The sequence below is a fragment of the Manis javanica genome, chromosome 2 (assembly GCF_040802235.1).
Source record: "Manis javanica isolate MJ-LG chromosome 2, MJ_LKY, whole genome shotgun sequence".
In the NCBI taxonomy this organism is placed as follows: Eukaryota; Metazoa; Chordata; class Mammalia; order Pholidota; family Manidae; genus Manis; species Manis javanica.
Genome location: NC_133157.1, coordinates 149,043,098 through 149,115,186, shown reverse-complemented (window position 1 = coordinate 149,115,186; position 72,089 = coordinate 149,043,098). Strand labels below are relative to the sequence as shown.

General features: G+C 39.9%; 1 long non-coding RNA gene across 1 annotated transcript; it reads left to right on the top strand.

Annotated features, from left to right (window-relative positions):
- The first annotated feature begins 14,412 nt into the window (after positions 1-14,412).
- On the top strand, positions 14,413-52,712 carry LOC108386924 (uncharacterized). Its single transcript, XR_012124090.1, has 2 exons — positions 14,413-14,521; positions 52,302-52,712. It is a non-coding gene; the product is annotated as an uncharacterized lncRNA (long non-coding RNA).
- The last annotated feature ends 19,377 nt before the right edge of the window (positions 52,713-72,089 follow it).

Genomic DNA, 72,089 nt, shown 5'->3' with positions numbered 1-72,089 from the left:
CTCCTATGGTTCTGACCAATCACTGACTGCTTCAAATATGTTATATTTCCAGTGATAATGTTCATTCCCTCCTCATAGAAGCTCATTCCTTCTAAACCTTGTCTCCTACCCAGTGCTTCTTTTAAAAATTGCTCTTGTAGCTAAAAATCATTCTTTCACTGCCAATGCTGTGATTCAAAGGCAATGACATGCCTTGCAGTTGAAGGGAAGACATTCTTATTTTTACCTTGGTGTGGTTGTTTCAACACCGACTTAAGGTACCATTCCTCCTACCTAAACTCTGCCCTGTGAGGACATATGATTGTTTCCTGTTGATATGATAACATCTATGAGTTACTGGGAAAGATGAAGCTTATGCTCTGTCTGCGTACTGCACCAGTGGAGATGGAAATAATTGCACCAGGAGTACCTGGCTGTACCCATAAACCCTACAGGCTGCCTATTGCTCCCCAGCCTCGGGAGTCATAAATTCTCCCAAGTTACAGATGCCCCCTTGAAATGGTAGCCAAGTTCCAGACTGCTGCCATCTGCAGCTGACTCAGAGTCTCCATGGGACACAGTCACAGAATTTGCCCCAAGCAGAGCCTGGCAAGCAGTTTTGGTACTTGGGGTCAAAAGCACAAAACTTTGCTCAAGTCAGCTCTGCAATTTTCACTAGTCATTCTTACTGATTCTTTGCTAGCATATATAAAAATCATTGTTCAAGTGGTGTGCGCAGTACATCTGGTGGGCCTGGGACAAAGCCTGGCCACCCCACTGTTGCTTGTGTCCCTGTGGTGGTCTCTGATGTGCCGTCCTGTCCCCCTTCAGGAAGAAGGATTGTATCACCTGGGAGGGCTGTGTTCAGTCCACCCTCTGCTGTCACCTCCTTCTGGTTTGCCTGAAGCTGAGGAGAGCTGCTTTGTCAAGATCTTGCCCCATAGCAGCACCTTACGCTTCTAGTGGCTCATGGATGGCAGTGTTGGAAGGCAGGTACTCCTACCACCCGCTTGGGGCTGCTCTGAGGGGCCACTGTAGCTCCAGAGCTGCCGGACGTTGTGGTGATGGGTGTCCATTCAACTGCCACTGGACTCATTACAACCTGACTTCTACCTTTGCCCTGTCCTGCTTCTGTCCCCTCCCTTTCTTAGGGTTGATTCCTTAAATATTCACTAATAAATATCCAGGTAACCCAACCCACAACAGCCCCAGGCATCAAGCTCTGCCTCCTGTCTGGTTGATTAGATATCAGTCAAGAAAAATACACATCAGTAAGAAGTGGCATGTGTGGTTGGACCTGCCCAGCATCCATTCCCTTCTGGCAACAGAATCCAGGTATTCTTTAAGACTTCCGTTTCCGGTGCATGTGTCCCTGGGGGGGTGACTGCACCCCAGGCGCTGGTATCACCTGGGGCTAGTTAAGCAGAGCATTGTATCCATTCTTTCTGGCCACAGGGACCCAAATTCGCTAAAGAGACTCAGTCCCAGGCCTTTCCTTTGAGCTGCTTGGACAACAGTTGGCTTGTTATCACTGTGCTGGGAGGAGATGAGCCTGCTGCAGGAGCGGCTGAGCAAAGCCTGCCTGAGACTGAAGATGGAAGAAAGCACAGCCAAGAGGGAGGAGACAACAAGTCCGAATGATGTCACTGCAGCCCCCAAACCCAGCTGTGCTAAAGATGTCTCTGTGTGAAAACTCACTCTCATTTTTCTTAAGCCAGTGTTGAGTGTACTAACACGTTCTAAAGTTAACAGCTGGAGAGTTCTTACTATGTGCCATGCACTGTCCTTAGCACTTTGGGTACATTAACTCATTTAATCCTTTGAAAGAGATATCATTATTATCCCTATTTTACAGAGAAGAAAACTTAAGCGTGATGAGGCTATATAACTTAATTGAAATTATAGAATCAATAAATAGAATGCTGGCCCTCAGACCCAGGCCACTTGACTCTGAACTGAAGCATCTACATAATAAACTTAAAAACTAAATTAATCCCCACGTATTTAACTCTGTTTCCTAGGCTATAAAGACTTTGTGGATAGAGGATACAAAATATGGAAATTGCATAGCTCCTAGTCCCATTCAGAGCAACCGTGGAGACTGGGTAACGTAAGGGTGAAGCACCATGCAGCTTTCCCCTCCTTGAAAATGAAGACTGCTGCAGTCTCCAAATCCTTCCTAAACATGCAATTCTCTTCACCACAAATATGCCCACTTTGCCAATTAGTTTACTTTATCAACTCCATTCTCTACTGTGCCTAAGGTCACTCTTCTTTCAGGAAACTGTTGTTATATTTTGAATGCTGTAACATCAATTCTAACTGGAACAACTGCTGTCAGGTTTTTACTAGTGCAAGATGTATATAGCCCAGCTTCTCAAACTTGTATAACAAGGTAGAGAAACTTCTAGAGCTTTAAAACTTAGGTTATAAACACTTCTTTATCCCTGGGTTTTCTGAATATTAGAACAAATTACATATGAAGAAACCATCCCTTACAAATTTTTTTTTTTTTTTGAGAGGGCATCTCTCATATTTATTGATCAAATGGTTGTTAACAACAATAAAATTCAGTATAGGGGGGTCAACGCTCAATGTACAATCATTAATCCATCTCAAGCCTAATTCTCGTCAGTCTCCAATCTTCTGAAGCATAACGAACAAGTTCTTACATGGTGAACGAATTCTTACATAGTGAATAAATTCTTACATGGTGAACAGTACAAGGGCAGTCATCACAGAAACTTTCGGTTTTGATCATGCAATATGACCTATAAACAATCAGGTCAAATATGAATATTCGTTTGATTTTTGTACTTGATCTATATGTTGATCCCCCATTTCTCCTACTATTATTATTATTTTTATTTTTAATAAAATGCTGAAGTGGTAGGTAGATGCAAGATAAAGGTAGAAAACATAGTTTAGTGCTGTAAGAAGGCAAATGTAGATGATCAGATGATCAGGTGTGTGCCTATGGACTAAGTATTAATCCAGGCTAGACAAGGGCATCAAGACATCCACGGATGCAGAAGATTTCTCTCAAAGCAGGGGGGGTGAGGTTCTGAGCCTCACCTCTGTTGATCCCCAAATTCTCACCTGATGGCCCCCCTGCGACTGTGCCTGTCTTAGGTTGTTCCTCCCTTGAGGAATCTTACCCGTCTCTGGCTAACCAGTCATCTTCCGGGGCCATACAGGGAAATGTAAAGTTGGTAAGTGAGAGAGAAGCCATATTGTTTGCAAAGGTTAGCTTTTTACTTCTTTGCAGATTTATGCCCTGTGGCTTCTATGCCCAGCACTTGTCTCAAGGTATCTTTACCACCTGGAGGAATTATGATACTCGGTAAATTCGATATGAGGCACGAATTCTATTTAAGGGTTGTAATTAGGAAGGAAGAAGAAAAGCTATAGATGTAGCATACGAAGGAAACTTGGGAGGATTGATTATTTCTTTGACATATCTTCTTGTATAGTACCTTAAGTATGTATAGGTTTTAAACTACTAACTAATTTTCACACATATATTAACATAATAGGAATACGGTGACATAAACAAAGCAAATCTATAATTACCATCCATCTCCAGTGAAGCCAAGAAAACCATTTAGGCACCCTAGGCATTTGTGAAAATTTATCTATGATATGATGGATATTGTCCAACTGTACTTGAACCATCAGACAAATTAAAGCAGCCCATTTCTGGGATCTGTTCACATCCCATATGTTCTTTTAACCATAGATAGTCTATAGTCATGAGATTTTGGAGTGCTACAACTTGCACCCCTCCCAACTCCTGGTTGAGTTCCAACAGTACAGATCCGGTCAAATTCGTTGTCTCACTGTATGCACATGCCAGCCTAGACATCTCCCTCCTCATTCTTATGGCAAGTCCAGGAGATGGTGGGCTGGATGCAGCCACAACCGCAGCATCATCCGAATCCCTGTGGAGGCTTTTTGATGATCATCCCCCGGCACAAGTCCTCCAGAGAGTGCTGATGCCGGAAGCTCCTCCTCATATCGTATCTTAGTTCATTTTCTGGGTATCCAAGCTAGGCCTTGATCTCCTGCATAGAAACAAACAGACCCTTTGCCCACACTTTGACATGCCCTCTATACCACTGTGCAGAACTCATTGGAGGTCAGCACACAGTAACTGCTTTTTTTTTTTTTTTTTTTTTAAATTAAGAGAAAGGAATATTATCAGAAAAGAGTACCTCCATAGCTGATCATCTGACACCCTTTAAGTGATCAACATTAAGGATATTTAAAGCATGCGTTGATCTTTGATTTACCAATAGTTTTATCCTGTTAAGGAGTAATCCCCCTTTTCCTTCTTTCTTTCTTTCTTTCTTTCTTTTTTTTTTTTTTTTAAATTTTTAATCTACACTTACATGAAGAATACTATGTTTACTATGCTCTCCCCTATATCAGGTCCCCCCTAACAACCACATTACGGTTACTGTCCATCAGCTTAGCAAAATGTTGTAGAGTCACTACTTGTCCTCTCTGTGTTGTGCAGCCCACCCTCCCCTTTCTCCCTCCCTCCCCATGCATGCTAATCTTAATAACCCCCTTTTTCTTCCCCCCCCTTATCCCTCCCTGCCCACCCATCCTCCCCAGTTCCTTTCCCTTTGGTACCTGTTAGTCCATTTTTGGGTTCTGTAATTCCACTGCTGTTTTGTTCCTTCAGTTTTTCCTTTGTTCCTATACTCCTCAGATGAGTGACATCATTTGGTATTTCTCTTTCTCCGCTTGGCTTATTTCACTGAGCATAATACTCTCCAGCTCCATCCATGTTGCTGCAAATGGTTGGATTTTTCCACTTCTTATGGCTGAGTAGTATTCCATTGTGTATATGTACCACATCTTCTTTATCCATTCATCTACCGATGGACATTTAGGTTGCTTCCAATTCTTGGCTATTGTAAATAGTGCTGTGATAAACATAGGGGTGCATCTGTCTTTCTCAAACTTGATTGCTGCGTTCTTAGGGTAAATTCCTAGGAGTGGGATTCCTGGGTCAAAAGGTCCTTACAAATTTTTAACTATCAAAATAAGTTTATGTTCCCATGCCTTTGTTTTTATAGATGATGGCTGATGTACTAGTCAGGAGTAGATTACAACAATCTTTTAGTTGTAAGTAACAAAATAAGAAAGGAGAATGTAACTGAACCGATGTCATCAAGACATAGCCTCTCTCTCCATCCGTGATCTCTGCTTCTCTTGGCTTTGGCTCCATCTCAGGAAGCCTCTCACTATTGTAGGGGCAGAACAGATGGCTGATAATCACTTCAGTCTTATGTTATATTTTCTCAATAACTCCCAGAGGGGACTGAGGGAAAAGCAAGGTGTTTTTTCCCATTAATTCAATTGGAAGCCCCAGAATTGGGCCTCCTGGCTATAGTTGTACTCTCCACTTTACTGTTCCCAATACCATTTAAAAACCAGGGAATTGTGATGCTCAGCTTCAGTGATTGGTCAAGCTAGGCCCCTCAAGAAGTAAGGCAATGGAATCAGCCCAGCTGAACCACAGAATTGAATTCAGGTCTTGTAATTCCAAAATGGAAGTTGGGAATGCTGTAATTGAAAGAAGGGATCTTTGTAATCAACTTGGCTTAAAGCAGCAATTTCTGATACAGACTGCAAAATAAGAATTAGGGAAATTGACTTCTTTTAAAGTTTATGTTCCCCCTAGTTCCAGAGCATATGTTGATTGATTGGTCATGGCAAAGGTGGCGGGGGAAGTAAAACAGTGGAATAAAGCTAATGGTGAAGTTGCTCCTCAAAAGAACATCGTATACTACAGGTCTGTAACAGAAATGGATTGAAAAATTGATTCTGAGATTCATGGCAACCAAAATAAAGAGGTGGGCACTTTCTGTTAGGAGATTCATAAAGTTGATAAGATACAAATGAAGAACTTAACTTTGAAGGAGCATGATTTTTTCCTAACACTGAAGTCTGAAAGGAAAACCCTGCCCACACGCCCACATACAGTATTACTTTATGGTATATAACTGCTGTCCTAGGTTGGGTTCCTATAAACAGAGTCCAAGTTGGAGTTTCTTTCACAAATGGTTTAGTGATGGAGCATTCTCAGGAGAAAGCTGAAATGAAGTGAGGGAAGTGGGGCTAAAACAACACCGATGTGGTTTCAGCTGAAGACAGCCTGGTCCCTGGAGGGGCTTGGAGCCTGAGAGGTGTCAGAGTTGTCTTGCCTGGGGTACAACTGTACCTGGCTTCTATACCTTTGGATCAGTCAGTCAGTGCCTGTGGCCTGCCACTGGGGTAGGGTGTTGTCTGCCATCCCTTAGGCATTTCCAGATGGGAAGGCTCCTGCCTGCTGAGAGCAGTTTTCCAGAGAAGTGCTGCTCTGACACGAACAGCAGCCAGGGAAGGATGGGCCTGCAGGGTGTACCAGCCTGGCTTGGGGCGAGTACCAACACTGTCTCCTGGATGGAACACCATCCCACTAATATCCCCAATAAACCCACAGGGAGAGTCTGTATAACTGTTTCTTGAAGACTTTCTCCAGGCAAGGCCAGGGCATGCACCCGGAACCCACAATTTGGTGAGATCAGTTGTATTAAGTGCCAAGACTGTGACAAAGTGTAATCTCAGTGTGGGTGGAATCTGACTCAGAGACATAATTCAGACTATCTAAGAAATGGATGGACTGCTTATCCTTTAGACAAGATTCCTTGAACACTAAGTCTTATAATGAAGCTTTAATACAAACTGAGCTGCCAAGAGTGTTCCAGAACTTCAGTTATATGTGTTTTACTATGCAGACTGGGGTAAATCCACAGGCTTTGAAAATAAAGCCCAAGTATTTATTTATTTATCATTTCTATGTTATTTACTTTGTTCCAGCCACTAGTCTAAGTGTTTTATAAATATTAATTTATTTAATTGTCATAACAACTCTGTAGTGGATTTTATTATTTTTCCCATTTTGTTAAGTGAGGAAACTGTGGCACAGAGTTTAAGTAAATAGATCAAAGCACATGGTTTATGCCATTTACTAAGTTAGGTGATATCTAATTATGACTATTAAATGCTTAATTAGGATAAAGTCAATTAAACTTTCCATTTCAAGGTCAGTTTCAAATTGCCCCATCATGATCATGTGGAGACAGACTTCCAAGAATACTGAAGTCAATAGTCCGCAACTGAAAGAGCCAGATCAGCTGGTTAACACATTTTGTTTACCTTTGTGATTTTAACAACTTTTGCCTTTAAAGCTATAGGTAATTCTTAATTGAGTAATGAGAGGTGATAGGTAAACTGAAATTACAATTAACACAAATTTAGGGGACATCTTTTTTGAGTCCCAGAGCCATATGACAGTCTAATGAAAGTATAGATCTTTTTCTCCAAAAAATGTGCATGAAGAGACAAATTTTTTTTGCCCCACACAGTTTCAGAGGGCTCACGGACTCCTTGAAATCTTTGGGAGTTTTGAAAGAATCTTTAAAAATTGAACTATTAGCCATTTTGGTGACATCAAGGACTTCTGAGACAAGATAGGACAGCAGCACCCTTCTACATGGCAGCCCCAAAAGAAACTTGCATGTGTGCCTGGTGAACTTGTGGTTTATCGAACAGATGGGGCTTTCTGGGATCATCTGTGATAATTGGCCCTTTGGGTTTCACTCTCAGGGAGAAGAATTAACTGTAATGCGCCTATACAGTTCTTACTGTATTTAAAGCCCCTTGTGACAATGACAAAACTTGCTCATTTTTACAGAATCTGAAGGGTTTATCAACCCATCCCACAGAATAGGTGATGATATGAAAGCATGACATTTTGATTCAGAACTTGTGAAATGGGGGAGCATGTGGATGTATCAAAATGTGAATATGACTCTTTTTGTAACTAAGTAACACAGGAAGCAAATATCACTCTTTCACTCCACCATCCCATTTTTGAACCTTGCTGCATTCTCCAGGGAGTTGGTTACCTGTTATGCAAAATTGTTGGTAAATGAAAACACTCTAAAAGTTGAATGCTTGATATCTACCAAAACAACTGTATCAAATTTAACAGAAAATGTGAGTTCTTCTTCATACATTGAGTTGACTGACTGACTTTAGGCATGACACTATTTCTATTTATTTAGATGTTCCATAATTGCCAACCCAAGCTCAGGCTGACTTAGTACCTCATTTCCCACTCTGCAGGTATAACCTACCTGCAGTCATCAAGAAATAGTTAAACAGCAGCAGTGGGCAGTTAAGTTTCAATTGTAATTGGAAGTGATATTTACAAATGCAAGACACTAATGCTACAGATATTTATAGAAAGTCTTCTATGAACCAAGTGTTTGCATCATTATTTCATTTAACTGTACCAATAAGCCCATGAAATCAGAAGGTGGCTATTTTAAAAATAGTTTTTTAAAATTTAAGTATATTTGATATACAATATTATATTGGTTTCAGATGTATAACATACTGATTCAACAATTATTGCATTGCAAAATGCTCACCACGTTACCATTTATCACCAAACAAAGTTATTAAAATACTATTAACTATATTCCCTATGATATCGTTTTCATCCTCATGGCTTATTTATTTCATAATTGGAAATCTGTACCTCTTTAACCCTTTCAACTATTTAGTCCATACTCCCACCCTTCCCTATGGTAACCACCAGTTTGTTCTCTGTATTTATGAGTCTATTTCTGGTTTGTTTTTTGTTTTTCATTGTTTCATTTTTTGAGGTTCCACATATAAGTGAAATCCCATGGTATTTGTCTTTATTTGACTTATTTCACTTAGCATAAAACCTCAAGGTCCATTCATGTTGTCACAAATGGCAAGATTCTTTCATTTTTGTGGCTGAGTAATATTCAATTGTAATATGTGCCACATCTTTTTATCTAGTCATCTGTCAATTTGCACATGGCTATTGTAAATAATGCTGCAGGGAACATAGGGGTGCATATATCTTTTTGAAATAGTGATTTTGTTTTCTTTGGGTAAGTGCCCAGAAGTAGAATTACTGGATTGTATGCTATTTCTCTTTTTAATTTTTTGAGTAACCTCCATATTACTTTCCATAGTGGCTGCACCATTTTACATCCCACCAACAGTGCATGAAGTTTCCTTTTCTCCATATCCTTGAAAACACTTGTTATTTCTTGTCTTTTTGATACTAGCCATTCTGACTTGTTTGAGGTAATACTTCATTGTGGTATTGATTTGCATTTCCCTGATGATTAGTGGTATAGAGAATCTTTTTATGTACCTGTTGGCCATCTGTATGTCTTCTTTGGAAGAAAGTCTATTCAGGTCCTCTGCCCATTTTTTGATTGGATTATTATTATTATTAAGTTGTAAGGGTTTTTTATATACTCCTGTTACTACTATCTTATAAGATATATAATTTGCTAATATTTTCTCCCATCCTATGGGCTGTCTTTTCACATTGATGGTACCCTTTGAAGTACAATTTTTCATTTTAACAATGTATAATTTCTCTATTTTTTTCTGTAAGTTTTATTCATATATTTTGAAGCTGTCTGTAATTAGGTACATACATGCTTAGATTTGTTATGTGTCTTGGTTAGACCACTTTATCATTATAAATTGACCTTCTTTTTCCCTAATAATCTTTTCTTGCTGTCAGTTCTACTCTGAAGTTAAAATAGCCACACTTGATTTCTTTTGACTGTGTTAACATGGTTAATTATTCATTTTTATTTTCCTGAGAGTAATATGTCTCCTTTTCTAGCTGATTTCAAGATTTTCTCCTTACCTTTGATTCTCATTGATTTAATTATGATGCACACAGATGTAGTTTGTTAATCTATTCTGCTTTAGGTGAGAGTTTATTGGACTTGTGGGTGATGTTCTCTTAATATTGAAATTTTGACAGCTATTATTTATTCAGATATTTCCTTTTCCCCATCCTTTCTATCTTCTCTTTCTGTCACCTTAGTTATATGTATGTTAGACTGTTTAATATTGTTCCACAGGCCTTTAACTTTCTGCTCTTTTTAACTTAGTTTTTTCCTCTTCATTTTTCAGCTTGGGTAATTTCGAATGATATGTCTCATTTCTACAGACAATTTCTTTTCCACATGCCCTTTCTGTTAAGTGAGTATAATGAAGTCTGCATTTCTGATACTGTATTTTTCAGTACTTGATTTCCATTTGATTATTTTTCATCGCTTCCATTTACATTTAAAAATTCTCTTATTTTGTCAATGTTTTCCTTTTAATTCCTTAACATAGTAATCGTAGTTATTTTAAAGTTTCCATCTGTTAATTCCAACATCTGGTTTAACTGTGGGTCTGCTTCTGTTTACTATTTTTGCTTTCCTGATAATGTCTTACATTTTCCTGTGTGTCTCATAATATTTTATTGTGTGCCAGATATTGTGTACATAAACCCAGGAATGGTTAAAATAGATAATATTAACCTCTTAAAAGGGCTGGTTTCCCTCTTTCAGACATCTTGGGTAAGAGATTGATCTCTATAATTTAATCAGGAATTTAGCTGGGTTCAGGATGTTTAGCCTCTTTAGTTAGTTGCTGTTCACCTCTGGTTTCAGTTATCTTGAGGATAAGCCCACCTGCCTGCAGGCTTTGTAATCCTAAATGAGGTAAGACTACATGATCTCTGCTTCCCAGCTTAGCCCTTGGCCTTTAATACCACTATTCACTCAAACAAAGTCTGTTGTGAGAGAATTAGAAAGTAAGGAGGACTAAATGGTAATTTGGGATTCCTTCAGATTTTAGTCTATCACAGCATCACATACAACCATCAGAGTTTAGCTGGTTTCTTCTTGTGTGGGCAACACCCTCACTGGCCTCTCCCATGCTCACCCATGTCTGGACAGACAGTTGCACCTAAGGATGGAAGCAGCCTCTCTGTTAGCGTAGGAATGGTTATTCTACTCTGGAATTTAGTTATTTTATACTTTGTTGCATTTGTAGCTCTTCAGTAGTTTTAAAGAAAGATATGAGGGTGCTTTAAAAAATATATTTTCTCATTGTTTTTAGTAAGAGTGGTGGCCTTTCCCCACTTTCCTTCTAATCTTAAATGGAAGTAGAATGCAAACCTAGAATAGATATTGTATTAATAATTCATATATTTATAAAAACTTACTAATATCCCCAAGGTTTTTCTGATTTCAGTTGCAAATTTAAGATTTAGGCCAAACCTGTCTGGTCCCAAATCTCGTGACTCCAGTGTTAGAGTCTACTGCACATCCATAGACGAAGGGGTTTCTGCATATTCAGAACAGTCTTTTAGGTTATGTGCAATCTGAAAAAATACTTTATTTCATTTCCTTAAAAACTCAGGTAGCTTGTAGAATCTCTAATATCAGCTACATAAAATATTTGCAAAAGATATTTGTAGTAGAGGGGTTTTGTTGTGAAGTTTCGTGGCCACTGTGTGTTGCCTGGTACAAACTTGTACAATGATAATAATAGAGAAGAAATAGAGTAATGGCATTCAGTTGTAAATTAGAGGGTGATAGACCAGTCTGAGGAAGAGATTGACCTTCCCCAAATTAGAACAGATTCTTATGTAAGCACTCCTGGCTAAGAGCTTTAACACTCTCTAGGGAGGAAGGATTGGGAATAAATACTGGAATTGGACCATGTTACCACATTTAAATTATACCTCTTTGTTACTTGTATTTTTGATATATGTATATATTTAATTGTTTAAAAATATTTCACTCATTCATTCAATTGCTTAATAAATGCATATTTCACATTTGGTATGTGCCAGTTGCTGCTAGGAGTTGGCTATACGGTAGTCAATAAAACAGTCTTGGGAATGTCTTCCAGAACCTTATCATGTATGCCTCATTCCATAGTGAGTTTTTTTTCTCTTTATTCAGTTAAACTATGTGCTTTCTTTATAAAACCTCATGTCGTTTATGTGCTATCTTCCTAGCTAGATTGTGAACCGAGGACCAAAATAGTCACAATTCCTGACCTCATGTTATTCACAGTCCATTCATGGTTTAGAAAAGTTCTTCGGATTTAGCATGTTAAATGCTTTATTAGGGGAAATACAGGGAACTGTGGCAGACTTACTGGGATTCTCTCTGTGGCCTCTGACACTACTGACCAGGCCCTGGTTCTTTTTTCTCCTGAGTCTTCTCTTATTTTTCTATTTCTTCTCATTTCTTTTGCTTACTCCTTTTTCTTTGCCCATCCCTTAAACTTTGATGTTTTCTAGCATCTGAGCTCAGAGCTCTTCCCTCTTCATTCTCTCTACACTTTTCCTAATAGGTCTCCTTTACTTTTACAGTCATAATTACCACCTAATACCAGTGACTCCACATCTCTCTTAATTAAGACATATCCCTGAGCTCTAGACATATCACCAACTCCCTTCTGTACTTCCTTAACATGAGAAATGGAACTTCACATCTTTCCCCTTAAAACTGCTCTAACTTCTGTTTTCTTATCTTGATGAATAATAAATGATGTTAAACAATTAGGTATTATCATCTGCCCCTGATGCCAGAGCCCTGGCTGTCACCCTATACTTCTCCCTCTCTACTGCCTAGCCTAGTCATCAAGTCCTTTTGAGTCTACTGTGTTGTGGACACTTGTCATTTCAGGATCCAACTACCCATTATGTTGGGGGGAATTTTGCCATCATATGAGATTTTGGGGAGTCGGGATTCTGCTTTCCACATTGGAAACCAGGTCTTGCTCTATCAGTCCGGGCAGCTGTGGTGCAGGCACATAAAGTGTTTGGCTAATCGGATATTCTCCTTGGCATTTTAAATTTGGTTTCCCATTCCACCCTTGTCCCTTCAGTTTCTTTTTCATAAACTAGTCATTAAAAGTATAAGTCAGATATTGTCACTCTCACCCTGCTCAAAGTCTAATGCCTTTCCTTCATATTTAATATCAAATTGGAAGTCTTTATTGTGATCTACAATATTCTACATGATCAATTATTGGCTAACTCTCCACGTTCACTTTCTGTCACTCTTCCCCTTTCTCATTCTGCTCTAGTTTCTTTACTGTTCCTATAATTTGTCAAGTACTTTCTGGACTCAGAGATTTTTTTTTTGGTATCATTAATGTACAATTGCATGAACAACATTATGGTTATGAGACTCCCTCCATTATCAAGTCCCCCCCACATACCCCATTACAGTCACTGTCCATCAGCATAGTAAGATGCTATAGAATCACTACTTGTGGACTAGGGAGATTTTGCACCTGCTGTTCCTTCTGCCTGATTTGTACATGGTTCACTCTATTACTGATTGCAGATATTTATTCAAATGTTTACAGAGAGGCTTTCTATGACCATCCAGTCTAAAACAGTCACCCCCTTTTCTGAGTCATTTTCTGACCCCCTTACCCTACTTCATTTTTCTTCAAAGCACTCCCACCATCTAAGGTTATACTGTTTATTTGTTTGCTGGTCTATTTTCTACTTCCCCCACTGGAATGTAAACTCCATGGTGGCCGGGGGAGTGTATCATTTTATGGCTGTATCCAGCTTGGAATTGAGTAGGCATTCATTAAGCACTCATTGAATGAAAAAGTGGTAAGGTCAATGGCTTGGGAGTCTCAGTGGGCACAAGGAATTGCTGGAATGGAATACAGGAGAACTTTTTTTTAACAAGGGAGCTGTTAGCATTTTGAGTGGGACTGCTCTACATATTGCAGGATATTTAGCATTCTTTACTCCTGCCATGACATGCTGGCAAACCCCTTGTCATCTGATGCTCTGATCTGAATGTTTGTCTCCTCAAGTTCGCATGCTGGAGTCCTCATGCCCACTGTGATGGTGGACTTTGGGAGGTGATGAGGTCATGAGGGTGGAGCCCCCATGAATGGGATTAGTGCCCTTATAAAAGAGGCCCCAGAGAGCTCTCTAGTCTCTTCCACTATGAGAAATCTGTGCCTGGGAGAGGGCCCTTGCCCACCATGCTGTCACCCCGATCAAGACTCAGTTTCCAGAACTGTGAGAAAAGGATTCCTGTTGTTTCTAAGCTTCTTAGTCGGTGGTATTTTGATAAAGCAGCCCTGATGGAATAAGACATCTGGCAGTCAAAATTGGGCAATACATTTCTAAATTTCCGTTTGTAGGGAAGGTACAGAACCAGCATTACAGGAAGTGAACAGGAAATACAGGAGGTTGGGATTAGACAGTCAGATGCTCCCATTTCTTATTGCTCTTGTTTCTATCGTGGCCTGCAAGATGTTTTGTTTCAGTTATTCATGTCCACCTCTGTCTCCCTCTACTTAGCTGTGAGCTCTAGAGGGTAGGAATTATGATTTGAATGTTTCATCCCATTTGAGTTAATAGATGTTTGTGTATGTATTTATCTGTGTGTATGTTTATGTTTATGTTTATATATGTTTCCCTGTTGCACCACCCAGACTCCACAGCTTTATCCCTTTCCTCGCCCTGTGACCTACCAGGTATCACTCAGCAGGTGTCATAAAACAAAGCTGGGTCTTTGACATTGCACATGGTGGCCCTTGTGTGTGACTGGCTGGCTCAGCCCTGAGCTAGAATCTGCTCCTGCTACTACAGGTATGATTTTCTGTTTTATAGATGAGGGCATCGAGGGTCATCTTCATCTGCAACTCATTGATTTATAACCAATAGGCCCTTATTAACCTAACCTTTGCTCTTGCCTCCATCCCTGATAGCAATACACTTAGGCTTAAGTCATGATTTAAAGAGAAGGTTCCCCAAGTTGTATAGTAGTCATTATTTCTGGCTGGGGTGACTCCTAGACCTGCAGCTGTCCCCTCACTGAGGGACAATGACCTTGGAGTTGTAGCAGCCACCAGGGCTGGCAGCGCCTGCAGTCTTTTGCAGCTGATTGTGCTGCTTTGTCTTGTGAGACATGAAACAAGCTGCTAGGATCCTCTGAACCAGTTAGTGACCCAGCTGGGCCTGGAATTCAATATTCCTTTCCCCATATTACTAGGTTCCTTCTATGCTTGGTGCCTTTCTGACTTCAAACAGCCTTATTTATTAGGACCCTGAATCTCCAAAACCTTCATTAGTCACCTCTTTTCCCTCCAGGCAACACAGAGCAACCCAGCAAATCTTATCCCAAGGGCGTCACTAATCACTAGGACTTTTGTCCACATGCTCTTCTATCTACTGCTATTGGAGACTTGGGCTGGTGACTTGAGCATGTATAAACCCTTTTAGTTTAAGCTTAGAGAGGCCTGAGAGATCCTTGGCCTATTTCTCTTAGCCTAGACCCACACCCTAGTTTTGCCCTCTCATGAAGTTGTGAAAATATGAGTCCTTGTCCCTCATGCCTGGAGTGAAGCTGCTCCTATTCCCCGCAGCAGTGCTTTTCAAACTCTGGGTCATATCCAATTAGAGAGTTCTAAAATCAGTTTGTTAGAGTTGACAAGTATTTTTTTAAATTAATAAATAGTATAGAATATGAAATATAAAAGTAATAGTAAACTACTGTTCTGTGAGATCTTTTGTCAGTCATGTGCATGTGTATGAATGTTCATGGTGTGTGTGAGTATATACTGGATTGCAGTCTAAATGTACTTCTTATTACATTTTGCTATAAAAGCATAGTGGTTATCAGCTTTAGGTGATAATTATGATTTGGCAGAATGCACCAGAATGACATGCCACTAAAGGTATGTCAGAGTCACTGGAGGGAGGGGCTAGGTGTGTGTGTTTGTTAAGTCCCTCAACTGATTATAATATAGCTTCCTTGCTTCTGATACCTCCCCAACACACACACACACACACACACACACATATAAACACACACACACACACACACACACACGTCCTCACTGTTGTTGAGAACATCCCTATATATTCATCTGGACATCCCCCATGCCTGAAATAGTGCCTGGCACTCAGGGGGTACTGAATAAATGCTTATAGCTGTCAAATGGCAAAGGGTTGAAGGGTAAATAATTCAGTCTATGTATTTTTCTTTCACCATGCTCAGCATACACTTGGTGCTTGCGAAATGTCAGTGGGTGTGATCATAATGACTTATGGAAAACAAAAATCATAAGACGCTACATGGAAGAAATGCACAGGTGTGATTAACGCTGTAGTGCAGGGCTGGCCCTCAGCACAACAGAATAAAGCTCTTTCCTCCTCAGTGCACTTCAACAAACCAATCAAACCAGGAAACTTCAGACAGGGAGTGGCTGTCATCTCCCTAAGTAATAGAGCCTATCTCCTCTTAACCTTTGTGACCCCCAAAACCAGTAAATTCCTTCTTTTATCTATCCTAAGTCCTTTATATTACCCTCTAAGCCAATTTTCTGTTGTACTGTATTCAATGGGAATTGGAAACAGCTGGTCACCATCTGCTGTAGATTAATTCTTCATGTACTTGAAGCCTGTAATTAGGTCATTTCTCAGCCTTCTCTAGGCTAAATATCTTATTTCCTTTAGCCCTTCCCAAAAGGTTTTATTTTCCAATTATTTAATTGTCTTCCTAGTGTTACTCTCAACATCAGGCTTTCTGTTCTCCATACACCTCAAGTTAAGGAGGCTGATCAGTGTGAAGGGTTATGGGTGTTTAAGGTCACCACTGCCACTTTTGAAGAGTCTTTTTTTCCTGTGAGTTGTTTATTTTCAGAGGGCTATTTAGAAATGAAGAGCAGTCATCAACTGAGCAGGACTTGCCACACTGAAATTGCAAACAGAGGAATCAGAAAGCTATGCATTGCTTCTACCTTACCTCTAGATAAACTGGGCCATAGCCTTGGCTCTGTACCCCCAAACCTGTGAGAAAACTGGATCCCCAAATCTGTGAGATGGCCAAGGCAAATCTACAGGGAGCAGTTGTCACTCTTGTATGAATGTGAAATCATTAGTATAGCATTTGGAAGTGTCTTGAAAACCTGGGAGGTCAATAACAGCAGGAGAAAGATTTCTAACTGCCTAAGCTTAGGAAATAAGAGTCTAGTAGAGAAGCATTCTTCCTCTTGCCCAGGAAATATCCTGCTCTTGGAATGACCCTGAGAGGAAGAATACACATCTGCGCACCAGACAGCAGTTATCTTTCTCCCTTCTGGAATTATGTATGTGCAACACATTCCCTAGTAGCCAGATATTTTTATGAAATACAGAAATATTTTGTGGATCAATAGATTCTTGAAATGATTGCAATTTTATCTTCACTTCTGTGGCTCTCGGCTCTGTCTCTTGAAACTGAGCAGGAGTTTTATAGCATGGCTTTTGGTTGGATGAAGTTACTCCCTGGTTGTCTGTCCTTAAAAAGACTCCATCATTACTCAGAAATGATGGCCTAGACTAGATGTTTTTTGCCTAACTCTATTAAATATCCCCACCAGAGAATCTAGCCAGTAGTTCTGTAACATCTTCCTATGTTGACAGGTAGTAACCATACTAGTGGGAGTGATGATTTTATAATGTGGGTAGCTGTTGAACCACTGTGTTGTATAGTTGAAACCAATATAAGATTGCACATGAATTACACTTCAAAAAAAAATCCCCACTATTTGCACCATGCCTAATTAAAAAATATCCCCTAATGCATGGCTTTTAATTGTTTAGTGTGTACAACCCCTTTATGAGGTAGATAATATCACTCTCATTTTTACAGATTAAACAGATACAGAGAAGTTTTTTAAAAATGTGCTTGCAGTTACTTAGATGGCAGGGCTAGATTTGAATTCTGGTCTGGTTGGTCTCTCCAGTGTCATCACAATTGCCTTGGCATCAGTGTCAGCAATGCGGATATCTGGTCCTGTGCTCAGATTCTGATTTACGAGGTGGGGCCCAGGAATCTGCACTTTCAAACATCCAAGCAAAGCTGATGCAGGTAACCCAAGTCCTGTGTGTACAAAAACACTGTCTAACTCAATGATCCTGGGGCGCCTTAATTAGAAAATCTAGGTCATTGTTTCTCAAACTCTGCTGTACATCTACCCAGGAGCTTGTTGAAAGTAAGCCCAGGTTCCACTCCGCATCTACCAGTCAGAAACAAGGAAGGGAGGAGTCCAGACATTATATTGTTAACACAGCTCAGGATTCTGAGTCATGCTGAAGTTTGAAAACCACTGGTGTGAGTCTTCCTGCCAGTGATTTCTTATCCCCATCCATGCTAGATGCTTCTGTGGGTGACTGAGTCTGCTAGGGTGAAAGATGGGAGGGTATTGGCTTACGGGCTTCCTGAATGTGCAAGGAAGCTCTTGGCTGAAGAAACAGTGGGAAGGTGATCCCTGAAAATGCCTGCTACCTCACTGGACAGGAATCTCCTATAGAAGAAACTTGAGCCTGGGGGGTAAGGAGCCATGGTTTTGAAAGCCTAGCATTGCCTTTGCTCTCAGAAGTCTAGGGAAGAGAGAACCATTTGTAATGATGTCAGCAGGCAGTGCTGTCTTGGCACCATAGCAGGGGCCTTACAGAGCAGCTAGGCGGAAGCACAGATGGGCAAGCATCTTCCCATTGAGAACTTAGGGGATACAGGAAGGTTTCCTCACATGAGCAACATACAAAAATACTTAGCACATTGAGAAATCCAGTCATAGAAGATGAAAACGCAGAAGACTTGGTTCCATGAATATATTTTAAATCTACAAAATATGTTTTAACAGCAGGAGCAGAAATATCCTCACAGACATCTGAGAAACTTTCATTCTACAGACCTCCTTTGCAAGCAGCCTTCTAGTGAATCACCCATGGTACCATATGCTAGTAGTAGCATGTGTGTGCTGGAAAATGAGTATAGTGTTTGCACTTAAAAGCCAATGCCACGTAAGGATGATTAAACTGTAAGGGATGACCTAAAGATAACTGACTGAACTCAGCTGTTTCTTGAGTCAGTATTTGTTAGGTAAATAAATGGAAATAATTTTGAAGGTTCATGCACATTCATATTTAAATTTCAGCATTATAATATTTTTTAGGCAATGTTTAAAAACATCTAATTTTAATTCCCTTGATGAACTTTGACTCATATTTATTTAATTCACTTTTGCTTTGAACTATGTAAAGGTTATTACTTAACAGTTTAACATCTATACTCTGTCAGTTCCTCAAATTCATGATAACCTAATCAAAATTATTGAAAAAACAACTCTCTTCTTCAATAATCAAACTTCACTTATTCCTTAAATATGTAATTACTAAGTTAAAATAACTTAAAAAAGAAACAGGTGGATTCTATATAAATGTTTATCCTGTCCCTTGATAAAGATCAAGGAGATTTTCTGCCACGGTGAGCAGTAAACAGATGCTGACCTCATCAGGCAGGGCATGGGAATTTCTCACATTTTTTTTCTGGACCCCATGCACCTGGACTCTTCTTTCTCCAGACCCCCTGTGACTTTCCTGTTCTAATGTCTGCTTCGGCTTCATGGCTTGGTAAAATGGAACACCTTCCAGGGCAGGAAATGAGCATCTCTCTGCCCTTCATATTTTCAGAGGCATCTGATTTTTCCTTTTTCACCTGTAATCCATCCCTGAAGCAGCCAGACTTACTCAGAACATCAATGATGAGCTGAACCAAGCACATGACTGCATGGGACTGAAGCTATCTATTCTTGGCCACCCAAATCCCACCCTTTCTTTACGTCAGTGTTAAGGAAGCTTTGGGGATAATTGAGATCTGCTTTTACAGTGAGTGACTATGTGAGGAAATTATAATTCCATAATTGGCATAGATTGGGATAATAGACAGTCAGAAAGAGATGATCTAATTAACAGTCCATATGCCCATCCAGCCTCTTCGGTTCATCGTGTTTATAATCACTGGATAATTCCTGTAGTACTGAAACAGAGGCTGTCTATACAAAACAAGGGATGTCTCAAATCCTGGGTTGAATCTCTTTATTACTTAGGACTCTACTGGTTGCAAATAACAGAAACTGATTTGAAGTACCTTAAGGAAAAATGGGGGGATTTTGTTTTAAAGGGAAGGGAATGTCTCATAAAATCCAAAGTCAGGGAGGCAAACAGTAGCTCCAGCTGGCACCAGGGAATGGCAGTCCATTAGAGATCTCTGTGCTGGGCTTTGCATGCTTGAACATTCCTCTCTCTAGACTGGCTTCTGTTGCTTCTCACTCTTCATATTGGAAAGCATGGCTATGGTCAAATCTAGCTCAGAAAGGAGCCACACTGAAGAAATTTGGTTGCCTTTTCAATTTCTTCTGAGAAGGGGTGTACTGGCTCAGCTGGGGACATGTGTATACTCTTGATCCTACCAAGTATGGTTTGGGGGAGTGATCACATTGTACAAAAATGGCTGTCAGGAGTCTGCTGCTCTGGCCGTGTGGATGGCGTAGGGGGCAGATAGGACATTCTCAGAGCTGGGTAAATGGGTTTGTGCTGGATCAACTATGAGCGTCCCCCACACCACAGAGATACCTTTCTTTTTTTTTCTTCATACATTTGAAGATCTCCTAAGATGATTTAACTATCCTATAAATATCATTTCTGTACAACATAAACCCCTTCCTTCTACAGGATACCTTAAAGTCATGTTCTGCCTCTACATCCTAAAGTTTTTATGGAGATATTATTCAGGGTTAGAGCATAGGATCTCTGGGCAACTGGCATGCCTTTTCCAATTCAGTCTAGTTCTTGTCTATCTGTGGTATCTCACTATCTTGTAACCCATGGACTATTTATAGACACACTTCTTAAACATCTGGTACAAAATGGTGGAGGGAAAATTGGAATAACCTCAACAAAAACCTCCCACCCGGACAAAGAAGAGGAGCCATGATTGGTAATAGGTCCAGTGCTCTGGACTTTACTGTTGGTAAATGACAGCGTCTCAGCTTCTCACAGGTATCGCCCAGAGGTCTCACTGCTGGTGGAGGAGGGAGCTCCGTGGCTAGCCCACTGGCTCTCAGGTTTGGGCTGCGGACTGCCCTTGTCTAGTGCATTTTCAGGGCCTTCTGAGCACAGCAGTGGGGCTGATGTGGGGTGTGTTCAAAGAAGCCCATTTCTATTGCTGCAAATACTTGGGTTTGGGGATTGCTTTAGAAACTGAGGAATTGTGGGTCCTTCTTCACTAGGCCTGGATTTTTTTTCTTTCTTTTTCTGGCAATGCAACTCCCTTAAATCACTAGTTTAGGTTTTGGGACTCCATTTGCTAATCACCACCACCCGAAGTTTGTGTATCTGTTTCTTAGCAAGGGGCCTGGGCTCTCCCTCCCTTGCTCCAGGCTTGCAACTGGAGAGGTGAGTTTTCTTCCTTATTTGCCCTGAAATGTTTCCCCAGTTTCCCTGCAAGCATCATTGCCTTTTTCTGCCATGAGCCTTTCTTTAGATTCCCTCATACTCAGTGTCTGTCTCCCAGCGAGTCTGGCCAGACCTCAGGAATGAAGAGCTGAGCAAAAAGCAGTGACCATCTACTCCATTCCCCAGTGCTTGAAGCTGGACAGACTCACCCACACACCCCACCTAGGCTGGTTCTCAGAAGCAATCTGCACATACTACTGGTTGAAGTAGTTGCTTATTTTAAACAAAATTCAATTATTAAATACTGTTTAATAATATTTAAATAATGTGCTCCTTCCCTCCACTGAAGGTCTGCTTACACTCACCACCTAATCTTCTGGGTTGAACTCTCAGGCCTGTACTCAGATTTAATACTCTGTCTACCTTGGGACCCTTGGGATTCCTTCTTGGCAGGTTGAGCTATGGCATGACTATGGTTTCCATGTCTGCTCTCCCGCCATGACCTCCAGTGTCACTCCAGTGTATAACCCAAGAGCATCTGCCCTTAGCAGGCTGGACCAGCCCTTTGCAAGGGGAGGAAATACACATAGTTGGGGAGAAATTTCTTTGCCTTCATTGTCATAACTACATTTTCTAGTGTCTTTGTTCCTGGAGCAACTGCATAATCCTGAGGATAGAGTTGGAAAACAGTATATTCCTTAGAAAGGGTGGACAGTCCTCTGAAACTTCCCTCCCAGTAGTCAGGCTCTGAAAACTCAGTCCTGAGTGGGGCCTGAGAGTGTCTTCAACAAACTTTGCTTTGGGACAGCACTGGGATTGGAGTTTCGCTTCTACAGAGGCCAACCAAACTGGGCTGTTCTTTTTAAAGAAGGGGAGTGTGTCTGCTTCCTTTGTGTCCTTCCCTCCCTAATTTCCTCTTAAACTTACTTTCTCTAGTAAAGAATCTCTAGGTGTTCCTATTAGATGTTGAGTACCATGCTCTGTTAGGATTAGAATGTATACAGAAACAGACATCGTTCTTGTCTTCTTAGAGGTTAAGGTCTGGTGGGAGGAGAGTCATGAATCACATTTTATACTTGTGAAAAGTGCCACTATAGGGGACATGAATAGGAGCTGTTGTAGAGCAGAGACACCTAATCGGGACATGGGAAAGTGGGGAAAGACCTCAAGAATTTTAAAATTGAGATCTGAACAGTGAATAGGAGTTAACCAGGGAAATTAAGATTTGGTGGAGTTGGTGATGAATGGGAAATAAATAGAATTTGAGTAGCCAGTGTCAGAGAGAGGTCAGCAACGTCTCCCTTCTGCAAAGATCTAGTTAGGTTGGACTTCAGTGCCCATCACCCATCCCGCAGAAGTTCAAAGTCTACCTCGGGATCTCAGGCTCATTCTGGGTTAGTACCTGCAATCCTGTAAAACCCTGCCATTTAATTGCTACAAAAACCTCACACAAAGAATTTAATTGTGAACTTGACTTTGTTCAGCATTTTGGGGTCACCAGGAGGGATCCCATGTGCACACTGCTTAGTCAAATTCAGTAGAAACACAAGTTAGAGATTTTAGTTTTAAAAGTTTTTTGCTAAATTGGCACATATAGAGAATATCCCTGATGGGCACACAAAGTTAGTAACAGTGGCTTTCCCTGGCGAGGAACACCAGGTGGCTAAGATTCAAAGGGAGAGCCACTCCTCACTGGATACCTATTTTGAACATGTTAAAAATTCAAATTGTATATTTCTTACCAATTGAAAAAAATTAAATGAGAATAAAACAAATGTTCAGTTATTGATATTGTCTATGCTGTAGGATGACAGGTGACTTGTTCTCTTTGTGCATTTCTGCAATATATTGAGCTTATTTTCATAACAATATTTTAAAGGAGATGAACATTGTAAAGGAAAAAATGAAGTCCTTCGCTGTGCTCACCAAGGGTCTCTAACTTGTCCTTTACCCCTTGCATGGCCTTATCCGTCCTTGCTTTCCTCTCATCCCTGCCCTTTCCTTTCTCCTCACTGCTTTCTCTCAGGGGCAAATCCTCAAAACTCCTCTCATTTTTCATGGGCTCAGGATCTCACCTTTTACCAGTGGTCTCCTGGAAATACCACCCATTGATCCTGATGGTGGGAAATCCAAGCACACAGACTGGCCTTGAGGAAGAATTTTGAGTACTGAGTTTCCTTGTTCTCTCAGAGTCGTTCCATAGCTGTTCTCAAGCATAGGGACGGTTGTAGTGTCAGGTGCCCATTTAAACGGATTACCTTTGTCACTGCTGCTGCATTCCTACCACAACTCTTCCTCCTGGTTGTCTTCCTCTTCCCAGTTCTACTGTTACGTCCTGAGCACTAACTGGATGAAGCACCTTACCCCTGTCATTTCATGTTATGATTACAACAAGGTCATTAAACAGGTATTCATCCCCATTTTGCAGTTAATGAAATCATGCCTTAAAGAATTAAGTAACTTAATCAAAGTCTTCAGCTAGCAAAGAGCAGTGATAGCCAATTCTAAATCCATATGCTTAATCACCATGATGGAGTGGTCATTGTTACAAAGCACCTCTCCATGTTTCCTGGCTGTAATTACAAAGTGGGTCAGGTTGTGTGCCTTTGCATATACTGATAAGTAATGCCATTCATACTGTAGTGCAGTCTGGAACTGAAAATATATATGTTAGTTGAAAAAATGGGCAAGTATCTTCAAATTTGTAATGAAAGTTAGTGAGAAAATACATTAAAAAATTCAACCCCCTTTCCAGGAACCTATCTAGGGAGTAAGGCATGTTTGCAGTAGTTAAATTGTGTTCTGTTTCAATTTCCTGAAGGATTTTCACAGTTGCACTTATGGAAATGATTTCACATTAAATAAGAAAAACCTTGTGATTAATTGCAAATTGCTTGAGTGTTCATCTGTCAACATGAAGAATAAGGTGTTTTTACTTATTCCTTTCTTCTCAGCAAAACTATCAAAATCTTGGCAAATGTCTAATGCATTTTGGGGCCACATGTACACATTTTTGCATTACTCCTTCTTTAACTTCCTACCTCCAAACTGATAGCTCAGAATCACTCCAATTGAACTTTTCCAAAATCTTACGTGTGAACTATGATTCAAAACCACTTCACATCCTCTCAGAGTATTCTGGTTTCAAGCTTCTCAAATATGGAATTGAAATGCAAGATTTTCATTGGCTCTATGGGAAGAACATGAGATTTATAATCAGAAAACTAGTATTCGAATTTTGGCTCTAATATTTACCAGCTTTATGACTTACCAGCATTGGGTTCCTTTTCTGTCTGATGGGGTTAAGAAAATATGAGGATCTGTGGAAATATAGAGGTTGTCAGAGGTGGATGGTTTTTAGGTGATCAAAAGGTACAAACTTCCAGTTTTAAAATAAGTAAGTCCAGGATATGCAATGTACAGCATGATGACTATAGTTAATAATACTATATTATTGAATATAAATATTGTATATTTCAAAGTTGCTAAGAGTAGATCTTGCAAGTTCTTATCACAAGAAAAAAACTGTAACTGTGTGGTGATGGTGTTACCTAGACTTGTTGTCGTGATCATTTTATGTATCTATATAAATGATATAGTATCTATCTAATATAAATGATAGCAGTATATATATAAATGATTCAGTGTAAATCATTCAATGACATTGAATCATTATATTGTACATCTGAAACCATGTCAATTATGTCTCCAAAAATTGCATTACAAAATTAAAAAAATATAGATATATAGATGACAGCCTATTATCATACCACTTTTGGTGGGTGAGACATCTGGATAAAGTTCCATAACTACACAATTCCTCATAAAAATATAATGTGTTTGTATAAAAGAAAAAGAAAAAGAAAATATGGCAATTTGGGGAAAGAACACACATTTACCAAATATTTATATCAGAAATGCGCTGTGTTAAATCTTTCACTTTTGCTTGCCATTTAATCCTCACAACAACCCTATACGGTAAAAATGGTTATCCTTTACCCTCTGAGAGTTCTTACTGCTCCAAATTTTCATCAGAATCTGGTGTGTTCACCATCTCCTCGAGAAAGGGAAACAAAAGCAAAAATGAACTCACGGGACTACATCAAACTAAAAAGTTTTTGTACGGCAAAGGACATCATCAACAAATCAAAAAGGCATCCTACAGTATGGGAGAATATATTTGTAAATGACATATCTGACAAGGGGTTAACATCCAAAATATGTAAAGAACTAACACACCTCAACACTCAAAGAGCAAATAACCTGATTAACAAATGGGCAGAAGATATGAAGAGATGGTTCTCCAAAGAAGAAATTCAGATGGCCAACAGGCACATGAAAAGATGCTCCACATCACTAATCATCAGGGAAATGCAAATTAAAACCACAATGAGATATCACCTCACACCAGTAAGGATGGCCAGCATCAAAAAGAATAAGAACCACAAATGTTGGCAAGGATGCAGAGAAAGGGGAACCCTCCTACACTGCTGGTGGTAATGTAAGTTAGTTCAACCATTGTGGAAAGCAATATGGAGGTTCCTCAAAAAACTAAAAATAGAAATACTGTTTGACCCTGGAATCCCACTTCTTGGAATATACCCAAAGAATATACAACTTCTCAGATTCAAAAAGACATATGCACCCCTATGTTTATCGCAGCACTTTTTACAATAGCCAAGATATGGAAGCAACCTAAGTGTCCATCTGTAGATGAATGGATAAAGAAGATGTGGTACATATATACAATGAAATACTACTCAGCCATAAGAAAGAAACAAATCCTACCATTTGCAACAACATGGATGGAGCTGGAGGACATTATGCTCAGTGAAATAAGCCAGATGGAGAAAGACAAATGCCAAATGATTTCCCTCATTTGTGGAGTATAACAATGAAGCAAAACTGAAGGAACAAAATGGCAGCAGACTCAGAGACTCCAAGAATGAACTAGTGGTTACCAAAGGGGAGGTGTGTGGGAGGGCAGGGTGGGGTAGGGAAGGAGAAGGGGACTGAGTGGTATTATGTTTAGTACACATGGTGTGGGGGATCACCGGGAGAACAGTGTACCACAGAGAAGGGACATAGTGGATCTCTGGCAACTTGCTACACTGATGGACAGTGACTGCATTGGGGTATGGGTGGGGACTTGATAATATGGGTAAATGTAGTAACCACATTGTTTTTTCATTTGAAACCTTCATGAGAGTGTATATCAATCATACCTTAATAAAAAATTAAAAAACAAGAATCTGGTGTGTTCGTATTTATTAGTTTGATGGTATTAAATATTATTTACTTGTTTTAATTTTTGATTTTCTAATTACCAATGAGGTAAGTATATATATTTTAATATATTTATTAGTCATTTGTGTTTCCTCTTCTATACATTGTCATTTTACTATTTTACCTACAATGCAAGGATTATTTATGTTTTTCTTAATGATCAGTTGCTTTTTTCTCTATATTCTGGATACTAGTGTCTTTCATTTTATTTTACTTATATATACTTTGGGTAGAGAAATTTTCTTTTTTTAATTTTTAGTCAAATTTATCCAATTTTTGGGTAATTGTTTTTTGCATCTTAAGAAATTCTTCATTTTTTGGATGTCATAAAGATATCCTCTGTTTTCTTCTAAACATTTCACATTTTTGTTTCTCACCTTGAACTCATTTTTATGAATGATGCAGTGATTTATTTGTATGTTTTCCATGTGGATAATAATTTTCTTGTTAAATTGTCCACATTATCCTTACTGATTGGTAATGCTTCTTTTGCTACATAGCCAGTATCCATGTCTATATTTGTATCATCTCCAGTATATGATACACTGGATGTGTGTATATGTGTGTGTGTGTATGTGTATATGTGTATGTCTATCTCTATCTGTATCATATCCAGTATAACATGATATACTGGATATACACACACATATGTGTTTATATGTATATGTAAATGTAAATCTGGGAAGAAAAATCTATTCTGTTCTATGATCAGTTTGTCTTGTACCACTGGTATGATGTGTGATCTTGAGCATCTACTTAAAATCTCTACGCTTCAGCTTTTTCCTCTGTAAAAAGGGGATACTAATAATTGTTAATAAGTAGATTTATTATGAATATTAAATGAGTTACTATATCTTAAGATCTTAATACAATGTCTGGGACATGGTGAGCACTCAATCACTTTTATAATTATAATTGATTATTATAGCTTTCAAATAACTCTTGATAACTGACATAGTAATTCTCCTTATTTTCTTTAAATTCTCTTAGTTATTTTTGTTCCTTTACTCTTGCATATAAGTTTTAGATTCAGACATTAAATCATGTCCTCCTCCAACATTTTAAGATTTTTATTGGAATGAATTGAATTTGTTATAGTATGTTGAGGAAATTGACATCTTAATCTTTTCACTCATGAACATAGTATCCTTCTTTTTGTTTTTTTCCTTTGGGGTTCTTAAATAATATTTTATGATATTCTCCATAAAGGTCTTTTATATCTTTTGTTAAATTCATTCCAGAATGCCTTAGATTTATTTTTTATTTTTGTAAATGATATATAATTTAGAAAATGACATTTAAAAATGTGACATACAGTTATTTTTGGCTTTATAATCAGAAAACTTGCTGAATGTTCTTATTTCTTTTCTGGGATTTTATCTGTAGGTGTTAATTGGATTTTCTATATGGTCCACTATATTCTTTACAGGTAATCAGTATTCATAGTTTTGTTTATGATGTTACTGTACAGGCTAGTGTATCCAGTAAAACACGACATAGATGAAGTGAATAGGACATGCTTCTCCTGTTGTTTATGGGAAAGAGAATGCTTCCAATTTTTCATGATTATAACTTTTTTCTATTGGCTTCTTGAAATGTCTTCTGTATATCTGTTGAAATTATCTTAATATTTTTCTCCTTTATTTTGTTAATATTACAAGTTGTATTAATAGACTTCCAATTTCTAAACAGCTGAGTTTTATAAAAAGGTATTCATAGTTATTGATTTCTAACACAATTACCTCAGGAAGGTACTTTGTACAACACTGACTATTTGTTATTTATTGAGACATATTTTATATCCTAGTGTAAAGTATGTTTTCAAAATGATCCATATATGTTTGAGAAGAATATAGCTACTAGTTTTTTGGTGGGGATACAGGTTGCTTTATCTTTTAATTAGATCAAGCTACTAATAGTCTTATTGAAATATTCTATTCCTTTCTAATATTTTATCTGTTTGAGCTATCAATTAATGGGAGAAATGGTTAGTGTTTCCCTCTATGACATTCACTTGTTTAATAACTCCTGACAATGTTGTCAGCTTTTGCTTTATATATTTTGAAGTAATGGTTTTAGGTACATACAAGTTAAAAATTTAGATGTTAATATTTTATTACTATATAGGAATGCCCTTTACCCCTAGGGATGCTTTTCCCCTAAATTTTGCTTGGTCTGATATTAAAATTATAGGTATACTATATTTCATATGAGTAGTATTTATCTGGTATACTTTTTCCTATAATTTCACTATCAACCTTTCAGGCTACAGTGTTAGGTCTTTTAATTATAAATATCATGATAATTAAAATACATAATTTCAATCATAAAAATTTTACCTCTTATTTGGACACTTCAGTCCATTTATTTGATTGAGATTATTGATATAACATATTTCATTGAATATAAAATGCCATCAACTATAAACACATCCTAAGTAGTCTCATATGTTGCTAGTGAGAATACAAACTGGAACAGTCCTTATGCTGAGGAATTTGATAGTTCTAAGTGAAATTATAGACTGATTTATTCTTTGATTCAGATATTCCACCTATAGGAATTTAGCCTAAAAAATATACTGGCAAAAACACAAAATAACCAATAGGCTGTTAAATACAGTGCTATTTGCAGTAGTAAAGTACTAAAAGTAAATCAAATGTCTATCAATAGTGTTCTCATTGATAAACTATGGTATATCGATCTAATGGAGCATTATAAAACTGTAAGAAGATAATATGGGATATAGATATATCTATGGCAATATTGATATCAATACCTATATATATCTATATATATTATGTCTCTCTCTCTCTATATATACTATGTCTTTGTATCCACAACTACATATTGTTGGATAGAAAGTGCGAAGTGCAGAAGAGTGCATTATATACTGTACTTGCATAAGAAAAGTGGTGGAAGAATTAAGTAAATATACAGTGTTTGCTTATCTTTTAAAAAAATAATGGAAGGAAGAAAACCAAAAATGGATAAAAAATATTACTTATGAATAAGGAAAGGAATATGGGGGAGAAGTTAGAGAGAAATAGTAGACCTCTTTAAATATACCATGCTTAGTAGTTTGAGTATGGAGTCATGTAAATATTTTACACTAAAAAATTAAATAAAAAACAAAAGAACAACCTAAAATGTTACCGACCACTAGAAATAAATAAACCTAACCAATACTGAGATGTTGGATAGCCACATAGAGAAGAATTATCTCAAGTGACTTAGAAGCATAATCTTCTGACTCTACATCTTGAATGGGATGTATCTTAAAAGCAAAAAGAACTATAAAAAAATATCTTTAGGTAAATTAATTAGTCTTATTTTTATAAATATTTTGAAAATGTATTTTAGTGTTATTTTAAAAACATAAACATGAGTATATGTTAAAGTTAAGAAATGATTATGTGACTTTCATTAGGAGCCAAGTTTTGTCATATGAGAGAAATAGAATACAAATATAAAATAAAAATATTTACATAAAAATCCTGTAATCCTGTGAGTTGGAAATATCAATATAAAATCATAGTTAAGTTTCATATTTCTAAAAATAGTCATATTTCCTAGCTCTGACCCCTGAGAGCTCTTGAAGCAATGATAACCCATTAGCAATGAGTATCCATAGTATACAGATTATGTTCTCTAAATACCACTGCCCAATAAGAGGAACCAAGGCTCCTTTGAGAAATTGCCGATTTCAGGTTTTGAGCAAGCCATGGGCATTCTGTCATCCTAGGGAGCAATGAAGTGCTCAAAGATTATTGGGGTATTATTAAAAGAACAAAAGAAAAACTGGCCAAAGATGGGACTAATTGAGAGTTAAAAATATTTATGTCTCCAATGAATTGATATACATCAAACATATAAATTCATCAGTTGAATATGAAAAATTACATTTATTATTTTTTGAACATGCTTTATACCAACTTATTATTCTGAAAACTGATCGATAAAAATAATGAATTAAGCATATGTATTGTCTTTCCTAAATTGTATTACATTTATTTCAGAATAAGCACATGGTTAGTGTTCTTTATAGAAGAATTCTAGTTAATCAGTGTGGGGAAATGATACAACTTTTAAAGCATTATTTTGAAACCGTAATGAAATAATGGATGTAGGCATTGATAAGCACTGGTTACTAACAGTGTTATGTGTACAGTTTATTGGAAAATTTATAAAGAATGGATCAGACTGACATCACATGAACCAACTGATCCATTTTCACTTCTTTAGAAGTGGGAAATCAAACATTATTTGCTTTTGATGAAATGAACTAGGAAGTGCACAATATCGTCTATGAAGTATCCTTCAAAAAGAAAGATACAAAACATTTAATCTAAGATTATATCTTTAGCTCTAACTAGATCTTACAGTAAATTCAGAAGATTGGGGAACATGCTAATTGATACCTCATGAATGCAGTCAGGTAAATCCAGAAAACGAGAAATTCTATATGTTTCTTTAACAAATAAACAGCAATAAAAATAGCAACAACAAAAAGAATGGGGGAACTGTGATGGGTATAAAGAAATATAAATTACATCAATCACATACAACTTGTACATCTTTTTTGGATCCTGATTTGAACAAGCCAAGTATACGAAAAAAGTTTTGAGATGTTCAGGTAAGATTGAACACAGATTGAGTATTAAATGATATTGAAGTATTAGTGTTAGCTTTATTATTTGAGATAATGATATTGTAGTTATGTGAAATGATAATTTTGTTATTTGAGAAAACAATAATATATTGTTTTTAAAATCCTCCTCTGTTTGTGTTATTGGTGGTACACTCTGAAGTATTGATAGATAAAGCAATATGATGTCTGTGTTTGCCTTAAAATGATTTGAAAAGGTTTTTTCTTAATGGTGTGGGAATTAATAACAAAGTGTGATCACTGTTGAAGCTGGCAAATATTACATGGGGATTCATTATATCATTTTCTCTGAAAACAAACATGTTAGAATTGATGAAATACAATTCTGATTTTTTTCATACACTATGTAAACTTCAACTAAAAATAACTTTAAAAAGCATGTTGTTGCATTTTCTATTCTTTATTTTGTCCCTTCTCTGTCTTCTTTTGTTATACGGGGCTTTCTTTATTCCATATCTCCCTATCAGTTACTGGTTTTGAAGAATGGTATTTCCATTCTTTTACTAGTTCACATTTTAACACACATACTTAACTTGCTAAAATCTCATGTTAACTAATATCTCTCTATGTACCTTCTTGCTAAGAAATATACAAGGTTCTAGGAAGGCTTTACTCCTATCACGGCCCCCCAGTATTTTTGTTTTTGTTTTTGTTGTTGATATTTCACTTTAAAAAAAAATTAAGGTATGATTGATATACACTCTTATGAAGGTTTCACATGAAAAAACAATGTGGTTACTACATTTACCCATATTGTCAAGTCCCCACCCATACCCTAATGCAGTCACTGTCCATCAGAGCAGCAAGATGCCACAGATCTACTATGTGCCTTCTCTGTGCTACACTGTTCTCCCCGTGATCCCCCACACCATGTGTACTAAACATAATACCCCTCAGACCCCTTCTCCCTTCCAACCCCACCTGCCCTCCCACACCCCTCCCCTTTGGTAACCACTAGTTCATTCTTGGAGTCTCTGAGTCTGCTGCTATTTTGTTCCTTCAGTTTTGCTTCATTGTTATACTCCACAAATGAGGGAAATCATTTGGCATTTGTCTTTCTCTGCCTGGCTTATTTCACTGAGCATAATGTCCTCCAGCTCCACCCATGTTGTTGCAAATGGTAGGATTTGTTTCTTTCTTATGGCCAAACAGTTTTCCATTGTGTATATGTACCACATCTTCTTTATCCATTCATCTACAGATGGACACTTAGGTTGCTTCCATATCTTGGCTATTGTAAAAAGTGCTGTGATAAACATAGGGGTGCATATGTCTTTTTGAATCTGAGAAGTTGTATTCTTTGGGTAAATTCCAAGGAGTGGGATTCCCGGGTCAAATGGTATTTCTATTTTTAGATTTTTAAGGAACCTCCATATTGCTTTCCACAATGGTTGAACTAGCTTACATTCCCACCAGCAGTGTAGGAGGGTTCCCCTTTCTCCACATCCTCGCCAGCATTTGTTGTTCTTAGTCTTTTAGATGCTGGCCATCCTTACTGGTGTGAGGTGATATCTCATTGTGGTTTTAATTTGCATTTCCCTGATGATTAGTGATGTAGAACATCTTTTCATGTGCCTGTTGGCCATCTGAATTTCTTCTTTGGAGAACTGTGTCTTCATATCCTCTGCCCATTTTTTAATCGGGTTATTTGCTTTTTAGGAGTTGAGGTGTGTAAGTTCTTTATATATTTGGGATGTTAACCCCCTGTCGGATATGTCATTTACAAATATATTCTCCCATACTGTAGGATGCCTTTTTGTTCTGTTGATGGTGTCCTTTGCGGCCCTCCAGTTTTACATGTTATTAGTGTTCAGTGGTTAGTTCCATCTTATTTTTATACTCCTATTATTTTTTATTAATGTGTTAGATAATCAATGTTTGTTTTAGATTTACTTACATGTCTATTAGTTTCTTCACTCATTTCTTTTTTACTTTTAATTTTTTTGCTTTCAGTTTTCTTCTTGCCTGAATATATGTTTTTAATATTTTCTTTAATGATCTATTAGTGATAAATATTTCATCTATGTGTCATGGACTGAATGTTTGTATCTCTCCAAAATTCATGTTTTGAAGCCCTAGCTCCTACTGGTATTTGAAGCTTATCATCAGCAGACCTTTATGTGTGTGAATGTTATTGAGACCTGAAACTAGCAATCTATCAGAGCAGTTTTGTACTTAGGTTTTCTAGGATCCCAAGGAAGTTTCATCAGCCTAAGACTACATTTTATTTCTTATGTGTTTTAGATTTCACTATTTTTGTCCTTTTATTAATTCTTCTGAATAGTTAATATATGTGACAATATGAACCAAGAAGAAAAGTGAATATAATTAAACCCTCTTCCCATCTTTGTACTCCATTCACCGAGTGCAGCTTTCCAGCTGGAATTACTGTTGGCAGTTTCTTGTTGTTTCTCTGATTCACCCATTTAACAGATATTCTGCTATGTGCTGGACATTGATCTCGGAGCTTGGGATACATGAGTGACAAAACAGAGAGATCCTTGTCTTCAGCAAGCCTACCTTCTAAGTGTTAGTGTGTGTGTATGTGTGTGTGTGTGTGTGTGTGTGGTAGAAGGAGAAAGACAGCAAACAAACATGACAAATAAGCATGGTTGAGGGGTAAAATTGCAATATTTCCAGAATTTCTTGCTTGGCCTTAATCCATTTCCGTATCAGTAGGTGATTCTTCCCACAGCCTCTGGGACAAGGGGTGGAGAGAAACTGTTCTCTCCTCCCCTCTGTTGTGTAATTGGTCTGGGGCCTGTCAGTTGCCATCCCTCTGTGAAGTTTCTCCTGGAAGGGACAGCGGAGAGGCGAGGGTGCATCGGAATGGGGGAGATGGGGGAGCGAGAGCGGTGGTGGCCAGAGGGAAGAATGGCACCATGAGAAATAAACAGGTTTTACTCCCAATCTAGTTTTCCCTAGACTGATTTCGGTCACAGAGATTTATTTAGTTCAGGCCGGAAACACACTTCCCCCGGAGCTACAATGGTATATTATGTTGAAGGTGAGCGTGATGTGGGAAATAGGACAAGTAAAGCAGGGCAAGCAGGATCAAAGTTGCAGGGGCCAGGGGGCAGGCAGCAGCATTAAATGGTGTGCTCACTATAAGCCTCCTTGACTTTGTAAGATTTGATTAAAGACTTAAGAAGGTGAGAGAGTTAGCAAGTGGATGACAGGGGGATGCATGTCCCAGGTCAAGGGAGCAGTTGGACCAAAGGGTATAAGATAGGAACATCTTGAGCCTGGCATGCTCAAGGAATTGCAAGGAGCCTAGCATGCTGGAGTGAACTGCAGGAATGTGGAGTAGTAGGAGATCAGAAAAGTACAGGGGCACAGATCAGACAGGCTCTTGGACCCTTGTAAGCACTTAGGCTTTTATTTTGGGTGACACTGTGACAGTGCAGGGTTTTGGGTGGAGAGGTGACATATCTTACTGACTTTTTAAAGGATCACTCTGGATTGTGAATTCAAATTAGGATGTGTGTTATAGTCAGGGGAGCAAGCACAGAAGCAGGGAGACCTGCTGTAAGTTGGTGCAGTAGTTCCGGTGTCCATATAGTGATGGCTTTGTCCAGGGTGGTGGCTGCTGAGGACTTGTAAAGCAAGGGGAGTCTGGATAGATGTTGAAGATAGATCCAGTCGGCTTTCTGATGAATGGATGTGAGAGCAAGAGTGGAGTCAAGAATGACTCCAAGGTTCTAAGACTGAGAAATTGGAGGGACAGATTTACTGTCTATAAAAATGGGGAAGGATGTGGAGGAGCAGGCTTGAGGGGATCTAAGAAATTTTGGGGGTGTTTTAGATGTTATTCAAGTAGAGATTTTGAGTTGGTTATTGGGTATTCACATCTGGAATTTGGGAGAGAAGTGTGACCTAGAGATGCAAATTTGGGAGTGATCAGTTTATAGATGGTTCTTAAACTTTGAGACCTGGTGAAATCATCAATAGAGTGAATGTCTCTAGAGAGAGATGAAGACCAAAGACTGAGCCTGTGACACAAAAGTGTGATTCAGGGATGGTCTGTGCATATATGACACACATTATTTTTACATTACTAACTTCACATTAGTGACAGTCTATTTTCTGTACTGTTTTTTTTATTAAGGTATTATTGATATACACTCTTACAAAGGTTTCACATGAAAAAACAATGTAGTTACTGCATTCACGCATATTATCAAGTCCCCCCCACATACCCCATTGCAGTCACTGTCCATCAGTGTAGTAAGGTGCCACAGAATCACTATTTGGCTTCTCTGTGCTACACTGTCTTCCCCATGATCCTCCCCACACCATGTGTGCCAATCATAATACCCCTCAATCCCTCTCCCCACCCACCCTCTCCCATCTCTGCCCTTTGCTAGTCCCTTCTTGGAGTCTGTGAGTCTGTTGCTGTTTTGTTCCTTCAGTTTTGCTTCATTGCTGTACTCCACAAATGAGGGAAATCATTTGGTACTTGTCTTTTTTCACCTGGCTTATTTCACTGAGCAGAGTATCCTCCAGCTCCATCCATGTTATTGCAAATGGTAGGATTTGTTTCTTTCTTATGGCTGAATAGTATTTCATTGTGTATCTGTACCACCTCTGCTTTATCCATTCATTTACAGATGGATACTTAGGTTGCTTCTGTATCTTGGCTATTGTAAAAAGTGCTACAATAAACATAGGGGTGCATATATCTTTTTGAATTTGAGATCTTGCTTTCTTTGGGTAAATTCCTAGGAGTGGAATTCCTGGGTCAAATGGTATTTCATTTTTGGTGTTTTGAGGAACCTCCATATTGCTTTTCACAGTGGTTGAACTAGTTTGTCTACATTCCCACCAGCAGTGTAGGAAGGTTCCTCTTTCTTTGCATCCTTGCCGGCATTTATTGTTCTTAGTCTTTTCGATACTGGCCATCCTAACTGGTGTGAGGTGATATCTCATTGTGGTTTTAATTTGTATTTCTCTGATAATTAGTGATGTGGAGCATCACTTCATGTACCTGTAGGTCATCTGAATTTCTTCTTTGGAGAATCATCTGTTCATATCTTCTGCCCATTTTTAAATCAGTTTATTTGCTTTTTGAGTGTTGAGGTATGTGAGTTTTTTATATATTTTGAATGTTAACCCCTTGTCGGATAATTCATTTACAAATATATTCTACCATACCATAGGATGCCTTTTTGTTCTGTTGGTGGTGTCCTTTGCTGTACAGAAGCTTTTTAGTTTGATATAATTCCATGCAACATTTTTGCTTTTGTTTTCCTTGCTCAAGGAGATGTGTTCAGAAAAAAGTTGCTCATGTTTATATTCAGGAGATATTTGCCTATGTTGCCTTCTAAGAATTTTATGGTCTCATGACTTACATTCAGGTCTTTGATCCATTTCAAGTTTACTTTTGTGTAGGTGGATAGACAATAATCCAGTTTCATTATCTTGCATGTAGTTGTCCAGTTTTGCCAACACCAGTTGTTGAAGAGCTGTCATTTCCCTGTTGTATGTCCATGGCTCTTTTATTTTTTTAAATTTAATTAATTAATTAATTTTCCTTTTGTTTTGCTTTAAAAAATTTTTTTATTAAGGTATCATTGATATACACTCTTATGAAAGTTTCACATGAAAAAACAATATGGTTACTACATTTACCCATATTATCAAGTCCCCACCCATACCCCAATGCAGTCACTGTCCATCAGTTTAGTAAGATGCCACAGATCCACTATTTGCCTTCTCTGTGCTACCCTGTTCTCCCCATGATCCCCCACATGATGTGTACTAAACATACATGGCTCTTTTATTGTGTATTAGTTGACCATATATGCTTGGGTTTATATCTGGGCTGTCCAGTCTGTTCCATTGGTCTGTTGGTCCGTTCTCATGTCAGTGCCAAATTGTCTTGATTACTGTGGCTTTGTAGTGGTGCTTGAAGTCAGGGAGGGTAATCTCCCCAGCTTTATTCTTCCTTCTCAGGATTGCTTTGGCTATTTGGGGTTGTCTGTACTGTTTTTTATCTTCTTCTTTTTTTTTTTCCATTCACCACTGGGCTTATTCCATAGTCCTCCATATTTCATTTGCCTGGGCTTGCTCTTCCAGAACAGTGGAAATTTAAAGTGTAATTAAAAGTATTTAAATGCTTTTTTGAGGAATTTAAACCCTGAACTCAGGTAAGGGGAGGCACATCATTTCAAGTTCTTAGGGAAGGGTTTTTCCCCAGTTTTGACCAAGATAGACCTGCTTCTTTGTCATCTCTGTGTTAGCTGGCAGGTTTTTCTAGTCTTTACTTTAACTGAGGTGTAGTCCTGTACTTGTGAGCTCTTCCCTACAGCTAAGGTTACTTTGCGCAATGTTCAGGTGGTGCTCTTTTCTTTTAAGTTGAGTTGTCCTTATTGCCTTAAATTTATCCACTGTCTGATCCTCCCTATCGCCACTGCCTTTGCTCGGGCCCTCTTCATAGATTTTTTTTCACTACTTCACAAAGCCTCTTGGCTGGTCTCTCCTTGCTGTATCTCCCCACTCCACACTATCAGTAGATGGATCTTTTGTGATGCAAATCTGAAGCTTTCTTTCCCTTGTCTACAAATTTTAAATGGCTTTCCCTCCCCATCAGGATATAAATCTCAATGTTTTTAGTAGGATTTGTAAGGAATCTTTGGCTTCATCTCACCTAACGCCCTTGGCCCAGGCTTTGTTCCACGCAGGCTAAGCATCTGGGGGACATGCTGCGCTCTCTGTGTCCTCCTGCCTCAGTGTCATCTGTGTCCTTTTCTTGGCAAGCGCTTCCAGCTTTATCGGTCTGGCTGTCACCCAGTGTCCTTCCAGACTGACTTCACATGACTTCCTCAGAACTCTTTCCCTGAGCCCCATCTGTTTTCAGAATGAGTAGGAAGGCTTTCCTTTGGGCTTCTGCTTCTTGCTCCATAGCCCTGGACATGCTCTTATTTATAGCTCTTATTTTTGCATCATGATCAGGGTTTCATCCTCAAGACTGAACAAGATGGGAATGAGAACTATCCTCTTAGCCACAGTATCTAGCATGGTGAATGTCTGGCACATCATACGTACTCAATAAACATTTGTTGAATTATTAAAAAACATGAAAACAGGAATGGGAATACAGTATATTTTTACAGAATGAAGAGTCCATTTTGATTTCAAAGGACAGATACTAAAAAATATTGGGATGTAAGCATATTTTGATATGCCCACATTAAAAAATTTTTTTAATGCCTACATGATACATGGGTGAAATGGTAATTGTTAAATATTGACAGGGTATTAAAACTGCTACAGCTGTTTTAAAATCTAATGAGAATAGAAGCCCATTCAATTCAGAGGCAGATTTTTATAAACCTTAAGACTAGTTACATAAATATAATATAAAAATATAAAGCAAGTATTCAGGGTGCATTAACAGCAGCAAAAAATGATAAAATGATGGAATAGCATTTATGATTTGGGATGAAAGGGTGGTGCACAAAGCTGAGAACAGCATGACTGATTCCTCATGTGTCTACTGACTGTAAGTGCCATGAGTACATAAGGTACAAGCATATAGGTGCATAATACATGTTCATTCAACTGAAACGTTCTTGAGGACATGATGAGATTTTCTTAATAGAAATAAAATACATTTGACAATAATGTTTAAGCATCAGGGAGATAATTTCTTAAATTAGCCTTTCCAATTTTATTTATTATAAAGGCTATCGTAATAATATGATGGAGAATAATCTAATGACCAATAATAACATTTGTATAGCACTTAGTTTGTGCTAGCCACAGAATACACAGTTTTCTAGGGATTTTTATTTAAAATAATTCATTTAATCTATATACCAACCTTGCTAGGTAGGTATTATTACAAACTTCATTTTACAGACTGGAAAACTGGGACACAGAGAGTTTAAGTAACATGCCCAGTGTCTTGCAGCTGCTAAGTGGTAGATCTGGGATTCAAATGCATCACAAGAGCTTTCTTGTTTTCTGTTCTCTCCCATACTTTGTCCACATGTTCACATATTTCCAGAGCTATAGTTTTAACACACTTAAAATCCAATACTCAGGCTTTTGTTTAGCACATTCTAAACATTTAACCAAAATATAACACAATTATGCATTATAATTGCTTTAACTGTTTCTTGCTGGAAAGTTAGGTTTTCTATTTTTTCTATTATGCATAAACTAAAATGAATGTTAATGAGTGCCATTTTTCCATCTTTAAATTTTTCTCATAAGATAAAAACCTTAAAGTCTTACCAATTATAAAAGAATGTCAATGATTCTATTACCCTTGATGTGTGATGAACTTAAGAAAGTTGTGTAAATATCTGCTGTTAACACATACAGCATATAAGAATCTTATTTTCTTCCAATTGCACTTAATTTTTGCTAGGTATTCTTGCTTACTTTTAAGTAGGTAAACAATAGAATTTCTTTTTCTTCATTTTCATTTATTTATTAGGAAGTTCAAATACTTTTCAACAAAAGGCTTCTTTTCCCTTTTGCTGCCATATTTACTGCCAATATTTTTCTAATCTCTTGCTTTGTCTTTGCAATTTTAATTTTGATAGTTAACCCCAGAATTTAAAACTTTCACATAATTTAAAACTTTTTATGGGTCAAATTCAGTTGTAATGTTTCCTCTTTTTTGACTTTTAGAATTTTACCATGGCAATACAGATGTTGCGAGCTATTTGTTTATGGCCAAGGTGCTATCTGGTTTTTAACACATGTGATTTAAATTGCTAAGAAATGGTTGCAGTCCCAGAAGTGTCTAAGTGAGGCTCTGAAGAGAATGTAGTTGGAGTGGCATAGAAAACCGTGTTGGTCGCTCTGTGACTCACCGTATCTAAACTATGCTGTTGCAACTCACAATTTAATGTCCCATGTTACAGAATTTATTTACAGTTCAAAGACCTTGAATTCTTTCCTGCAACACAGATCTGGCTGGCCCAAGACAATAATTCCTCCAGTTTTACAGGCTACAGAGCTGTCTTGCACTGTGGAGCATTTGAAGTGAACTGGGCACATGAACACCCACTGTTACTTGTTTAAATTTGATGGCATGGGGCAGTGCTGGAATAGTATTAAGGGAGGCTGGCTGTGTCCATGCCCACAGGTGTCCTAAATTGGCATTTACCTTTTATAGCTTCTGCACCAACCCAGGTTAGGTTCTCAGCTTTGAAGCTTCAAATGTTTAAAAATTTAAGCACACTTGGTATGGTTCCAGCTCTCAGCAGGGAGACTCCCATTAACTCAGGTGACAAGAGGTTGATGTATACATGAAAGTAGCTTTTATTTTGCAATGAGAATTCTGAACATCCCTTTGACTGAGATATTTAGGCCAGTATGAGGGGCATGTTATCTCCTTGGCAGCTCTCCTTGGGGAGTAAATTTATAATAGGAGATTCCCTGGCTAATATGGAATCAGAGCAAAGAGGAGGTGTCTGATTTAGATAATTAATCACGCTGGGTTTCAGCAGCCGTATATGTGCAAGCCCATTGATTGCAGTGCTGGGGTCTGTGAGCTGTTCAGCCCTCACTTCATCAGAGCTTGCGTGGCCACTACCCATTCTGGAACTTCAAATTTTCTTGTTCTGTCTATGAGATTGACTGTGTTTTCCAGTTCAGTATTATAGGGTTCAATATAGTTGACTAAGTTCCTGTTGCCTAATTTCGATCATACTCCAGGCTGGCCTTCCTAAGGTAATTCTTGGATCCTTTTGATAGGCATTTTGGGTGTTTTTGAAACTGTTTCACCAGTGACCTAGAGTAACCAGATGACTAGCCTTTCACATTACCTGTAGACTTGATGGTTTAGTTCTTTGGGAACAAATGTTTTCCCTGTTTTTGGGGGTGGTACCTCAAAATTATTGCCTTGGGTAACCACACTGTGGTGCAGGGGGAATGAGGGACTCACTGTCAACTCCACACACCTTCATCTCCTGGAATCTTCTTGTTGCCCTCTCTTGGAAATTCCCCATCCAATTGGTTGGCCTTTACTTTCCTCAGCAAATATGTGGCTTGTCTTGCTTCCTTGGAAAGCTGCATATGAGGCCTCCTGATCTCATGCGAAGGGCCCAGATGGGCCTGCGTGTTCCATGAGACTCCAGCTGCTCTGTCTTGGTGGTGTTTCTGCTTTGTCCTCACATTGCCCTCATCTTCTTCCTTCTCTTGGGCCACCCCGGCTGATCTGCTCACTGGGTCCTGGTTGCTGGCCTCAAGCCTGGCTCGCCAACACCGAATAAGCTCTGCCGGCTGCTATGTGATTGATGACACTCAAGGGTATGCTGGCTGTTTGGCCCATCCTGGGACAGTCTTTGTTAAAACCAACAAAATATAATGTGCCTGGATATATAATGTAATACTTTGTGGAAAAAATGGAAGATTTAAAAAAGTATATTAAGAATACTAAATTTCAGAATATTTCACAGAGCCTAGCACAATGACTTGGGCTAATAAAACGAGCAAGAAACCCAAAGAGCAGAAGTGAATAGTTTTTCATTGTAAAGATATCAAATAGTGAACTGTGCATAAATACCATGGCAAACAATGGCATTTTTGTTATCAGAACTGTTAAGTAATCAGAAATTTTTGAAACTCATCAAATTTTGCAGCTGTAAAGGCCATTTTCTACAGATCTACCCTTTTGTGGATGAGAACACAGCACTGGCTAGAGCCAGGCCGCCTGGAGTTCACATCTTCTTGTGCTTGGTTTGGGGTTCTTTCCACTATAATTGAGGACACAGAATCATTTCCTTAGGTGACCAGTACTCCAAAGGCTAATGGTGTAGGGAGGCAGAGAACAGTAACCAGTTTTGAATTCAGCCAGACCTGTCATCAAATTCTAGCTTTGTTGGTTACAAATTGGGGAATTGAGTGAGTTAATTGACCACTCTAAGTATCAGTGATTTTCCAGTTAAGAAATTGAAATAATAATAGTAGTAAGAATTATTGTTATATAATACATTCAATAATAATAATGCAGGTAAAGTACACAAAGAGATTAGTCCGATTATAGTTTTTATTATATTTGTATTTTATTATATTATGATGTAGCTACTGTTTCATTAACCTTGTCAATGGAGAGGGCACAACTGTACAGTCCAGGCTTACACAGACACGTAAAAATCTTTCTTTTACAGAACAGGCTGCCATCACATTGGCTAAGTGGTTCTTGGGTGAGCTTTTGGCTGGAGCATTGCTTTGCTAGCGCTGAACTGTGTGCTTAACAGTATTTGCTCAAAGAGCATTCTACTGAAAAGAAAATAATGAACTTGAAAAATCAGTTGGGAAAAGGTAACTTTATTGAATATAGGTCATAGCAAATCAGACAGCTCTTTTTTTGAAAATGTCTCCTCTTTGAGAATATACACATACGCTGTGTGTGTATAGGACTATAAGTATATAAAGTCCTTTTGTGTCTATGATCTCATTAAATCCCTATGATGCCTTATGAAATAATGTATTAGTCATGTTTTCATACACGAAGAAATGCAGGCTTATTTCAAGAGTGACCCATCTGGGATTCTCACTTCAGGACATTTCCTCTGCACTGCGACCGCCCTGGAGAAATGATGCCTGAATGCAACTGACGAAAGGCAGGCATCTTGCAAATAAATACTTTTCTTGCCAAGAGCCTTGCTTCGGGCTGCCCTGCGGGGTTGCTAAGGGTCGCGGGGACGGCACTAACAGATGCCTCCCCTTGTCTGAGGCAGTGCACAGGTTCTTATGTGTGCATGCTGGGCATTTGCTTGTCTGCTTTCAGACCCTGTGTCCTCCCTTCTCTGCTCTGTGTCTCCAGGAAATAGGCTTCCCAGGCTTCCCTGTCTTTGGGCCTCTACCTCCTCTGGGCAAGGAGAGGCACTGGCAAGAGACTGCAGGGTTAGGGGAGGAGAGAAGTCAAGACCTTGCTGCCCCTTCCTGTCAGCCTCACATGGTGTCCCCACAGCAGCCAGTTCTTCTCTGTGGTGTTAGCTCTCCTGCCCCTCCCTGGTTCTAGCGCTGCTGGTTAGCCTGACTCCTGGGCTCTGTACAACCACCACCTTCCATTGTCTTTCCAGCAGCCAGTCTCTAGATGGCCTCTTCATTCTGTTTGGTTCCTTATCTCTTCCATGTCCTGGGGAACCAAATCCCTGCCTTGAATTCTATTTGAAAGACCTAGAATGTTTCATTACTGGACCATGCTGCCATGACATGATGGCATTTAACCTTCACAACATTCCTGGGAGGAGGTATTATCATCTCCATTTACAGGTAAGGAATTTGAGGCTCAGAGGTGGCAAATCATGTGCCCAAGCTCATATAAACAGGAGCTCTGTGGCTGCAATCTCCAGACACTGAATACATTCTGGTGCCACACCCTGGGGCCTGAGTGTGCCCTATGTAGCCCTCGCTTCAGTTTCCTCAGTTACAGATGAAGAAACAGAGTTCAGAGCCATTAGCTTGCCAAATGTGCAGAGCTAGCAATTAGCAGAGATGGGGCTCAAACCCAGATCTGTCTGACTCCAAACCTATTCTTTCTCCTACTGCTGGTGTTTCCTACGGTGAGTGTGTATCACAACTTCAGTGGTGGGGCATGGTTGAAATATAAATCCCTAGTCCCCACCCCAAGCAATTCCAGTTCAGAGGGTTTGAGAAGGGGTTCTGGAGTTTGCATTTTGCACAACTGCCACCAAGTGATGCTGAGGCAGGCGGTGGGAACCACACGGGGTCTGCCCTGCTTATTCCCTTCTACCTGTGACACCATGTGTGGCCTCTGCACACCTCTCCCCACCGGCCTCTGTTTCCTCATCTGTAAAGTGTCTAGTTGGCTTAGATAATCTCCAGGGTCTTCCCAGGTCTTTGCTGAGTCCCCTGAACCTGTGCTGGAGGACTGCCAGGCATGTGGTGTCATGCTTCTGAGGGGATCACAGCTGTGCCACTGTGCCCTCCAGGGCACAGCCAAGGGCTGGGTTTTCTCAGGGACTGCCCAGGCTGCCAGACTGTAAGGAACTCTGTGGCTGGAGAGTAAAGGAAAGCCCTGTTTATTGGTTTGCAGTAGTTGGCAAACTGGCATTTTAAAAAGGAAGTGAATTGTGGGGTGGGGGTTTTAATCCAGGGAAATATTTGAAGAACTCAGTGTTTGCTCTGAGAGGTCATTAACTAAGTTTTGTTCCCACACCCTCTGGAAAAATGATGCTTCATTAAAATGGCAACATGAGGTGTAGTGAAAACGGTGAAATTGGGAACACTGAAAAGGCACATTCACTGGCTTCCACTTAAAATGTAAAAGGAGTGGAAAGAAAACAAATGGACATTTTCTAGAGGCAGCTGAGCGACACAAAACACAGGCATCTTTGTCTCCTTCTTGCAAACTTCCACAATGCCTTCTCCTTTCTTCCTCCTGACTAATCTGTACTTCTAAGGGGTGTTGAGTTTCGGCCAAACTCTGCCCACTCGCATCAAAGGCTGCCCTCTTGTGAATAGCCTGCCCTCACCTACCCATCCTCTTACTCTCTCCTGCCCAAGAACACAGGTCAATCCCTGAAATTAGCTTGCAGTTTCCAGGCCGCTTCCAGGGGGGGCAGCCATTCCTGGGATGAATTAAAGGCCTGGTGTGGGAACCGCACGCCACGGGGTGCACACACACTCTGGCCTATGACCTTGTTACCACCCATCTGTGCGTAGCGCGCGTCCCCAGGGCCGGTCTCTTCACTGCCTGCCCACAGTTTTGGTGACAGAACAGGTTGTGCCAGTTCCACATGTGCTCAGAGGCTCTGAGGCGTCAGCAGTGAATGGGAGTGGGGAGGCGGGCTGAGTTTCTTTTTCTGTTGCAATGCAACCTTTCTACCAGGTCCCAGCTGGGTCTTGGTCCCAGGTTGGGTTTTTTTGTTTTCTTTTTCCCATCAGGAGTAATGTGCTTGCCAAGGGTTTGCTGTATTTAACCACAAACAGGGCACAAAGGAGATTGGGGGTCCGTTTTCATCCTTGCTGCCTTCTGCTTAAAGTGCTGATTTCCAGTGTTGCAGTCTTTGGTCTGTAATACGAGGGGACATGGTTCAGAATTATTAGCTTATAATGAATGAGGACCACTTTGAAAATACAAAATAGTGTAAATAAGAAATCCTTGTGGGCTCTTTGCCAATAACATTTCCCGAGGCCTGTGTGACCTCCTGTTCTTTTCTGACCAGGTCTAGGGTCCTGATGCACCTGCCCCAGGCTGCCTCTTCCTCACAAACCTGTTCCTGTTCCCTTGACACTTCAGAAAGCCAGGGGCTTGGGAAACAGTGAACTCGGCACCAATTTAAATGTGGTCGGATCTGATGCCTACATATTGTACATTGACTCCAGTGCCTGGCTTCTTCATCCACGCCTGCTGTGCCGGACCACCCTTCAACTCCAAAGTGCTGACCTTGATCTGGAGCTCAGAGTCCCCTGCCCAGCACCATTCAGGGCAGAAGGAGAGGCTAGAACCCTTCCTTGGGCAAGGTCCTGCTACGGGACATGGGGCCGCTGCTCGGGTGGGCATTTCCAGATCCTGACGTACAGAGAGGTTTTCCTGGGGGAGATGGGCACTTTGTGATTTCAGAAAACCCACCGCCAAAGCCTAATGAGGAAGGCTAAAGCAGAGTCAGGCCTATGCTGTCCCCTGGTGGTCATGCGTGGCATTACAGTCGACTCCCAGAGTTACTATAAAATCACATATTAATGATGAATTTTTAAAAATAATTTGAGGTAGAATATACATAACAAAAAATTTACCATTTTAGCTATTTGCAAGTATGAAGTTCTGTGGCAGTAAGTACATTCACACTGTTGTGCAACTTGATAATAAATTATTAAGACCAAGGTCATATTATATGTTGTGGGTTTTTTGTTTTTTTAATTGAGGTGTAATTGACATATAACATTATATTAGTTTCAGGTGCATACAATTACTCTTGTGTCCTCTGTTAATACAGTATGAAGTCTAGAGCTGGGAAAAATCAGTAAAGATACATTAGGGACAGTGAATTCATAGATTGAAATCTCTTGGGATTGAAGACAAGTTTTGCCATAGAATCCCTTCAGTCTTTATCTGGTAATGAGTATAAGCTAGAAGACAACGCCAGAATAAAAGTAACAAACTTAGTGGACTTAGGTTGGTTTTGACAGTTAATTAAAACTGCATTACTTAATATAGTTTTGATTTTTTACCAAGTTTGTTTTAGCGTTCCACTTCATTTGACCCTTTTACAATGGTTTTTGGGGAAAGAGAATGATATATTTTCAATCGCTGTTTCACTGACGGAAGCCTAACTTCTGTGTAAGGTCATTAGCAGACTCAAGATGACAGGTCTCTGGCTCCTAAATCGGTGGTCACGTGGGGCAGGGAGATCTGGGGCAGACTGGGGAGCTGTCATTTTGGGTTAGTGGTTTTGTACCCTTTACTTTAGCTCATTCCTGTCACAGCACAGAGGGAACATTTCTAGTCAGCTGTGTACACTACACTAGGCATTTCAAATATGTTTCTGGAAGTTGTCAGTGCTGTTCTCTATGAGGCCTGAAGGCAAAATTCAATGTTTGTAGTAAATAAAGTACTAAAATTATATCAGCTATTGAAAGGATGGATTATTTCCAAGTTGCTTAGCCATATTGGCTATGTTGAATTCAGCAGTAGTGCCAACATATTATGCACAAGAGTTTTGTCTTCCTGCGAACTGAGAATTATACTGAAGATGGTACTACAGAGGCTGCTGAGCAAGGGATCAAGGAATTGTCAGTAGGGTTCAGAATGAGTTTATGGGGATGCAGGAGGAGTTTCTGGAAGTTTTGCCGGGATGGATCTTCCACTGGACAATTTCCCAGAGACTAATACAGAGCAGACAGGCAGCGTCAGAAGCTACACTCACAAAGGGTTCCCAATATTAGGTTCCAAGGAGGACTTCTTCCTGGACTTATATATATGGATTCTGTCTTCCCTTCCCTCTAAGTCTTTGTTATGGGCTGAATTATGTCTCTCCAAAATTTATATGTCAAAATCCTAACTCTCAGTACCTGAAAATATGACTGTATTTGGAGGTAGGACCTTTAAAGAGGTAGTTAAGTTAAATTGAGGTCATTTGGGTGGACCTGAATCTAATATGACTAGTATCCTTATGAGAAGAGAAAATTAGGATCCAGTCATGTGCAGAGAGAAGGGCATGTGAGGACACAGTGAGGAGACGCCGTCTTCAAGCCAAGGAGCAAGGCCTCCGGAGGAACCAACCCTGCCAGCACGTTGGTCTTAGACTTCCAGCTTCCAGAACTAGGAGGAAATAAATTTGGTTTTTGAGTCCTTCATTCTGTGGTACTTTATTACTGCAGTGCTGGCAGACAAATACAGTCTCCTTTTGGACATAGGGAAAATGACCCAAGGCCCATCTACTCAGCCTCAACACCAACCAAGTGAAAACAGTCAAAGGCTACTCTGTAAGGGACTGAAAAATCTTAAAACCCACAAAAATTATGTGTGAAATAACATCTGGTTTGAATGACATCTAGCATCTTTTACTAGACAAGATAAATTAGCATGATTTCTGGAGAAAAGCCTGAATACATGCCCAAACTATTTACCCCCCAGAAATGATTGAATAAAAAGCTTTTCTCCCCTGGCTCTATGATGTCCTATGGAAGGAATTCAAATAGTATGAGAAATGTCCTCAAGTCTAAATGCTTCACACCAGCCATGTTTTACGAAACAAACTACAGAGTTATCAATTGTTATAAGAAAAATATACTCACATATGTTACCTCTAATTTTTCTTTAGCTCTTCTGAGATATGTGGTGTTCAGTTTATAGGTTACATTGTTTGATGAAACTACAGAAGACTTAATAAGAAAAGGAACCTAAGAAATGCAGACTTGGAATCCTGCTAATGCAGGCATGCTGAGGGTGTCATCAATGGTGGGAATGGTGTTGATACTGGCAACTAACTAATCTTTACTGAACATTCCCTTGGTATGGGCACTAAATTAGCACTTGACATATTTCCCTTAGGTTTCACAGAACACTAGTAGATAAGATGTCTGATAAGGTAGCAGTTCAGTTTTGCTCACCACTGCTGTTCAGCTGTGTGAATTTGAGCGAATTACATTCCTCTCCATGACTCAGCCTTCCTGTTTGTGAAAGGTTGTTGTTAATGCACATAAAGTGCTGGAAATAGGGCCTGGAACAGATAAAGGTTTCAGTAAATGCACTGCTGGTATTTTCTTAACCTCTTCCGATGGAGAAACAAAGGACAGTAGAGATCAAGCAATTTTCTTACTACCTCAGGAACCTCTGTGACGGGGAACTCCAGGTAGGCACATGGGCCACTGCCTTGTCTGGGCTCTCCAGCACTTGCCCTTGGGTCAGACTGTCCCTTGGGGTACTTTAACCTTATTTCTGCTGGGACACACGGGGATGATATTAATTTGTGTGACACATGCTTCTTTACCCCTAAATACTTCAGCATGTGTCACCTAAAGGCAAGAACATTCTCTTATAGAACCACAGTAAAATTATCAAAATCAGGAAATTAACATTGATGTACTAATATCTATAGACCTTCTTCAAATTTTACCATTTCACTTACATCCTTTATGGGAAAATAAAATACTTATTTTCTAATCTAGGATCCATTCCAGAGTCGCATGTCATTTAGTTGTCATTTCCCTTTACTTTTTAAAAATCTGGAATGATTACTTAGCCTTTTTTTTTCTTTCTTTATGGCTTTCATGACCTTGACACTACTTTTAGAGTACAGGATTTTTATTTTGTAGACTGCCTCTCGATTTGAACACAAATTTGTTTTTAATGTGCACTTCCTAGAAATGCATTAACTTTACTCAAAGGAATGAAAGAAATGGGGATACATGAGACATAACAGAGACTGACCAGATGGCAATATTTTGAAGTTATATGGTTCTCTTGATAATGCTTCAGTAGAGCTGTATTAGTAGATGTCATGATTGATTCTGATATGAAAGTTGTTCACTGCTGGTCTTGGTAAACCAGTTGTGTCATATATAAGATTATAGGTTTGATTTACATGGTCTCTCTCTGTCCAGTTCTGGAATTCTTCTAAAGTAATGGAATTCTGATACATTGTTAATGATGCTGTTGACATGCTTTCTTTAAGTGTTCCTGTCCTGGCTTCCCAGGGTAAGAAACATCCTGGTTATAGGTGCTCTGACTCCTGATGAGCCCTCCGTGGTCACCTCCTTGCTCGCATCCTGTGCCTGTCCCAACACGCCCCCAGCCCTCCCCAGCAGCAGTGGCAGACTTTGGCCCCCTCTGAGCCAGATCCAGAAGTTCAAGACAACTGGGACCTTGATCTTGGTTCCACTGAAAAGACAAGGGGAAACCACAGTTCCATAGACACGTGACTCCTTCCTTTCCTCAAATCCAATGTCATGAAGTAGTTGCCAGGAAATAAACACTGACACCTGCCACTTAAGCGTAACTTCACTTGCAGGAAGACAGCAATCAAGGAACTTGGAGCAAATGCCAAGTTTAAGGGAAGAATGCAACCTCGTGCTTCCAGATCCTTGCCACCAGGCGGTGTGTGCTGGGCCTTTGGAAAAAACAAGAATTAAATATTTTGCCTAAGTGAATTGCATTTCCTTCCAAGTTCAAATAGGAACTTTGCTCTCTAGGAATGTGAAACTAAGCCCAGGAAAAAGGAAACTGAATCCGGGTCCAAACTTACAGAAGAATCTTTTCCTTTGGCCAGCTTCTGCCTTCTCATTTCCCTCTGGAGCTATGACTTCTGAGTGAGAAGCACAGATTTTCCCTGAACCTTCCTGGTCAATAAATGGCTCAGCTTCTCAGAAAAAACAAAAACAAAACAGAGTTAACATTTTAACATTACTTTTCTCCTAGTTAACATTACTTTTCTCCAACCATTCACTTTTCTTCTCACCTTTACAATTTTTATTTGACTTTTTTCACATACTTAAATGCCTTATGTTGACTAGGGTTCTGCCATGTGTCTGCCCTTGGGATGTAGGAAATGCCTCACAGGCTAGGGCTGTCATTCAAAAACATTTCCTCCATTGAGGAAACTACTAGCTCCTGGGGAAGAGCATTGTGCCAGAACTCTGAGCTTCCCATCGCCGCCCAGGCTGGGGGTAGTTTATTCTTCCCAAGAAACACATGTCTGTGTGTACACACCTGGCAGGAACTGAGCTGCCTTCTGAATGGCAATGTAGACCAGGAGTTGGCCTCAATGCCGTTGTTCCATGGGTTCTCAGGCATACTTTCTAGATGTTATTTCCAAGGCCTCTATTTTGCTCCATGTTCTCTTTTTGGGGAAAAAGAGAGAGGCAAAAGGTTCATTGGGATGTGAGACTGGGAAGTGAGTCTGAGAGAATAATGATGCTGGGAAGAATGATGCATTTTTGCTAACAGTTACATAGTGAAGGTGTACATTTTCTATTTGCTGTTGAAATGGCAAAGAATTGGTTATTTACTTGAAAGGTGAGAAGGATGGGAGTGTAGATAAAAAGTTTGAGTTCTAAGACAGCCATCTGTGTATGATAGTTAAGGAATGAATGGAAATAGAACAGTTTGCACTTTACAAAGTACTTTCAAGTAATTTTCCATCCATCCACCCATTCATCCATGCCTCCATCCATCCATCCATCTGTCCATGCATCCATCCATTTTTTATTTCTTCAGCATGTCCCAGGTTTCATTCTTGGCCCAAGAATGCAGAGGTGGAGAGAGGAAAATCTAAGTCCATTCACTGGGGCAGGCATCACAAAGGGTCATTACAATGTAGAGTGGTAAGGGCTGCAAAGAGGCCATTGATGATGTAGGGGACACAGAGGACTAAGTCAGGAAATCTATAGGGCATGGGAACATTTTGCCTGGATCTTGAAGAATGTGTAGAAATTTGCTGTGTGGACAAGAGGAAAGAAAGAACTTCTGATACATGCAAAGGCCTGAAGTATGTGCAAAAAAGGAACCGGACATGTGAGGTTGGGGGAGGTGAAGCCTTGATTCTGACCTGCAGTCAATCAGCATCTGAGTTGGGCAGAACTGGCCCAGGTAAGGTTAGGAAGGGGAGACATTCACCTGAGCCCTCTCACGGTGCCTTCGCATGTCTTCCTGGCCCTTCCTCCTTTTTGTCTGTTGGAGGCAAGGGCTCAGAAGGTACTGGTTTAATGAGAGAGGAAAATGAGCAATAGTTCGAGAGAGTTGTGGCTCACCCACAGCTGTGCCTCCGAGTCCCCCAGGGACATGTTTGAGATTTACGTGGCTAGACCTGATTCCCAGAAGCACTGACTCAGGCCTGGGTGGGCCCAGCACTGGACCCTTGATAGGGCTTCTCAGGTGCGTCCTTGGTTGAGAACATCTGTTATTTGTGATTCCTCTGCCAGGTGTATCTGCTTACAGAAAGAAAGAATTCTGGGAGCTATACCTCCATCTCAGAAGACAGGACCTGCAAAAACTTTCAGACACACCCCCTCCTTTATCCTGCTGTGCTGGGTGTAAACTGTAACGATAGGAACTTGAGCCAGGGTTCCCAGAAGGCTGGCTCAATTTCAGGAGATTCTCTCAAATAATGTTTTTCAAGCTCCAGAGTCTCAGAGTCTACTTACACCGCATTTCTCTGTGAATTTTTATAATCTGATTTCATCATTACATTAGAGGTGGGAGGAGGCATGTCCAGAGCTTCTGGGATACTGGCAACACTCAATCTCTTGACTAAATATCGATTACATTGTATTCATGCTGTAAAAATCCATCACGCTGTTCATGTACTGCATGTACTTTTTAGCCAATATATGATACTCCAGAAAAAAGTCAACTTAAAAATAAGGGGCTGATTTTCCAGTTGAAATTGTAATGTAAGGAGTGTAGTAGAGACCATTTTTTTCCCTGGAAGGTGGGCGCGCTTCCAGGGTGGCCTCCACGTGGGGCTTCACTTTGGCAAGGATGCAGTTGAGGGCCTTGCAGGGCACAGAGTCTACCTGTGTGTGGAAGGCCTCCGCAGGCTGTGGGAATGGCAATCTTGGATTTCCTGACTTTTGTGCATTGATGGGTTCACCCACAGACTCCCATTAGGCCCATTTCGTAGACTGAATGAAACCATTGGCAACTTTCTAATTTGTTTTTCAGCCCGAGTTGAAGCTGGTAAATAAGCCAGAATTCCCAAGCTCTCCCAGGCGAGTGTGGCAAAACACTGGGGCGCCTTTTTCTTCTTCTCTGTCCATCTGCAGGCCAAGTGTGCATCAGTCAAAGGCAAACCCTGAATCGTGCTTTGTGCCAGTCTCTGGGAAGATCCCAAGATCATGTGGTGGGGAGAAGTGGCAGTGGCTGTGGCAGCACCATCTGCAGGGCGAGCCCCGTCTCTACCTGCCGCAGGATGTGTGGGGCAGGCTTCGTGGGAACAATCCGCCCGGGGCACAAGGGGGCTTTTGACATCAGCTGAGTCCCGGGCTGCCTTACAATGAGAGGCCTGTTGGGCAGAGGGAGACTGCGTCATGAGCTGAGCGTCCAAGGCCAGCTCTGGCCATCTGGACTGCGGACCTCTGCAGCAATCTGTCCTGTAACTGGCTCCAGGTGCGGAAAGCACATTGCCTTTCAAAGGAAGCAACTGCAACAATAAATTTGTATTTCGAAACTGTGAACTTTTAAATGGTTTATTTTTTTTGTGTGTGACCAAAAGCCTTATATAAATGTTAGATACTATCACTTCATCAGCAAGTAAGCCTGAGAAAGTCTCTCTTTTGGCTGTGAGTCAATAGTGGTGATGGTTCTTTCCTTACAGCAGGTAGCAATGTCCTGTCAAGGATAGGAAAATGCCTTATAACAATGAAATTCATTAAAGACCTTATATGACCAGGTGGTGAGGAAGGCAGATGATCATGACTGTCACCATTTGGCAGGTAAAATTCCTAGGCTCAGGCAGAACAATGACTCATGACCAAGGTCGAGTCACAGGTGGGAGGTGGAGCTGATGCCTGATTGTGTCCTCCAGCCTCTGGCACCGAGAAAGGACATGCAGGCTTACATGGACTTTTCCTGGCAGGCTTGCTTTTCCCAGCCAGAATGCAGGTGGCAATGTTGTGATTCCTGGCATAACCTTCAATGCTTCAATGATAACCTCTGCCGGCGCCAGGCACCAGCTGAGTGTCACAGAGCAACTCCCAGGCTTAAAAGCTGGTGCATGCCGAGGTTTTCATAGCAGCCTCTCATTTATAAGTTGTGTTGGAAAGAAATCTCTAACACCTAACTGGGGACCTCTGGATTCGAACAGCTGTGGTTTATAAGAGATTTGGTTGGGGGTTGTTTTCAAAGTGCCTTTCAGAAAGTATCACCTTAGACTGGAGTTACCTTTTGTTCCAGTAGAATGACCTGCAGTACTTCTATGCTCAGAAAACCAAGCTTGCAAGAAAAACCTGATTGTATTTTCTTACACCTCACAATTCATTTCAGCAAGTGCCTTTACACCACTCCCTCGTTTCTTCCCCTCTTTTGACGATAGTCCCAAGAAAGCTTTTATGTCAAATGTCAAGCATTTTGGAAGATGTGTGGCACAGACAAGTCTGCTGGCTGGGTGCTGGTGACTCATGGCTGCATTGGGGGCCTTGAAGGTACCTTCTCGCCTGACATCTTATGACTCCAGGACTAATTAGTCTCTACTCATAAATGAAATGGTAACAACTACCATGTATTAAGCACTTCCTGTGTTCCAGTCTCTGGGCTGATCTTAACATCATCACTCTGAATCCTAAGGAAACCCGGTCAGTATCACCCCTATTTTAGAAATGAAGAAACTGGCGTTTGGAGAAATTAACAACTTGCCTGATGGCACAGATTTAAGATTCAGTGAGTGACAGTAACCAGGAGGTTGATTCCAGATCAGCCTAATTCCCTGCTCCAAACCTGCAACTTCACCAGAATACACTTCAGAGCCCCCGCGGTTACTCCCTTAGGGTAGCTCATGATTTCCAGCTCTCGCGGTGGCCGGTACTTTGTCAGATTCAGTGTTGACGTCAGTGAGGAAAACCTCAAACCAGGGCTAGGTGTCCTGGACCTGAGCAAATGCCCAGAAGGAACTCAATGTCCATAGATCCAGATGAGTCCCAGCATGGGTATCCTGGCACTGGGGAGTTCTGGGACATCTTTCTCAATGCCTTGCATGTAACCCCTGTTCAATAGAGATTGGTTGACAAAACTCACAGTCTGGTTTTCTGGTGGGTTGAAAGCATAATGATTTTTAGAAAGAACACTCAAAATTCTGATCTGTGTGTATGGAGGACATATATAATAATAATACTACAATTAATTTTAAAAATATGGCCTAAGAAGTCAGGTTTCATATATATATATTTATAATTATAATGTTAAATTATAATTATTAAAATTACAAATGTAATTTCCACAAAGGAGATACATATGTCATCTCTCTCTAAAACCCTTTTTGTGTAAAAACTATCCCTACAATCCAATCTCAAGGGTATTTTATTTCTCATCCAGTCTGTGGCTAATTGTATTATAAATTAATGCTTTCTGTCTTCCCAGAGGGGTACAGGTACAGTAGCAATATACACTGACTTCTTTTAGCAATAAATGTTTTATGACATCAAAAGTCACTTCTGTTCCACAATAGGGACTAGAGGTTTTATTTAAATTATCCAAACATCTTTGTCATAAAGGAGACTTAGTAACAGCAAAGTAGCCTAAAGCTGTGTGAACTAAGCAAGTATAATCTAACACTTGTGAAAAATACAGTATCATAGAATAATACAAGTTTTTCAGTTTGTTTTAACTTGGTAATTAAAATGAACCTGAGGTAAAAAAACAAAATTGAAAATGGGTTTATCATACATCAGGGTATTGAGACATAAAATATACCAGATATTTCAAGAAAAATATGCTTCATCTTCTCATTCAGTGCCCAGTAAACGCAGATTTCCTCCATGAGGCTAGTATTATCTCAGCTTTTATGAGGACTTTTCAACTCTGATATTTTCAAAAATACACTGAGGCTCAGTTAGAAGCCACCTGATGACACTGAGTGAAGAGGACGTTCCTGCTGGTGGGAGGACGGTGCAGGGTGGGTGTCCCCTGCTGGCAGTGCCCCCTACAGAGCCACAGGACGTGCCTCCCTGAAAGGGTAAGGCCAAAATGTTTCAGGACTTGGGCCACTTGGCCTCTGCAAGGCTATCACTGGGGCTCTGCAAATCTCGCAAAATAGACAAAGAAAACTGATTCCGATATGCATCTTCCTCACTGACATTTTTTCATTTGAAAGATGTCATAATCATTTCAAAGGAATGTGTAAAGAGGTGAGTTCTGTTTCACTTCTAATATCTACTCGCTATTGCCCGCATAGATATTTTTATTAACAAGCAAGGGGAGCAGGGCCAAAATTATTTGTGAAATATCATCACCAGTGGAAGTACCTCATTAAATGGGGAGCGGGAAAGGGTGGGAAGTAAAGCAGACTAGGGCTGGGAAGGCATGCCCACCGTGCCCACACAGTGTCTGGTGTGTTTCACAGGACTGGCTCAGCCGCTGGTCCCCTTTATTGGGGCTCAGGTGCTGCATGTGCGCCAAGGCTCTGCTTGTAGAGGCTCAGCAATTTCTGCTCTGGATCTCTGAAATTTTCTAGAGCTCTCACTCTTCCTTTACCCATTATGTAATTTGAATCTTGACTGCTTTCCTGATCACCAGCATCTCCTCAGTATATATAGAAAGGGGAAATTTTTGGAGGTTAAATCAATCCATCAGTCAGTCAATAAATTAATTTTGAATTCATATAATAAAACATGGCACACGAGGTTAGCTCAAATAGAATTTTGGAGGGGTCATACTTGACATTAAATCTCAAGTCCATCTGTATGTTCAACACTGACATTTCACCCATGCATCAGTTCTGTGTCTAATGCCTGTCATGTTTCTTTGTTTTTGTCTTATTATCTTATTAATTAGCTTATATATGTGATAGTGCAAGTTCTCCAAAATTCTTTGGAGCTGGCTGGATGAGTAAATCCTAAATTACTGAAGGAGTAAGTAGATCTTCCTTGACTTACAAATGGGGTTATGTCCTGATAAACCCACTCAAAGTAGAAAATACTCTAAGTTGAAAATGTATTTAATATACCTATCCCACAACATCATAGCTCAGCCTAGCCTATCTTAAATAGCTCAGAACAGTTACATTAGCCTAAAATTGGCAAAGTCATTGAATACAAAGCCTATTTTACAATGAAATGTTGAGCATCTTGTGTAATTTGTTGACTCCAGTACGGAAAGTGAAGAACAGAATGACTGTGTGGGGAAGAATGGTTTTAAGTGTATCGGTGTCGACCCTCATGATCACATGGCTGACTGCCCCTGTCTAGCGTCAGGAGAGAAGATTGTTCAGCATGTTGCTAGCCTGGGAAAAGGTCAAAGTCAACATTCAAAGTGGGGTTTCTACTGAATAGGTACCATCATACTCTACTTTTGCACCATTGCAAATTAAAGAAATCTTAAAGGTGGACCTAAAATCGGAAGTTGGGGACCATGTGTACATTTGTAATTCTAGTTACTTTCCATCAAACTGAACAAGCCCTAAACTGAACTTATCTATCCCCATCTCAGTTCTAATTATTTCTTTCCTTCACTTTTTTTTTTTATCAAAAGATCCATCATTCTTCTATTGACTCAGGTACAAAATTTGGGAACCTGTCACTCATTCATTTATTCACCTGTTTGTTTTCCTAATTAGCAAATATTTATTAAAGACCAATCACTAACTAAGCACTGGAACCAGGCTCTGTTCTAGACTCTGGGAATACAGCAGTGAACAAAACATAAAAATCTCTGCCTTCCTGTAGCTTATAGATTAGTAGGTAGAAAGTCAGTAAACACAAGGAATAAATCTTATGTTGGGTAGTGCTGTATCTTCACATGGCCATCTGCATACGGTTTTAACCTGTTCTGGGTGTCTGTGTCTTCTCTTCTGTCTCTTATAAGGACACTTGTTATTGGATTTAGGGTTCACCCAGGAAATCCAAGATGATCTCATCTCCAAATCTATAATCACATCTGTAAAGATCCTCTTCCAAATAAGGGCACAGTCAGATTCTGGACGTTAGGATGTACATATATTTGGAGGGTGGCCATCATTCAACCCTTACACAGAACAAGTTGTTTTCTTTTTCAACTTGAATTGAATGTGATAGGAAGACCTTTTGGAAAAGGTGATCTTGGAATGAAGACCCAAAAGAGGAGAGATGTGGAACCATGAAGACTTAGGGGACAGAGTGCTTGGGACGGGAAAGGACAGGTGTGGTGGTCTTGCCTTTGTGTTCAAGGTCGTGCAGAGCATCACAGATCCGGGTGATGACTTTGGTTTTCACTCTGTGTATGCTGGGGAGCCAGTGGAGAGCTGTAAGCAGAGAACCAGTATGGGCTGGCTTCTGTTTAACAGCATTGTGCTGGCTTATTCAGAATAATGGAAGGTGCAAAGGCAGGCGCAAGCCCTGTTCAGACAGGATAGGATGGGGGCAGATGGGGGCTTGAACCACAGTGGTTGCTGCAGAAGTGGTGAAGACTAGTTGAATTCTGGATGTTTTAAGACTTGCTAACAGGATTTGCTTAGGAATGAGATATGGAGGTGAGTGGAAAACAGGCATCAAGGATGACTCCAGTTTTTGGTCTGCAACTGGAAAAAATAAAGTTGACATTTACTGAGATGTGGAAGACTAGGGGTGTCAGGGCTTAGAAGTGTGCAACAAAGTGGCGAGGGCCAGTTCTTGAGCCTGAGATGCCTTTCAGTCATCTGGATTCAGGTGATGAGTAGGCAGTCAGGTACACGAGTATGGGGGACCTGGGAGGGCTGGCTGGAGGTTTAAATCTGGGACTTAGAGCATAGAGAAAATACTTACAGCCATGAGGTTGGGTGAAGCCAAGTAAGGAAAGGAAAGAGAAGTGGTCCAGGGACTGGGTTCAAGGTCACTCCAATACTTTGAGGCCCAGGAAATGAGGAACCAAGGAGTCTGAGAAGGAGCGTGGGTAGGTGGAAAGTCAGACAGCATGGTGTGCGCAAGGGAGTGGAGAAAGTTTTTGATTCTCTGCATGTTCTCTCACGTGCTGTGCTGAGTTACGGCTTCCTTTCAATCATTTCTCATCACTCTCCTGTTCTTTTAGCTCCATTGTCTCCCTTATTTCATTACCTGTCATTGGGGTGATTGTACCAGAACCAGTCTGGGGTACAAAAGGTGGGATTTCCGACCCCATTTCAGCAATGCAGTTGTGCTGATTTCTAGCCCAGCCCACATCTGTGGCTGCACGGTGGTGGCACAGCTCCCTCCTGACCAGCTGATGGAGGAGGAGAAGGCCAAGGGCAGGCAACTGCTGGGTCTGCTTGGAATAAGATGCAGGCTAAGGTTGCTGCTGTGCTCCAGGCCCTCAAACTGGCCTTGACAGATGCTGAAGAGAGATCCCAGGGCAGTGAGTTGGATTGTGCATCTAATCATCCACTTACTGTGTAAGGAGAAAGGCCTGCAGCAAGTGGATTCATGAGCTGTGGCAGATGGCTTGGCTGGCTGGTCAGAGAGAAAGCCTGGACCATTGAGGGGAGTGGGTCTGGGGAAGAAGCAGGTGGGTGAGTACCAGGAGTGAAGGGCTTGGTTTCCCATGTAGGAGCCTACTAGGGAGCATCAGCTATGCACGAGGCGCTCAGCAAACCCATAGGGAATGGCTCGCTCAGCTGAAGGCCACCAGCTTCATCAGTGGCCACCGCAGTGTTGGCCACATGGGTCTGCAGAAGGAGCAGCCATGGTGGCAGGACTGGAGGGGACACACACATCCAGCAGTGTGGCTCCCACTTACCTACACCACTGTGCTGCTACTGTCCATCCAAGACAGTGCTGAGCCCTGATAGGGCACCACCCCTCCAGCTGGCCAGCAGGGCAGTGGAGCACATCGGACTCTGCGTCACCCGTGTGCCAGTCCAACTGTCCCCACTGCCCAGTGCTGCTCCCTCCACTCCTTTATGGGTGTCTTTCCTGAGAGCACTTCCCAAATAACGTCCTGCACGCATTATCTTTGAGTCATTCCCGGGGAACCTGCCTAAGACAGGAAGAGACACAAAAGGAAGAGGAAAAACAGAAAAGAAGAAGGATGCACATCTGATACGAAGTCATTGATTTATATACAGACTGCTTACCACCTCCCTCTCTGTGTCTTTCTCTTTGTGTCTGAATCACACGCATGCAACACGCAATGATTTTACTACACATTTTTTTCAAAACATCCACTAGGTGGAGAACTTGCATCAAGTTTGTCACTCAAATTGAGGAAACCAGCTAGCCGTTGGAGGGAGCTGCATTTATTTATTTATTTATTTAACCATTATCGAAATGAAATGATGGGTTCTAACCGACACTGAAATGCATTTATAGTTCTTCTTAGTGGCTTAAGTTTTTCAGACATTATAGGCTTGCAAACATTACATAGAATTACATTTTCTTGTGATTGTTAACTACAGAATGTTTTTAGTAGAAAAGGATTAACTGTGAATTCAAGGTTAAAATTTCTGCATAATCATTTTTGTTGAACCCTGTCTTTTGATTAGTTTCTTATGACTTATTCTAATCTCTTTTAAATTTGCGAGATGATGTGTTTTGGGAATTTCTGAAAGTGCATATTGGTTGAAATAAACTGCAGATTAAGAAAATAATTTTATTCATTAAAAAGCCTTATCCATTGATGTGCTTTTTACGTTCTAGTTTTCAAACACTGGGCAAAGGAATTTCTTTTCAGATGCATTGTTATTCTTGCTGATTATTGAGAAAGTTTTATTGAGGTCACAGAATGTAGGTTAATAGAATTTAGTACACTGTGCGTTCTTGGTTGCAGCTCTGAGCAGCAGAAATGCAGCCCCAATTCAGCTGCCAGTGCCGCGGGAGCAGCGCACCAGGAATCCGTGCTCACCCCAGGTGAGGCCACTATGTGGGCCTGTTTCCTGCCACTAGGGGACCAACATAGCTGGTCCTGGCTGCACCTGTACAGTGCCAGATGGGGCTCCTTAAAATAATCTAGACCTGGGTCTCTTACTCTGGGTGAATTTTAAAGCAGGCATTAGCAAACGAGTCCAGCTGGCCAAATCTAGCCCACTGCCTGGGTTTTTACAGCCCTCCAGTTAAGAATTGCTTTTACACGTGTCTGTTGGCCATTTGTATATCTTTGGAAAGATGTCTATTCAGGCCCTCTGCCCATTTTTTTATCAGATTGTTTTTGTTTTGTTTTGTTTTGTTTGGTGTTGAGTTGTATGCGTTCTTTACATATTTTGGATATTAACCACCTATTGGATATATCATTTGCAAATATCTTCTCCCATTCAATAGGTTTCCTTTTTTGTTTTGTTGATGGTTCCTTTGCTGTGCAGAAGCCTTTTAGTTTAATATAGTACCGCTTGTTTATTTTTGCTTCTGTTTTCTCTGCATGGCAAGACATGCCCAGAAAATAACTGGTAAGGGCAAATATCCAAGAGTTTACTGCTTATGTTTCCTTTTAGGGGTTTTATGGTTTCAGGTCTTACATCATTTCTTTAAAACTACTTCAGTTTATTTTTGTGTATGGTGTTAGAAACTGGTCCAGTTTCATTCTTTTGCATATAGCTGTCCAGTTTTCCCAACATCATTTATTGAAGAGATGACCTTTTTCCCCTTGTAGTCCCAATATAATGTAGTTTGTATCTTGTCAAGTATAGCATAGAGAATATAGTCAATAATATTGTAATAACTTTGTATGCTGACAGATGGTAACTATGTTTGTGGTGATTATTAACCACTTATTGTGGTTATTTTACAGTGTATATATAATTGTCAAATCACTATGTTGTACACCTGAGGCTAATATAATATTGTATGTCAATGTACTTCAATTTAAAAAAAAGAATTGCTTTTACAGATGAACATTTTCAATCACTTGGATGATAGGGAATACAAAACTTGAACCACAATTGAGTGATATGTTTTCCCTTTCTCACTGGTCTCCCTTGCCAAATTCTATTCTTCTCATTAATGGACCTGTATCACAAAAAAAATCACAATCATAGTATTTTGTGTTATATCAACTAAAAGTGGCAGGAATTTGTTTTCTCTCTTGTTACAGAAGTACAGGGGTTCCCCCTTATGGGCCCCTTCACTTTCCATAGTGTCAGTTACTCGAGGTCAACTTGGTTTGGAAGGAGATGATCTTCCTCCTTCTGAGGTAGCAGTGGGCCACTAGTAGCCCACTGCTACATCACAGTGCTACATCATTCACCTCACTTCATCTCATCATGTAGGCATTTTATCATACTGCATCACCACAAGAAGGGGGTGAGTGCAGTGCAGCGCAATTTTGAGATGGAGAGACCACATTTGCATAATTTTTATTACTGTATGTTGTTACAATTGTTCTATTTTGTTTAGTTATTGTTGTTAGTCTGTTACTGTACCTAATTTATAAATTAAATGTTATCATAGGTGTGTGTCTATAGGGAAAAACATACTATACAGAGGGTTGGATAGTACCACAGTTTTAGGCATCCACTGGGGGGGTCTGGGGATGTATCCTTCTGGGATGAGGGGATCCCACCACATTCACATAATATCCATTACTTTGCATCTTGACCCACAAAACCTAAAATACTTACTACCTGGCCTTTACAGAAAAAGTTTACTGACTCCTGTTTTACAGGGTCTCTTAACTTTTTACATCTCCTAAAATTATACGTAAAAATGTGTGTGAAGCATGTGAACATTTTATGGAGAGAGGTACCTGGCTTTGTTTGCTCTGAAAGGCAAATGTGACCACCAAAATGTTAAAACCACCAGTCTCACTGGAAGAGGGCCTATTTATTACCAATAAAAAAAAATTATTCAAAGCTTGATGGGATCAATTCTAAGAGTGATCAAATGTTGCCTATAATGAATCTAAGGGGAGAAAGAGGAGGGGTGAATTGAATTATTAAAAATTTGAGCACATATCTTTAGTCATAATCAGTAAGTGTATTGTATTATTACATTATTGGGAATAATGTAGGTGTTCAGCAAGTTATTGTTTATTCAGCTTCCTGCCATGTGTGAAAAATAGAAGTCCCCTTTTTTGATGCCTGTGAGAAGAGCTCAGTGCTTGATTCTGAATGAGCTTTTGGTTTCGGCCAATCATGGAGGGACCCACGTGACTACAACTGAAATGGGTTACTGTCAAATGCACATAATTAGGGTTTTGAAATCATTTGTTCTTAGGAATTTGAAGCTCACCTAATTAGGATGGTGCCTACAAGGAGTAAGGATATAAATAAACAATGTTATTTGGTGTTTCCTATGTTTCCTGGGGCCCGTTCTACTGTTTTGGTAATGATCGCAAGACTCTGAGAATTGATACTTTTTAGAAAACAGAGAGGAGCAGAGAACATTCTGAGAACTAGTAGTGATTCCTCACAATGCATGGCTGATATTTTAGTTCCATTCAGTTAGACTTCCTAGGAGGTTGAGTCTATTGTTTTCAGATCATACCCATGGGAACATTCAAATAGGCTAAATGAGAGTTGACCACACCAAACACACCTTTCATTTCTGGAGTTGTCCCCCATTGACCCTTTCTACAAAGACAGGTGGAGACACGCGGCCTTTACAACCCTCCCTGCACACCAACATTGGAAAGATCTAGGAAAAGAAAGGAAAACAGAGATGAGGCCATACCTGGAATCAAAGCCAGCATCTTCTTGCCCAGCAACCTGAGAAGTGCTGTCTCAAAGGACTGTCCTTTTTTTCCAGTAGGATACTTGCTCTAGTTACAGAAAAGGAGGAGGACTCACACACCTCCTTTGATTGAGCTGTTTGTGTTGCTGTGAATTCTGGCAGATGTCTCCCAGGGTTTAGCTGAGTGGTTTGGGTACATCGCTGACTGCTCCAATTTAAGAAACTCTCCCGAGATTGCAGAGACAAAGAGTCTGAAGAGAAGCAGCCTGGGAATGCTCCGACGCTCTAATATGAGCTCCTCTCTGCAAACTCCTTTCTAATCCTCTCGTACCCTGCTGCTGCTAGCAGTCTAGTTAAGGGCAGCAAGAGCTGAAGCTGCAGGATGCAGATTTAATTCAATCTAGCAGTTACTGAATACCTCTGCTGTGCCAGTCACTGGGCCAGGTTCTGGGGATAGGAAGATTAATAGGCAAGGATTCTGGAACTCAGAGGTTGTGCTTTACAGGCAGAGGCACAACTACATGAATAATAAAACAGACGAGGGAGCAGAGGGACTTCATTACTGAAGGGGTGGCATGGATGTGTCTTAACTGATGAAGAGATGTTAACAGGTAGAGGAGGGGCTGGTGGGCTTCCCAGGCAGAGGAAACAACATAAGCAAAGTTAAGAAGGTATCAAAGTTTGTGGTGTTTGGGGTGGAAGTTGAAAGGATTTTGTCTTGGAAACAGGTAGGAAAAAAGGCTAGAAGTGTGTAGTGCAGCACAACTGTTGATTCATCTGTTTATGGCTAGAGACAGAACAGCAAAGATAAATAAACAAATCTCTGTGTCTGTGGAGCTTTCCTTTGGCAGCGAAGGCATATAATAAATACAAAAAAAGGCAGGTTATATAGAATGTATACTAGTTTTCTGGGGGCGGGGGGCTGTCACAACAGAGAACTGCAAACTGGGTGGTTTAGACACCAGATGTTTATTGTCTCACAGTCTGGAGGCTAGTCATCCAAGATCAAGGTGTCAGGAGGGCTGGCTCCTGGGGAGGGCTGTGGGGGAGAGTCTGCTGCACGCCTCTCCCAGCCTCTGGTGTGTGTCGGCTTGTAGCAGTGCTATCTTGATCTCTGCCCTCATTTTCACGCAGCATTCCCCCTGCGTGTCCACATTTCTCCTTTAATAAAGACACCAGCCATATTGGATTAGGGCCCATTCTAATGACCTCATCTTACCTCAATGATCTGCAAAGACCCTTTTTCCAAAAAAGTTACATTCATGGTTACTGGAGATTAGGGCTTCAGCATCTTTTGGGGACATAATTTAACCCACAAAAATATAATAAATAAAAGAGAGTGTAATAATGTAGTAAGTGTAACTTTGGAGGAAAACTAAGCAGCATAAGGGTCCTGTGCATGAAGTGGGGCAGGAGGAGGTTTGCGATTTTCAGTGAGGTTGTCTGAGGTATGACTCCCTGCGGAGGAGTCATTTGAACGGAACCTTAAAGGAGATGAGGGAATGAGCCTCACAGATATCTGAGCAACAAGTAAAGAGCAGAAGGCAGAGAGCAGAACCAGTGCAAAGGCACGGAGTTAGAGTGTGACTGGCGGGTCTGAGAAGCAGGAGGGGTCCAAGGAGGGTGGGGCTGAGGGAGGAGAAGGCAGTGGAAGGAGAAGAGGGCCATGAACATGGGCTGCTGGGCTTGAGGGGTCTTACTGCCACTGGGAGGACATGGGACATGGAGTCATTGGGCAGTTTTGGGCAGAAAAGTGTGATGATCTGACTTAGGTTTTAAAAGATTTTGGGGATTCAGTGCTGAGAATGGTCTGGGGGCAGGGGCGAGGGTGGTTGTGGGGAGACCAGTTAGGAGATGACTATAAGACTTTCAGGTGAGAGGTAGAGTTTGCCAGGACCTGGGTAGTGAGAGACTTAGATATACTGAGTTTGGGCTACTTTGGCACATGCACATGGAGAAGGAGGTGGAAGCTGCGGTCTGGCTCTGGAGTTAGATGTGAGCTCGCATGTCAGCATTTGTGTGGGATAAGCCTCCTTGTTATGAGGTTGCGGACTTACATATGCAGTAGGACACTCCAAGAGTGACTTTCAGTTTTCTGTACTCTTCAGTGGCTTAGCTCCATTTCTTTCCTACTCCTTATTCTGAACACAGACACTCAATGACAGGGAGTTATATACTGCAGACTCTATCGCTTGTTAAAAATAGAGAAAAAACACAGAGGAAGGGAACTCAATATGATCATACATTCTATGTTTGCCTGTTTTGGGTCTGACACAATCAGAGCAGCATTAAGTGTCCATTGAGGTGGTAGGCTTTGCAATAGCTGTGCCTCAAGGGCATAGAGGCAGCTAGATAAAGACAAATCAGAGTTGCTTTGGAGTGGACATAACCTCATCCTTACCCACTTCCCTGGAGGAATTGTGTGCCAAGTTCTGAATCCTTTTTTATCCCTTCCTTCTGCCACTGTCTAGTTCAGGCCTGAATCTCCTCTCTCCTGGGTGAGTGAGTAGTTTTCTCAATCATCTTCTTTTAATCCCTCCTAATTTCCTTCTAAGCAATTCTTAAAGTTATTTCCATAATGTTTACCCTAAAATATGAAACCAGTGGTAGAACCCTGCTCCCCCTTGAAGCCCTTTGATGACCCAAGGTGTCTTAGAGAATCTCACATTTCTTGTCTTGGCACACATTGCTGTTCCCAGTCTGGCCCAGACCTGCCTTTTCAGCTTCCCATTCCTCTGCTCTCAACCTCAGGTTCCAGACCGCATCCTCATCCTGGTGTCTTACCTCCGAACCTGCCCCTCCCTATGCCAAGAAGAAAACTTTGATCCAGAACAGTTACCATGATTTAATATCATGCATTTCTAGCTATACTGTTCACTCTAGTGGAATAGTCAAAAGGGCATGGATTTCTGAGCCAGCAAGACCTGGATTAGAACTTTGGCTTTGAAAATGACCAACTGTGTGACTTTGATCCCTTCTCAATTTCTGAGACTCATATACAATGGAAATAACAACATCTACCCCATAGGAGTATTGACCAGGTACAAAGCATGTTGTTGAAATGGCAGCTCCGCATCAGACTCACCAGAGGCACTCAGTGAGTGGTGAATATTATTATTAAATATCAGTTTGGAGCTCAGGGGAAAAACTGTCTGGAGTTAAACCTTCAGGAGTTGGGAATGTCTGTGGAAGCTGTGGGGCAATATACAATTTCCCCAGGCAGATCATTCAGAGAAAGAGACAATGACCCAGGGCAGAACATGCACAATTAATCGATGTTAGGCTTTAATCTAACACATACTCACACCTCACCAATTTAAATTCAACTAATTTGGATTTTGTGACATTGCAGGCAAAACTGGGTTGCAACTTCCTTTTGTGCTATTTATGAGAGAATTAATAGGGAGAACATGATTCAGAGCTCCTAATGTGAAGATGTTTAACCTACTTAAAACAAGTCAACTGAAGTTGTGTTGGAATCAGTTTAGCAGGATTAATTTATGTGGAGACAATGTGTTGCTTTAAACGATTTTTAGTTGTTAAATTAGAATTTTGGAGCCAGAAAAGCATAGAGATCATTAGCACATGCTTAAAGATGAGAATACAGTGGGATAGCACCGTCAATTGACTTGTACAGACCCACACAGAATAAACAATACAACTGAGATAAGAATTCAGGCTGCCTGCATACTATTTCTTTGGATATGCTGGGCATCAATTTTGGCATTAAAAATAATGATTAGTATATTTTTCTAGGCCATACCTGGTTAGTCATTAGTGTTTTTTTTTTTCCCACAAATTCTTGATGGTAATTAAGGAAGTGCTATTTACAAGTTACTGTGCGATTCAGACTTACTATTAAATCATGTGGGTGCTTCCAGGGAGGTTCTGGAATGGACTCCAGAGGTTTGGACGGTTTTCTTGGGCAGAGATGTGAAAGGGAGATCCACACAATGAGTAAAATCCTGTTGACAGAACAAATCTCCTTTATTTAAAAAATAATGGCTTCTAAATACTCAATATAACACACTGGTCCTTAATTAGGACTATGGTGAGTTTGAGATTGGTTATGCAGAGCAGATTTTTCTGAATTCTGAAGTCTGGCTTGATTAGCAATTTGATCTCAGCTAAGATCAAAAGCATTTTATGAATAAAACAATGTCCTCCCCTTATGATGTGTTAGTAGAAAACTCTGGTCAATGTATTTTTCAAGGTCATAGACTTTTTAGCCTGTCTTACTTGTTGAAATATGAGAATATGCACACATTCATCTCGTTGGAGGTGTTAGGAGAAAAATTAGCTGAGGCAAATGGCCTTAAAGGGTAAATAGTTTATGTAGATCATCATTGTCCATAAAAGCTTTTTTTTTTTGGTCAAGAGTGGATGGTGCCCAGAATTCCTATTATCTGACTCCAAAAGGAAATCTAGTGTGATTCATTTTCAAAAGTCCATGTATTTGCTTGACTTAAAAATCTGTACCCTTAGTACCATTGCCCCAGGCTGTCAAGAAAATAAATCAGTGTGTTAAATACTCAAATAAAATAACAGTAGAAAAACAGCTGCAACTAATGGAAAGAAAACAAATGGAAGCCGTAAGTATTATTCCACTGTGGAAGAATAAAAATTAATCTGGACTTACATGGAATAAGAAATGGCTAAAAATGGAAACTTCTTAACTTTGCAAACCACACAACTACAGTTAAACACTACAGACTTCTTTCTACCTGGAATGAAGCAAATGGTACCTCTGAGATTAATATTAACAATAGTTGACATTTGAGAGGCCCGTGGCTTTGATTTTACTTCTCTGCCTATTTCTTAGATCTAATAATTACAAGAATGTAGATTGGACTTCAATATCAAATTAAGTTAAATATTGTATACTCTTTATATATACTAAAAAATGTACTAAATAAAATATATATTGAAAATAAAATAAAATATATATGAAATATATTTATTTTTAATTTAATTTGAATATTATTACATTACATAGTATATACACTTTATCTTTTTTTGTCAGAAAGATAAAGAACATATAAAGGACACTGGTCTGAACCCTACTGAACTTAGTTTTTAAAAACCGAACCAGACCTCAGCATGTGGGTGAGAGGTGATGGATGGAATGTTCCAGATGTCCTGAGCCTAGTTGTAACGCTCAAGCAGCAAAACAAGTCCACGTTGCATATTAAAGAAGGGATCCAAGGCTTCTCACCAAAAGCTTTGGCTCTTTGCTGCACAGGTGACATCATCTTAGGATGTCAAGTTCTGTTTGGGGCCATTTCCATTAGGCTTAGTGTCAAGTGTCATGTATCTCCTTTCCCCTCCCTCTTTCCTCCCTCCCGCCCTCCTCTCTATTTCTTTTCCTTCATTTCTGTCCTCCCTCCCTCCCCCTCCTTCCTTCCTTCCTTCCTTCCTTCCTTCCTTCCTTCCTTCCTTCCTTCCTTCCTTCCTTCCTTCCTTCCTTCCTTCCTTCCTTCCTTTTTCTCTCTCTCTCTCTCCTTCCCTTCCTCTTTCCCTCTTTCTTTCCATTTTTTTCTTTGTACCATTGTAACCATTTTAAAGCATATATTTCTGTGCAATAACTACATGTCATATTGTTGTAAAACTATCACCACCATCCATCCCCAGAAATTCTCTCCATATTCCCAAACTGAGACTCTATACTCATATAGGAAGGCAATATAGCTCCCATTTCTTCCTCCCCTCAGCCTCTGGTAACACCATTCTACTTTCTGCACAGAAGTTTCAATTTCGATGAAGTCTAACTTACCTAGTTTTTCCTTTGTTACCTATACTTTCGATGTCATACTCAAGGGTCATATCTTATTTCATAAGAGGAAAATACAGCATGTGTTTGACTTCATTATGCCTATTAAAATGAATAATGTAAGACACAAACCCAACAGGACCTGTTTGAAAAAAAGTTGGTCCTGACAGAGAAACTGTAGATCTAAACCTGTTTATGTTACTGCTTCAGTTTAGAGAATTAAAGGATATTTTACTGACAGCTTTTTTTTCCTTTTATCTATTCAAAAACTAAGTGACAAATTTATAGAGCACAGATTATGTGAGAACTGGCTTAAAATTTACTATGTTTTTTAGTGGAGATTATAATTGTATATATGTAAGGGAAGGGTGCTGGGTATTGGTGGAAGTTTTTAAAGCATGCCTAGGAAAGTTTTTAAAGCTGATAGAAGTACTGGACTCCTCTACCTCATTTAGTAATATCCAGGAGCAACCAAGTGGTGTCAGTTAGACCCAGTGAACACCCTTATTAATGATAGAATAACCAGAAAATCTAAAGAATTCAGACCACCCAAATATGGGTAGCTATTATATTTCCAGACTGATAGGTCCTCCAAATGTATTAAAGTTTATTATGGTATAAATCATCTAAAAGAAAAATCTAATATTTGTTATGCCTTGTTTAATTACTGAACGATAACTCAGATTGAGAGAAGCCACTTGGGCTGGGGTATGACAGATTTTGTGAGATAAAAGGAAGACCTTATTGGCTGTAAATATTTATTTGTGGTTTGGCCAAGTTGGCCAATAAAAATGATCATCCCCTATCACGGAAAGCAGTTGCCACCAGGAAGCAACTGGTCTGCTTTCCTCAGCCCTCCTGACAGCCTAATGTGTTCATTGATTAGTTCTCATCAATGGGATGTCAGCAGAAACAATATGTCATTTCTGGCCCATTGTGTTTAATGAGTGGGTGTACCTACTCCTTGGTCTCCTCTCCCTTAGGTTGGCCGGAAGCTGAGGCACAGAGGTTGATGAAGCTTGTGGGGAATGGCAGCCATAAAATGGAAGGAGCTTTGTCCCCAAATCACAATGGAGGAAATCTTCCCACCAAGCCAGATATATCTATCTAAGACTAATACTGAGGAAGAAATCAATTTCAGTTGTGTAAGGCCACAGAAATTTTGGTGTTTGTCGCAGCAGTCAGCTAATACAGGATTTCAAAGGCAATGGAGCTGTTTTATGCAACTGGATTTTAAAATAGATTATAACCTCCTAATTTGTGCTGCATTATGGTAATACCCTCAATTTTTAGCATGGCCTGCAAATCATGGCTAGATTTGGCCTTGCCTATCTATTCAGCTTGTTCCAGTGCTGTGTTGTATTTTGTCTTCTGAATTGCAGCCATATTGGTCCCTTTTAAGTTTCTCCACTATATAAAGCTCTCTGCTACTTCAGGATATTTGAACAAGCTGTTTGCTCTCCCTGGAATTCTGTTCTTTCCTTGCCTGGTTAACTCTGAGTCATGCTGCAAAACTCAGTTCAAAGGATACTTCCTAGTGACCCTCCACATTGATCAGGCTGCCTGCCATATGTTGCCATTGCCTACTGTTCTTATCCTTCATAGCCCTCATACATTGTGATAACCCTCTGTGCGAGGATTTAATCAAAGTCTGTCTCTTTCTCTGGATTGTGAGATTCATAAAGGCAGTGTCCAGGGTTGCTTTGCTCACCATTGTTTGCTCAAAATAGACTCTTGGAAAGTATTTGTTGAATAAAATAACAGATCTCCCTAACTACCAGCAACAATGCCTGCCACTTATCTATGTGGCAGGTACTGTATATCTATGTGTCAGGTACTGTATGTGTCAGGAATATCTATGTGTCAGGTACTGTAATAAATGCTACACATATTTTAATTATCCCACACTATCATTCCACAAAATTTTATTTTAATCTCAGACATATAACATTTATTCACTTGTCATCCATTTGATGTAAGGCCAAGGGCTTTTCTCTGATTATGAGTCAATTGATTACAAGTCCTCTAGTCTTTTTTGCATAACCTATACTTATAATGACTTATTTATGACATCTGAAATGTCCAGGATGTAACAGGACTTGCAAAGCATTTTGAGTGTACAATCCTTCTAGAGTTTTACAACTTCTCTTATACCAATTTTTCTAATCATATCACCAAAAACTAATTTGACAGTATTTTTTGGTGATTTGTTTTTTACTTTGTGCCTTCATATTTCACTGGTCCATACATAGCTAATTGCTTTATAATGAAAATAAGTAATGTCATAAAATATATTTAAAAAAATGCAAGTATACCTTGGTAGGTATACAACTTGGTCAAAGAGGCATTACCCTGCAAAGCCTGTAAGCTGTGTGGTTTCAGTGTGATTGTGCATCAGTCAGTATGTTTAGGGAGAATGTAGGGTCTTTGTGAATCTGGAGATTTGGTTAGATGAAGGCTGGTCAAGGGAACTTTTAATGTATTATACCCATTTTACAAAATAAATATTGAGTCTCACAGAGGTAAAGCAACCTTCCCAAGGTCACAAAGTTAGGGAGTGATGGAAAATTTTGGATGAAAGTTGAGGTCTGTGTGATTGCAAAGCCAATGCTCTGAATACATGAATGCTCTTTCACTGCTTGATGGGAAATCCTTCTCGTGGAGACTGGCTAATTTCTCACACAGCTGTGAACAAATACGGGTACTCGATAGTTAATAAGTCATTTAGGATTTTCTTGCTTATGCAGGAGCCATTCTCTAACATTTACTATTGCTGTAAGTCCTCATATGGCATGAGGATGAGCCTCATGCTCTTCTTTTAGACTGTAAGGCCAGACATGCTTGCACGTGTGTGTGTGTGTGTGTAATTTATAAGCAATGCTTAGGAACTCTAGGAAATCAATAAATTTTTGTTAATTCACTGGACAAACAAATTAATTAAAATGGGAATGAAATCAATCAGATTCCTGAGCAGGATTTCTATACTCCTATTCTTCTGGTCTTCCTGCTGCAGTTGGTCATCTATAAATGTCCTTGTTGATCTTCACTCTCCTACCAATTCATTCAGGAAATTTCTCTTTATTATTTTCATTTTTTCAAAGAGATTTAACATGCTCCAAAATTACAGTTTTTGAGATGGATTTAATAAAAAGAAATTTATTGCATGACGTGTAAGACAAACAAAACGCATCTTATTCCACAAAGAGTCATGGAATTCTGGTTCAAGATGGGTGGCTGGCCATACTCATTTATTTTCTCTCCTCTAAAAAACCTTCTAAAAATTATTGTAAAGTTCTAAAAGACGTATTAATCACAAGCTCAAAAAGAGTAGGAGCTAATCATTTAGCAAAAGACAGATTTTAACAAATTTCTGGATGATGGAAAGTGGATGAAGGACTATAGGGAAAAGTAAACTTCATCCTAGATTATGTAGAACTTTGGGGGAATTGGGACTCAGATATACTGATTTTGATAGCAAGAATGATTCATTCAGCTAAAACCAAGAGGGTTAATTGAAACTCTGTATAATAAGAGTCTATCTCCTC